The 71821-nt window shown below is 46.3% G+C and overlaps 1 protein-coding gene across 3 annotated transcripts; it reads right to left on the reverse strand.

Moving 5' to 3' along the window:
- Positions 1 to 27393: 27393 nt before the first annotated feature.
- LOC137437499 (heterogeneous nuclear ribonucleoprotein A1-like 3) lies at positions 27394 to 59939 on the reverse strand. Of its 3 annotated transcripts, none has more exons than XM_068131867.2 (6): positions 59827 to 59939; positions 56428 to 56937; positions 49136 to 49282; positions 48709 to 48919; positions 39891 to 39983; positions 27394 to 28328 (listed from the first exon to the last, which is right to left on the reverse strand). In XM_068131867.2, exons 2-6 carry the CDS (start codon positions 56440 to 56442, stop codon positions 27934 to 27936), a joined length of 861 nt encoding a protein of 286 aa, XP_067987968.1. In that variant the 5' UTR covers positions 56443 to 56937; positions 59827 to 59939; the 3' UTR covers positions 27394 to 27933. The 3 variants fall into 3 exon arrangements, with proteins under 3 accessions (XP_067987968.1, XP_067987966.1, XP_067987967.1); XM_068131865.2 differs by lacking the exon at positions 59827 to 59939 and adding an exon at positions 58980 to 59133 and having other exon boundaries at positions 56830 to 56937; XM_068131866.2 differs by lacking the exons at positions 39891 to 39983; positions 59827 to 59939 and adding an exon at positions 58980 to 59134 and having other exon boundaries at positions 56830 to 56937.
- Between the last annotated feature and the right edge of the window lie 11882 nt (positions 59940 to 71821).

Below are 71821 nucleotides of genomic sequence, written 5' to 3' on the forward strand. Positions count from 1 at the left end.
TCAACATTGTGATACCACCATCTCAACACTGTGATACCACCACCTCAACATTGTGATACCACCATCTCAACACTGTGATACCACCGCCTCAAAATTGTGATACCACCACCTCAACATTGTGATACCACCATCTTAACACTGTGATACTACCGCCTCAACATTGTGATACCACCGCCTCAACATTGTGATACCACCATCTCAACACCATGACCACAACACTGCTATACCACCATCTCAACCCTGTGATACCACCCCCTCAACATTGTGATACCACCGCCACAACATTATGATACCACCATCTCAACACCATGACCACAACACTGCTATACCACCATCTCAACACTGTGATACCACCCCCTCAACACTGCGATACCACCGCCTCAACATTGTGATACCACCATCTCAACACTGCGATACCACCGCCTCAACATTGTCATACCTCCACCTCAACATTGTGATACCACCGCCTCAACATTGTGATACCACCGCCTCAACATTGTGATACCACCATCTCAACACTGTGATACCACTGCCTCAGCATTGTGATACCACCCCCTCAACATTGTGATACCACCATCTCAACACCATGACCACAATACTGCGATACCACTGCCTCAACATTGTGATACCACCGCCTCAACATTGTGATACCACCATCTCAACACTGTGATACCACCGCCTCAACATTGTGATACCACCGCCTCAACATTGTGATACCACCATCTCAACACCATGACCACAACACTGCGATACCACTGCCTCAACATTGTGATACCACCGCCTCAACATTGTGATACCACCATCTCAACACTGTGATACCACCGCCTCAACATTGTGATACCACCACCTCAACATTGTGATACCACCATCTCAACACCATGACCTCAACACTGCGATACCACCACTTAACACCACAACCTCGACACTGTCATACCACCATCTCCACTACAACTGGTCAAACACCACCCATTTGTGCGAGTGCATACCAGGCAGTGTTACTTTATCTCCCCGTTAATCCATGAGGGGGGAGCGGGGGTGGGGTATTTTAAACACCATGAAAGAGAACAATCATTATGCATTCATTGACTTTCACAGCTGTGCTTATAAGGTTTGTTCGTTCGTTGCTTAGTTACCATTATATCTGTGTGCTATCAGTGATCTTGAATATTGTATACTCCACCTCATGATAGATCAACAGACTTAATGAATGGGACGTACAATCAATATAACTCTCTCAAATCGACCATTGATGCACACAAACAGACACAAACAAACACATCTTTCAGAAGGAAAGGTCGAAATACCAGGAATGAAGATAGGACGTAGGATCTTGCAAAGTAACAGCTTTTCACACCTCCTGTTCTGTCGGGCCCTGGATCCACTGAGCAACCTCATTAAAGAGCGAAGTCATGGATACATCCTAACAACCTATATAAGAACCATTAAAAGTGATAAATCTACTGTATGTGGATGATTTCAAGATCATCGCACTGAACGATCAAACATAAGCAGAACTGAAATTGGTGAAACAGTACTGTGACATTCAAATGGAATTTGTCCGAGATAAGTGTGCCAAGTGCTGTTAGGTCCATCAAATATGTCACAAACAAATACCTTGGAGTTGAAGAGGGCCATCAAATATGTCACAAACAAATACCTTGGAGTTGTTGTTCGGGTTAGGGTTAGAAAAAGAAAAAGCACAGGTGAGACCAGAAAAAGCACAGGTGAGACCCAAAGAGCTAACATTAATCACACAAAAAGTCAAACCGACACATAAAACACAAAATAAGGGGAGCGGTAGACAAATGGGGAGAGAGGGGGAAGGACACAAACACAACATTTGAGAGCAGGGACATCGAGAGAACTGTGGGAGGGAGAGGGCTTGGGGGGAGGTGAGAGAGGTATAAAACATATGGACACTGCAAGGACTTCCAGGAAAGAAGTTGGAATTTCAAAAAAGTGTATCTGGGGTGAAGTAGCGGGGGTAGAAAAGATCAAGGTTTTGGATGGGGGAAGATAAGAGATGGTGGTGAACAGCTGTTTTAAAGACCTGGAGGGAGGAGTGTGATTGAAGGGAGTGAGGGAGTTTGTTCCCGAGGTGGGAGAAAAGTGGAATGAAAGAGTGAAGGTGAGCAGAGAGCCTTGATTTTGGCAGTTTAACCATAAGAGGGTTGCTGGCAGATCTTGTGCGACCTGTAGGAATATTTGGGGGACAGAGCACAGAGAGAGCTGGGGGAGCAAGGCCGGAGAGGAGTCGGTAGAAGACAGAAAGACCACCAACCTGCCTGCGGTGAGTGAGTGAAAGGCCCTCGGAGTTTGCTTCACCGCAGGAGATTCCAATGATTCTGAAAGCTTTGGTTTCAACAGCGTGAAGCTGAGCTAGGTGTGAGGCAGGAGCACCGGCCCAGAGGGGGGAACCGTATTCCATTGAGCTGCGGATGAAAGCCTTGTATGTGGTGAGGAGCTCAGGTGTGCCAAGGAAGGACTTCGCACGACGGAGGATGCCCAGTCGGCGACTGGCTTTGGAGGCCAGCTTGGAAATGTGGTTTTCCCAAGAAAGATCATGGCAGATAGTGAGACCCAAAAGCTTGAGTGACAGAACTTCTTGGAGAGGATTGTTGAGAAAGTAGTTGGGAGGGTTTTCCAGTCGGTCTTTTCAGAGAGACATAGTAATAGTGTGAGATTTGTCAGGATTGAAAGACATGTTCCACTTGTTTGACCAGTCTGTGATTTTGTCCAGGTCTGCAGAGAGTGAGGAGGCTGCAGACTGCCGATCTGAGGGATGAGGAATGGAGCGGCAGAGAGTAGAGTCATCAGCAAAGAGATAGAGAGGATTTTCCAGAGAGTCGGAGAGATCATTGATGAATACCAGAAAAAGCACAGGGCCCAGAACACTGCCTTGGGGAACTCCAGCCTGAACAGGTAGGGGAGATGAGATAAATCCATTCAGGGCCACACGTTGACGACGACCAGAGAGGAAGTCCGCAAGCCATGTGTGGAGATTTCCATGGATACCATAGGAGGAGAGTTTGGTGAGCAGAGCAGGGTGCCAGACCGTATCGAAGGCACGTGATATGTCAAGGGAGACAGGTCTAATTTAATATGTCACATCATCAAATATGTCAAATGTCAAATATGTATATGTCAAATATGTCAAATAGGTACATCAACTTTGTCACAAACAAATAACTTGGAGTAGAAGAGGTTTATCAAATATGTCACAAATAAATACCTTGGAGTAGAAGAGGGCCATCAAAGATGTCACAAATAAATACCTTGGAGTAGAAGAGGGCCATCAAATATGTCACAAATAAATACCTAGGAGTAGAACGAGGCTGATCCTGAAAAACATACCTTTCTCCAAGGAACAAAATCAAAGCCATAAACCAACTCGCAATACCAGTATTCCAGTTCAGCTGTGGAATAATAAACTGGACACAATCAGAAATCAATAAGCTGGATATCAAACAAGTAAACTCCTCACCTTCCACAAAATGTTTTACAAAAATCAATGTATCCCAAGAATGTACCTCACGAGACTGAGGTAGCGGCCTGATGGAGCTCAAACAAGTGCGCAGAATGACAACTGCAGGATTGGCCGAATACGTACAAAGTGCAACAGACTACTGAATCCACTTTGTAAGCAAACACAAAGACAACAAATCAGAGAAGGTATCACCAACCCACCTAGCAAAATATTTCCAAAAAATGTCACACAAGAAACCGAAAAGAGTACAGCCCCGATAATTGAAAAAAAAAGAACAAAATAAAAATATAAAATAATATATTAACAGATTATACACCAACAATTGGGAAAACGATAAAAGAGCAAGAAGGTATTCAAAAAAGTATATATAAAAAATAAGTAAAAGGTATATAACAAAAAGAGTTGGACAGATTTGGGATAGACAAAGAAGTCTGTTTGGAATGGCTAATAAGAGGTCGGCTCAGCTGGAATGGAGAACAAATCATTATAAATGCCCAAGACCAAGGACACGACACCAATGGCTATAAAAAATATGGCAGGACTAACTCAATCTGACAGGTGTAGGTTTTGCAAGGTAGAAACAAAAAGTATGAGACACTTGCTATCAGGATGTAAAAAAAAAACAACTCATGTCAGAGCACCTGTACACCCAAAGGCACAACAAGGTATGTAGAGTAATCCACTGGCACATTACAGACGTCTAAATATCCCAGTTCCAGAAAATTCGTGGAAACATGAACCAAAAGCTGTCATTGAAAACGAGGAAGTAACGCTCACGTGTGACCTAATGATCCCATCAAGCATGAACATAGAAAACAAAGCATTGCTTGTGTCTACATAGCAGGATATATCGAAAGGTTATGGACGGATTTGGACGAAACTTAGTGGACGGGTTGGGTATCTGACAAGGACGATTCGATTCTATTTTGGTGAAGATCTGAATATGGATTCAGATATGAGAATTATTTAATTTATTAAGTGATTCTTCACCATTGGGATATAGGGCCAAACACGATACTTAGCAGGATATCTCAAAGTTATGGATGGATGATTTCGATTAAATGTGATTCTGTATTGTGATTTTCTGGTCTACTCTGGGATACAAAACGTAAACTGTTCACCTGGCGGTGGTATGCTCTCTACTGAGTGCCGTTCTAGTTTCACTGTGTATCCCCAATTCATGTGCGATTTGTTAATGAATAGATCGTTTCATCATTTCATTGGGAATCCCCACTTAATGTGTAGGTTGTTTCATCATTTCATTGGGAATCCAGCTAATGTGTAGTTTATTTCATCATTTCGTTTGGAATCCCCACTTAATGTGTTGTTTCTTTTATAATGTAATTAGGAATCCTTGCTTAATGGGCGATTTGTTTAATCATTTTTGTTGGGAATCCCTGCCTAATGTGGAGTTTATTTCATCATTTCATTGGGAATCCCTGCCTAATGTGTAGTTTATTTCATCATTTCATTGTGAATCCAGCTAATGTGTAGTTTATTTCATCATTTCATTAGGAATCCCCACTTAATGTGTTGTTTCTTTTATAATGTAATTAGGAATCCTCACTAAATGGGCGATTTGTTTAATCATTTTTGTTGGGAATCCCTGCCTAATGTAGAGTTTATTTCATCATTTCATTGGGAATCCCTGCCTAAGTGTAGTTTATTTCATCATTTCATTGTGAATCCTGTGAATGTGGAGTTTATTTCCTAATTTAATTCGGAATCCCTGACTAATGTGTAGTTTATTTCATCATTTCATTTGGAATCCCAACTTAATGTGTCGTTTGTTTCATAATTTCATTAGGAATCCCCACTTAATGTGTAGTTTGTTTTATCATTTCATTAGGAATCCCCGCTTAATGTGTAGTTTGTTTTATCATTTCATTAGGAAACCCCGCTTAATGTGTCGTTTGTTTTATCATTTCATCAGGAATCCCCACTTAATGTGTAGTTTGTTTTATCATTTCATTAGGAATCCCCACTTAATGGGTGATTTGTTTCATCATTTTTGTTGGGAATCCCCACTTAATGGGTGATTTGTTTCATCATTTTTGTTGGGAATCCCCACTTAATGTGTAGTTTGTTTTATCATTTCATTAGGAATCCCCACTTAATGGGTGATTTGTTTCATCATTTTTGTTGGGAATCCCCACTTAATGGGTGATTTGTTTCATCATTTTTGTTGGGAATCCCCACTTAATGTGTAGTTTGTATATCATCCATGAGGAATCCCCATTCAATGTGCAGTTTGTATGATCATTTAAGTGAATGGCGTGTGCGAGAATTTCCATGGGTCCCATTTGGCGATGCGCAAATCTTACCCAAAGCCGATGTCCACGTTTTATCATGTCATCGTTGTTTTACGTTGTTCCCGTACACGGAATTATAAACTGTGCAATCAACGAACTATTTACTGCTTTGTGAATTCTTGTTTGAATTATATTCACCCTAATAACCGATGCTACCTTGGTTCCGAATTGAATATAGAACGTCATTTGGGTTTATTTATTCATAATGTGATGCATTATTATTTTTTTTATTGTGTTGTAACTCCCACTTGTATTGTCTCAATTAGTAATCACTGAATGCCCCAGGTTGTGTTTCTTGTTGAAAATTTGTTTGAATAAAAGACAGGTTTGTCAGACGGAATTGCAGTTTGTCAGACCTACAATCTATCTCTCTCAGATATTGTCACGTTGGAGGCTCCGCTAACCTCGGTATGTCTCTGCGCTGGGACCTTTCGTACCGGCCACCGGTAAATGGCCAAATGGTCGCACATTCAGTTATCTTTACTTACAGTTACCGTTCCCCAAGGATCATTCAAAGGAGCCAAAATTAACAACCCACGCACGAGGAGCAGATCACTCAAACATGTTTTGTTACTTTTTAAAAAAGGGTTTATTTTTTATTGAATGTGGGGGTGGGGGTGCATGAGACTAGTAGTTTGGAACAAAGCAAGCGAATCAAAATAGGTAGATGGGAACACTCAAACTTATAAACAATGATGAGAAATAAAGAGCGAAACCTATCACAATATAGGCACCAGAGAACACACTTACACAAACAAGATAAGAATGTAGGCGATGACTTCCCTTTGTCTATCATGTGCAAGGTAGACGCAGGACTCTATGAAGTCCGCTTTGGAAACCAGGAGCGAGACGAAGCGAGCCAGTGACAAAGTCAGTCCAAAGACAAAGTAAACCAGCAACGAGCAGCACAAGTGAGCGACGAGTAGCACCCAAGAAGAAGAAAGCCAAACAGAGCACGATGAAGTGAACCAGCCACGAGGAGCGGCAACGATTCATCAGCCCCTCAACCAACCCTGGTGACCCTCGCTGTCCTTTCCAGACAAAGCTTCCTGGTGTACCCTGCGTCCTCTCTCCAGGCTCTTCTACTTTACCCCTTTTGTCTTCTTTGCACTCTGTGCACATGGACTTCTCCTGTCTGTCCGCTATCTCTGAGGTCCTTCTTCTTTGTCCTCACTGCACACCAAGAGCTCAGATGTGCTCTTTGTTTTTTCTATCTCCCAAGGCCTTATACCCTTCTCCCAAAACAGGGTGATACAAGCTTTGGTCAATCCCAAACTTCTTCAGAGAAAAATTATAATAATGTTCTGCCTCACAAACCCCTCCATGATCAGCTTCTCATCCTATTTCTTCTCATGGCAGAGTCCTGCTCTGGGACATCCTGCCCATGGGGCGGCTCCAATAAAAAATAGTTTTCTGGGATCCGCAGCCGATTTCATTGACATAACTCACACACATTGGCTAGACCGATTGTGACAGCTTCACCGAGCAACTTCAATGTGCCTTGAAACTTCCAATTCCTCGCCTGGCCTCACCTTGCAGGACAGATCATTTACAACCTTACTCTGTCGACCCTGTCGATAAATTACATACGCTGCCACCTCAGTGTTACGTGTAACAGACGATTTGCTCTGACAGGTCCCTGTTACATGACAATTTAACCTACTCCAAACACACAGATCATGTTATACTTAGCACAGTCGAGCTATGGACTCCCTCCCTCCCCTTTTCCACATAACAATATCTAATATATTGACCTGTGGATGGCTCTATTAAGATGGAGCACCCACGGATGACCAATTGAGCTTACTTTGAGGCATTATTCAATGGCGGATTTCACTATGCAAGTGCGGGGGGGGGGGGGGGGGGGGGAGGTAGAAGAAGCGGAGCTTTTACCTGGCGCAATCCGAGCAGTCTTCAAACCTGCAGGAAATAAATTAAACCGAAGACGGAATTTATGTTAAAAAATAAACACGGCTTTATTGCCGGACCCCGATAACAAGAACGCGCCGGTAAATACTACAACCCCCTAATGAGCGCTCCTACACACAGACTTAGAACACGGACAAATGGCGATGTAATAAAAGAACCGCATCGTGTCGGTGCGTGCTGTGGCTTATCTCTGTCTGCAGTGTGTCAGGGATCATCAGGCTCTGAGCGCAGTCGTCCGACGTGGCTCCGGTTAGCGGGAACAAGGCCCAGACGCGCCCTCGTTCACTAGGCCTCGATAAGGCCTCTCGCGCCACGCGAGCGGGCTTGCAACCCGCCTCCTCAGCCGTGCAATGTCCTCCCGGATTCGGCACGGAACTGCGATGCACCCAATGTTCAGATCAGAAAGGAGAGAGGGTCGAGGGTGAAGGAAGGCATGAGGGCAAGAGGTCGGAGCAGAGGAATTGTGAGGGCAAGAGCGAAAGAGGTCCAGGCACCACTGTCGGTGACAAAATTGCAACGAGCACGGACGAGGGAGAGCAAATGTCGGTCTCTTTCACTTTTTATCAACCCCTCTTGACGTCATCTCTCTCTCTCTCTCTCTCTCGCTCTGTCTCTGTCTATCTCTCTCTCTATCTCTCTCTATCTCTCTATTCCTGCCAGCCAACATCACAGGCTCAATTCCCCACCAATGGCCGCATCACTTCTCTTCTCTCTCATGCCATTCGTCGGTGGCCAATCAGTTTGTTGCTTCTTGCCTGCCCCTCCTTCCACCAATCCCAGGGAGGCTTCTTGCCCCGCCCCTGGCCAATCACGAGTCCTTCTGGGCATGTCTATTATTGCCTGGCTTGCACGATGTGTGTTGCGATGCCAGCTGGTGATGTGGCTGGCTGTGGCTCCATCTGCAGTGCCCCGAACTGGCATCCGGTGAGTTTTATTACCCTCGCCAGAGGAGAGGGTATTGCATTTGTGTCCGTTTGTTACTTGCCGGAAAAGATTCCGGCAAGTATGTTGATCGGTTGGTTTGTCTGTTTGTCTGTCTGTGTGCAGCATGACGTCTACATCGTTGCACATAGAATCGCCAAACTTTACGCACATATTTGTCTTGCCCTGGAATAGACTGTGCCCAATTTTTAACTCTCTTGGCCAAATCCTCCATTATGACGTCATAATTTGATAATTCGACAAGTACAAAACTTCATCCAATCAAGATGGAATTTCTTGAGCGACATGACAGCATACACTGGTGGAGAAAAAAATAATAACGACGTCATCGGTCACGTGGTTCGGCCGCCATCTTGGAAAAACCGAAAAACTTTGCACCTCGATATCTCCGAAAGTGCTGTATAGAAAAAAATTGAGACATGGCTCATTGTAAAGAACTCTCCATGGGGAATAAAATATGTCAATGATGATGTCATATGTGCCTCCATTATGACGTCATAATTCGACAAGTACAAAACTTCATCCAATCAAGATGCAATTTATTGAGCGCCATGGCGGCATAAACTGGTGGAGACAAAAAATTATGACATCATCGGTCACGTGGTTCGACCGCCATCTTGGAAAAACCGAAAAGATTTGCACCTCTATATCTCCGAAGGCGCTGAATAGAAAAAATTGAGAAATGCTCATTCTAAAGAACTCTCCATGGGGAATAAAATATGTTAATGATGATGTCATTGGTGCCTCCGTTATGACGTCATAATTCGACAAGTACAAAACCTCATCCGATCAAGATGAAATTTCTTGAGCATCATCAAGGAATAAATTAGTTTAGAAAAAAAATAATGATGTCGTCATCGGTCACGTGGTTCGGCCGTCATATTTGTTTTAACACAAAAGCCTTAAAAACCACTGAAAATACATCCTGGCGAGGGTTTGAAATCTGTGATTGCTCTTTTTCTTGTTGTTATTGTGGTGGAGGGGAATTTAAGTAGTGTGTGTGGTGTCACTAATGGGCCTAACTAATGTCTATGGTGCGTTGCCATACGGGACAAAGGAATGATCACAGAGGGAATGACGTATAAGGGAATTAACATAATCCCTGAACTAAAAAACCCCCTCATAGCGGGGACACATATCCGACATCCGGACTACACAGGTCCCTGACTTACTGTACATCGAAGTGGTTCTTGCTACCCACGATCATCGGAGCACCTACCTATGCAGTTCTACCGAAATCTATATACTGTATATATATATATATATATCACTACCCCACCGACATAACAATATCTATACCACAAAAGTTTTCATGCGTGTGTCCGTGCATACCTGTGAGTTGCACCCATTGGTTGGACAGTTCGCCTGACTCCACCCAAAATGTCTAAACCACAGCCGGTTTACAAACCAAACTATTTATCTTAGCACTTATATATTTATCTTATCACTTACTAGCAGAAGTACCCGGCATTGCCGGGCGGGGGAGGGGAGGGGAGGGGAACGGGGGGGAGTGGAGGGGAACGGGGGGGGGAGGGGAGAAGAGTGGGAGGGGGAGGGGGAGAGGGGAGAAGAGGGGGGGATGGGGAGGGTGAGGGATGGGAGGGGGTGGGAGGGGGGAGGGGTGGGAGGGGAAAGAGGGGGGAGGGGAGGAGGGAGGGGAGGAGGGAGGGGGGAGGTGAGGGGGAAAGGGGGGGAGGGGGAGGGAGGGGGGAGGGAGGAGGGGAGGGGGGAAGGGGGAGGGGAGGGGGGAAGGGGGAGGGGGGAGCGGGGAGGGGGTAAGGGGGAGGGGAGAAGGGGAGGGGTAGGGTGGAGGGGGTAGGGTGGAGGGGGAAGGGAAGGGGGGACGGAGGGGGGAGGGGGAAGGGGGAGGGAAGGGGATGGCCAGTCAACAATGACGTTGCAGTTCTCATGGTCGGAGAGCAGCACAACAATCGGACATAGTCCTGCATATTCGCAACAGCACGAAGCGGCTTTTGGAGACTCACCGATCCTGTGACATCGTCCAGTACCGGCGTTGCCGGGCGGGGGAAGGGAGACCCGTACATTCCCAACCCGTACATTCGCCCTCTTGACTCAAGCTCACTCGGACAAAAGCCTCGCACAAATTACACCGTGAAGGCCCAATGGTCATGTCTATGCCACAAATCACGGGCGCACTGAATTGAAAATATATAGAACGCTCATACTCCGTGAAAAGTGAAGCAGCCGTGTCGACATCTTGGTCAGCACGACTCGACCAACTCGCTTCGCGGATCTCGTTTTGTGCGGCAATAAACTGCTCCAATCGGTTACGGAAGGGTTGTGGAAAGACGTTTCACAGCTGTTTCAAAGACATTTAATTCATATCGCACAAAATCGATACAAAACACGATCGCATAAAAGGTGAAAAAACGTGTGACGTGTGACGGGATGGAACATCACGTGATTGCTCTGAGCGAATGTCTGGCGGCGGGAATGGAACATCACGTGATCGCTCTGAGCGAATCAGCGAGCTGCTCTGGAACCGGCTGAGATTAGTGGGTACTTCGCTGAAATGCGCTGAGGTAAATATGAATAAAAAATATGGATCGTCAAATATTTTGAGTTTGGCCATGTTCGTCCCAGGCTCAATGGCCATGTCTATGTCAAATATCAAGCACGTAAGCCTCTCCGTTTAGGAGTCTATCGGTAACATTACACACACACACACACACACAAACTGTGTTTCATATATATATATATAGATATATTTATGTTATCACTTATATATTTATCTTATCACTTATATATTTATGTTATCACTTATATATTTATATTATCACTTATATATTTATCTTATCACTTATATACTTATCTTATCACTTATATATTTATCTTATCACTTATATATTTATATTATCACTTATATATTTATATTATCACTTATATATTTATCTTATCACTTATGTATTTATCTTATCACTTATATATTTATCTTATCACTTATATATTTATCTTATCACTTATATATTTATCTTATCACTTATATATTTATATTATCACTTATGTATTTATCTTATCACTTATATATTTATCTTATCACTTATATATTTATCTTATCACTTATATATTTGTCTTATCAATTATACTTATATATTTATCTTATCACTTATATATTTATATTATCACTTATATATTTATCTTATCGCTTATATATTTATCTTATCACTTATATATTTATATTACCACTTATATATTTATCTTATCACTTATATATTTATCTTATCACTTATATATTTATCTTATCACTTATATATTTGTCTTATCAATTATACTTATATATTTATCTTATCACTTATATATTTATCTTATCACTTATATATTTATCTTATCACTTATATATTTATCTTATCACTTATATATTTATCTTATCACTTATATATTTGTCTTATCAATTATACTTATATATTTATCTTATCACTTATATATTTATATTATCACTTATATATTTATCTTATCACTTATATATTTATCTTATCACTTATATATTTATATTACCACTTATATATTTATCTTATCACTTATATATTTATCTTATCACTTATATATTTATCTTATCACTTATATATTTGTCTTATCAATTATACTTATATATTTATCTTATCACTTATATATTTATCTTATCACTTATACTCATATATTTCTCTTGTCTTAGATATTTATTCCGCGGGTCAAAAATAACCCGCGAATCACTTATATTTATCTTAACCCTTATACCCATAAGGGACACTATCAATTCCATTGTCCAAAATAAACCTCTTGTCATCAAAAGCTCCGAATGCTTTCTTATTCACCTCCTCTGTATATAATTGATGTTTATAACTTCTTATCATATTCATTTTTCTATACTCTTCTTTCTTTAAAGTTAAACAATTATAATAATTTTCAAAGTTTATTGTTTCTTTAATAACATTTTTCTTTATTCCTTTTAACTTTTTATCACTCTTTTCAATATTATTATCAATATATTTATAAGCATAAGCCTTAGACCTCAATCCTATAAATTCACTCATTACCTTACCCACCAATTCATCCTTAAACTTTCCAATAACCTTTTTATTTTTTGAAGAAAACAACTTATCACCTGGCTTGTAATTACTTGTATCGTATATATCAATATTATCGATCATATCTGAATAAACATCTTCCGTATCAATTTTCAAAATAAAACTATCTGTATCCATATAAAGAAGATTGATATCATTTTGATATTTCTTCCTTAAGTTATTGTAAAAGTAATCATACATCAATGACTTTGATAAATCAAGAATTGATGTTCCAATATAAATAGGCTTATCCATTTCAATACTTTCTTTAACCAAATGGATAGCACAAAAGTTCTCTGAAAACACCTGTGCTCTTTGAAAACTGGGTCTATTAATTAATTTTGTTGCTTGTTTCCAAGATGTAGCAAGTCTTATGTTTTGTCTATTCCTAACATTTTCCATCGTCTTTCCAAATACAGCATTATTCATCAATTTATAAAAGTCCTTCTCAAAATCTGTCTTTGCCTCTGTTCTTCTCTTTGTATTCAAATCAATTTATGTTTTCAACCAATGACTTTGGTTAAACTTTAAAACTCTATGAATCTTCTTCACTCTTAACCCTGCTGATAAACATTGTCTCAAGTTCCTTTGGTGTAAGACATAATTTCCTTTATTATATAATGTAGTAAGTAATTTTTCTGTTGATTTGCCTTATTGTATTAAATGATTGTTGATAATCACTTAACCATTCTTTTCTTGGGCTTTCTTTATCAGGAGCATAAGGTAGATCTTTATTACTCCCGCCAGGGAGTGATGCATTCACTCGTGTCCGTGTGTATGTGTTCGTGTGTTTGTGTTCGTGTGTTTGTGAACAAGATATCTGGAAAAGTTCTGAACGGATTTGGATGAAAGTTGGTGGGACGATTGCCCTTGGGATAAGGAAGAATTGATTAGTTTTTTGTGAAGCTCAGGATATTATTTCCGATCCAGGAATTTTGTGAAGAATTTTTTTACCATTGGAGGATAGGGCTCATTTTTTATAACATTATCTTCTATTTATTCTATATTGAACATTGTGATATGAAAATAGTTTTCATATTTGTTGTAAATGTAGTTTAAACTCGTGGTTATGCGTTAGAGCGGTGTATTTTTTTTAGCAGCGTCGTCTTCAATGTTCATTTTTGTTTTTCTAATAAAGACATATTCTGTCATTTTAAAACGACCAAAGTGTGTATTAGGTTTCCCCGTTTCATAAAATGTATCGTTTGATACGTATAATGCTTTAAAACTGTTGTTTTTTTGTTTGTTTTGTTTTTTACCTCAGAAGAGATATCAACATTTAGCTCAGCGAATGTCATTCACGGTGTCAGTATTTGATAATAATAATAATAATAATAATGCATTTATTTTATATAGCGCTTTTCAGGAAGCCCAAAGAAGCTTTGACAGAGTGCAAAACATAATGCATAGCAAAACATAAAAACAATTGCAAAAAAAGAAGAATCAATAGGGAAATATTCAAAGCACAAAGGAGGGAGAAGGAGAGGAGATAGTCAGGGGTTAGATGCTGTGGGTTAAATGTTGAATGCAGTGTTGAACAGGTGGGTCTTGAGTGATGTTTTGAATGTGGTGAGTGAGGAGGAGTCTCTGATGGTGTGAGGTAGTGAGTTCCAGAGGGTGGGAGCAGCGATGGAGAAGGCCCTGTCCCCCCAGGATCTAAATTTGGTCCGGATGGGGGGGGGGGGGGGGGTCAGGAGGTTGGTACCAGCAGAGCGGAGGTTGCGGGTGGGAGTGTGTCTGGAGAGGAGGTCAGCCAGGTAGGATGGGGCCAGGTTATGGAGGGCTTTGTAGGTCAAGAGGAGGATTTTGTACTGGATTCTCTGGGAGATGGGGAGCCAGTGAAGCTTGTAAAGGACGGGGGTGATGTGGTCACGGGTCCGGGAATGGGTGAGTAGACGGGCAGCGGAGTTCTGAATGTATTGGAGTTTATTGGTGATTGTTGAGGGTGAATCATAGAGGAGTTTAGAAGCCCTCGGTTGATGAACTTATAAAGACTTAGTTCCAGATTTGTCAATGGCTGAGGTATTTTAACAAACGAATAAAACGGATTTGGCAAAATTCCAACTTTTAAAAAAAAGATCGCATATTCACCCAGGGTTGTGAGAGGCTGAAGAAGAAGAACTTCACATGAGCTTCCCAGACCAAATAAGTAATTCTGGTTCTGGCTCTGCGATTTTCAGGTTTATTACTCCCGCCAGGGAGCAACGCATTCGATCATGTCCGTCCGTGTGTGTGTGTGTTCGTATGTTAGTGTGTTTGTGAACAAGATATCTGGAAAAGTTCTGAACGGATTTGGATGAAAGTTGGTGGGATGATTGCCCTTGGGATAAGGAAGAATTGATTAGTTTGTGGTGAAGCTCAGGATATTATTCCGGATCCAGGAATTTTTTTTGAAAATTTTTTTGGAAAAGATTTTTTTCTGTTTTACTGCATTAAAGCTTTTATTCTTATTCTTAAATGATGTTTTTCTCCTCTAATTCCGAGATATATCAAAATAAATTATCTGACAGTTAGGGCCCACTTTCTTTTTCATTTATTGTTTTGGGGAGAGGGGATGTTAAACAAAACGTATTATTCCAACTAAACCCACGGCGGGAGTATGCGCTCTACGGAGTGGCGTTCTAGTGTTTCGTATGTTCTTCAGGATATTTCAAATCAACCTCAAAATAATATCCAATTTTAGCTTTATCCAATTCTTTTTGTGTAGAGATAACGATATCCTGTAAAACCTTTTCATAATCTTTCTATTTAACGCACCTAAGTTCTCCATAAGGTAGGGCTTGAGACATAGGCCATCCATACAAATTATTAGCATCATAATACATCAAATAAGAACGATCTTTTGTGGCATCATAATTAGAAAGATATTTGTTGTAAGCTTTAGCATATCTACTCGAACATACTTGAGATATTCATCCTCGTTTAGCCTTTTCTATCATCAAAAGCATATCTACTCTACATCACTGATCAAATCCAAATACTGTTTTGTCATTTTTAACATAGCACTCCAAGTGAAACTAGAACGCCACTCCGTAGAGCGCATACTCCCGCCGTGGGTTTAGTTGGAATAATACGTTTTGTTTAACATCCCCTATCCCCAAAACAATAAATGAAAAAGAAAGTGGGCCCTAACTGTCAGATAATTTATTTTGATATATCTCGGAATTAGAGGAGAAAAACATCATTTAAGAATAAAAGCTTTAATGCAGTAAAACAGAAAAAAATTTCCCAAAAAAATTCCTGGAAACGGAATAATATCCTGAGCTTCACCAAAAACGAATCATTTCTTCCTCATCCCAAGGGCAATCATCCCACCAACTTTCATCCAAATCCGTTCAGAACTTTTCCAGATATCTTGTTCACAAACACACGAACATACGAACACACACACACACACACGGACGGACACGATCAAATGCATTACTCCCGCCAGGGAGTAATAAACCTGAAAATCGCAGAGCCAAAACCAGATTTATTTATTTGGTCTGGGAAGCCCATGTGAGGTTTCTTCTTCTTCAGCCTCTCACAACCCTGGGTGAATATGCGATCTTTTAAAAAAAAAGTTGGAATTTTGCCAAATCTGTTTTATTCGTTTGTTAATATACCTCAGCCATTGACAAATCTGGAATTATAATTTTATTTGAGGTTCAAATTAACCTGGGAGATTGTGTCAAACGATGCCTGCAAGTCTGTACATATGATAAATAATTAATCGTCCAAAGTCGAGGACTCTTCTTCTTCGCACAATAACAACTTCTAGCTTCCAGACCGTACATCCAATCATCTTCAAATTTTGCACACTTGTTACTCTTCATGACTTCTACAAGAGTATGAAGTTTCACGTCGATCAATAATGTGGTTCAAGAGATATAAATGTTTTTATTATTTGCATTTAATTAACGGTCTGCCAAACCACGTGACCTATCGCAAATTCCAAAAGGACATCTTAGTACACTGATATGCTGAACAGATCTGTGAAGTTTCCCCTCGATTGGATCACAAATGAGGGAGGAGCTAGGTTTTAAAGGCTTGTGCTTAAAAACGTCATAACTCTGAAACCATGTGATGCATGACGTCATGATCGCTTACTTTTTTGTTCGTCATGGGTGTGCGATTCTGCCTGCAAAGATTGGCCTCGATCTGTTCAGGCGTTTTGGAGAAAATTGGATTTTAGTGTTTTTCACTCAAAACAATATGGCGGCCGAACCACGTGACCTGTGACGTCATAATTTCCATCAAAATATTCTACAGACCGAGTCCTTCCTATGGTGAAAATTTGCTCTCAATCGGTCCAATTATTGCAGAGAAAATGGTTTTTAAAGGAAAACAGAAAAAAAAATTCCCAAAAAATATTCCTGGATTCAGAATAATATCCTGAGCTTCACCAAAAACTAATCAATTCTTCCTATCCCAAGGGCAATCATCCCACCAACTGTCATCCAAATCCGTTCAGAACTTTTCCAGATATCTTGTTCACAAACACACGAACACACACACACACGGACACGAGCGAATGCATTACTCCCTGGCGGGAGTAACTATGAGCAGTGTAATAGTGAGCGGGGTCTAATCCATAGGAATTTTTATTATGACAGACGCTTCTAAAAGTCTCACATACATCAGCCAATAGTAAGACATAAGTTTTAAGATACAAATCATGATACTCTCCAAGGTTCTTTATATTAAACTTTTTCCAAACATTTTGTGCTTGAGTATAATATTTATCAGTTATATGAGTATTATTTAATTCATTGTAGAAAAATTCTTTTGAGGGAAGTTGTGTTTCTTTAAATCTCTCAAATGAATCCATATAATCATATGGATATATTGAAGGAGCCGGGGCTCCCACGTCGATCGGAAGAATGGACGCGACAAAAAGCTAGAATTCATCTGAGTTGCTTTAATGAAATCAAACACTCAGGCACTCTGAAAAACCGTTTATCAGTCAGCAATATATATCTATTCCGCCAGGGGGTTTGCCCAGGCCCGGCGCCAGGGGGCGTGGCCCAGCGTCCTGGCTGCGGCCTGGCAAGTTGAGCGCGGGCCTGGGCGTCCTGGACGAGCCCGGCATGGTGATCGCTCCGCGTCCTTGATAGGTGCAAGGCGATTGTGAAAACTCAGCGGCAGCCGCTACACACGTCCCCCCAGAATCGACTTGCACCGGCAGGGTCAATTTGAGGGGGGTCCTGATGATCCGGCCGAAGCGACCCCTGGCGGGTCGTGGGAGGGGGTCCGGTGAGGTGGTGGGCGGTCGAGTGGGGGGCACCGTGGACGGGGGACGGCCTCGCCGCGGCGGAAGGGCCACCCGTGGTGGGTGGTCGACGTCCACGTGCGCCGGCTTGAGGCGGTCCACAGCAATCCGGTCCGACCTGCCGCCGATGTCGATGACGAACGACTTGTCGTCCCGTCGCAGCACCCGGAAGGGCCCGTCGTACGGCGGCTGGAGTGGCCACCGATGTGCGTCGTGACGCACAAAAACATACTCCGCTGTGCGGAGTGCTGGGGGGACGTAGGACTGGGGGTCACCGTGGTGGGATGTTGGCACGGGGGCAAACCGTCGGGCGGCCTCCTGGAGGTCCGAGCGCTGGTGAGCTGCGGACCAGGGACTGGTAGCGTCGGGCACAAATTCGCCCGGGACGCGTAGCACCTGGCCATAGACAAGCTCGGCGGTGGATGCCTGGAGGTCCTCCTTGGGGGCCGTGCGAAGGCCCAAAAGGACCCACGGCAGCCGGTCGGCCCACCCGACGTCTTGAAGGCCGGCCATGAGCGCGGCCTTCATGGAGCGGTGGAATCGCTCGCACAACCCGTTTGCTTGGGGGTGGTAGGCCGTAGTACGGTGGAGCTTGATCCCCAGGTTGCGGGCGACCGCGCCCCACAGCTCGGAGGTGAACTGTGGACCGCGGTCTGACGAGATGTTCGCCGGTGCGCCGAAGCGGGCGACCCAGGTGGCGATGAAAGCCTGCGCCACGTCGGCGGTGGTGGTGGAGACGAGGGGAACGGCCTCCGGCCACCTGGTGGTCCTGTCCACCATGGTGAGCAGGTGTGTGAACCCCCGTGACGGGGGGAGGGGGCCCACCAGATCCACGTTGACGTGGTCGAAACGTCGTTCGGGCACGGTGAAAGGTGCCAGCGGGGCCTGGGTGTGTCGGTGGACCTTGGCCCGTTGGCAGGCCGTGCAGGCGCTGGTCCAATCGCGGACGTCCCGACGAAGGCCGTGCCAGACGAAACGCGCCGACACCAGCTTCTGGGAAGCTTTCCGGCCCGGGTGGGAAAGGCCGTGGAGGGAGGCGAAGATGCGGCGTTGCCAGGCGACGGGCACGATGGGGCGAGGCTGGCCTTGGGAGACGTCGCAGAGCAGGACAGTGTCCGCGCAGGGGATGTCGGCCAGGCGGAGGCCCGTGTCCGCCGCCCGGAGGGCTTGCACCGTGGTGTCGGTGGTTTGGTCCGCCGCCATAAGCGCAAAATCCACGCCCAGGTGGACCGCGTTCGCGCTGGCCCGGGAAAGACAGTCGGCCACGGCGTTGTTTTTGCCGGCGACGTGCCGGATGTCCGTGGTAAACTCCGACACGGCGGAGAGGTGGCGCTGTTGGCGGGCCGACCATGGCTCCGTGACCTTGGCCATGGCGTAAACCAACGGCTTGTGGTCGACGAATGCCGTGAAAGGTCGGCCCTCCAGGAGGTGGCGGAAATGGCGGACGGCCAGGTGTAGACCGAGGAGCTCCCGGTCAAACGTGCTGTATTTGAGCTCGTTCGGCCGGAGCTGCCGGCTGAAAAAAGCGAGTGGCTGCCAAACCCCGTTCACCCATTGCTCATGTACGGCGCCCACCGCGTAGTCGGAGGCATCCGTGGTGAGGGCGATGGGAGCGTTGAGCACCGGGTGAGCGAGCAGTGTTGCGTCGGCGAGGGCCCGCTTTGAGCCTTGGAAGGCCGCATCCATTGCTGCGGACCAGGCGATGTCGTGCTTGGCCGGCATGCCCCGGAGGGCTTCGTAGAGGGCCGCATGAGCTGAGCAGCGCGGGGCACGAAGCGGTGATAAAAATTCACCATTCCCAGGAATTCCTGCAGGGCCTTTATGGTGCGGGGACGCGGGAACATGGTGATGGCCTCGACCTTGGTTGGCAGCGGCACGGCCCCGTTCTTGGTGATGTGATGGCCCAAAAAATCAACGGCCGTCGTGCCGAAGTGGCATTTGGCCGGGTTGACGATGAGGCCGTGCTCGCTGAGGCGCTCGAACAGTGTCCGGAGGTGGAGGAGGTGCTCGGCCCGGGACGTGCTGGCGACGAGGATGTCATCCAGGTAAACGAAAAGGAACGGCAGGTCACGCAGCACGCCGTCCATCAAGCGCTGGAACGCCTGAGCCGCGTTCTTGAGACCAAACGGCATCCGCAAGAATTCGAATAAGCCGAACGGCGTGATGACTGCCGTTTTAGGGACGTCGGCCGCCCTGACAGGTACCTGGTGATATCCCCGTATGAGGTCAATTTTCGAAAAAATGACCCGTCCCGCCAGACGGGCGGAGAAGTCTTGGATATGCGGGATCAGGTACCTGTCGGGGGTGGTAGCGTCATTGAGACGGCGGTAGTCGCCACACGGGCGCCATCCACCCCCCGGCTTTGGCACGATGTGCAGTGGCGAGGCCCACGCGCTATCGGAGCGCCGCACGATGCCGAGGTGCTCCAACGCGTCGAATTCGGCCTTCGCTACGGCGAGCTTGGCTGGGTCGAGGCGGCGGGCCCTGGCGTAGACCGGCGGGCCCGTGGTTGGTATGTGGTGCTCGATCCCATGCCGTACTGCGACGGCCGAAAACGTCGGCCGCGTGAGGGCCGGGAACTCCGTGAGCAGGCGAGCAAACTCGTTCGCCGCCGGGACGGCGCATGCCAGCTCGGTCGGCGCGGAGCTGCTCAATGTGCATACCAGGGAGCTGAAGGTTTCAGCGTTGATTAAACGACGCCGTTGGACGTCCACCAGCAGTCCGTGTGCGCAGAGGAAGTCGGCGCCTAGCAGAGCCACGGGCACGTTGGCGGTTACAAACGTCCAAGCAAAGCGTTGGCCGCCGAAGCAGAGGGTGACGTTGCGCGGGCCGAAGGTGCGGATAGTCGATCCGTTGGCCGCAACTAAGGAGGGGCCGCAAACCGCGGATTGCCTGTCCTGGTCAGAGGCGGGTATGACGCTCAGTTGGGCGCCGGTGTCGCACAGGAAGCGCCGTCCGGACGCTTTATCCGTGATGAACAGTAAGTTGCCCGTGTGGCCGGCGCTCATGGCTGGTAATGAACGCCGGCCCGGCCGTTTCCCGGCCTGCCGAAGGTGCACGGGGGTCGGCATGTCCGGGCCTTCTGTCCGAACCTGGCATGATAGTAACACCACGCTTGGTCAGGTGGAGGCCTCGGTCGTCGTGCCGGAGGTGGTCGGCTCGGTAGAGCGGCCGCCAATGGCGTCGGCAGTTCGGCCGTCGACCGTGCCGGGTGCTCGGGCGCCCTGGGTGTTGCGTCGGACGGCGGTGGGTCCCATGTCGCCGCTACGATGCGCTGTCCTGCGGCGGAGATCTTGTCGGCTTCTCTGGCAAGGGCCCGGGGATCTGTGATCGTCGTGCTTGCCAGGGCGAGGCGTACCGGGTTAGGCAGCTGACGGAAGAACAGCTCCCGGAACAGGAATGCCGGAGAGTGCTCGCCGAGCAGTGAAAGCATGTAGTCCATGCGCTCGGAAGGGCGCGTGTCGCCGAGCTCAGGCAGATCGAGCAGGCGCCGTGCGCGTTCCGCCGATGGGAGGGCGAAAGCATCGAGGAGCAGATTCTTAATCGCGCCGTATTTGTCAGTGGCTGGCGGGCTTTCAAGGAGGCTCAGGGCGCGGGCCGCGGTAACCGACCCGAGCGCAGCTACCACATGGTGGAAGCGGGTGTCGTCGGCCGTGATGCCTCGCAGGGCGAACAGGGACTCCGCCTGTGCTAACCAAACCGCCGCGTGAGCCTCCCAGAAGGTAGGCAGTTTAAGGGCGACTGCCGTGTCCATGTCGATAGGTCACCAATGAAGGAGCCGGGGCTCCCACGTCGATCGGAAGAATGGACGCGACAAAAAGCTAGAATTCATCTGAGTTGCTTTAATGAAATCAAACACTCAGGCACTCTGAAAAACCGTTTATCAGTCAGCAATATATATCTATTCCGCCAGGGGGTTTGCCCAGGCCCGGCGCCAGGGGGCGTGGCCCAGCGTCCTGGCTGTGGCCTGGCAAGTTGAGCGCGGGCCTGGGCGTCCTGGACGAGCCCGGCATGGTGATCGCTCCGCGTCCTTGATAGGTGCAAGGCGATTGTGAAAACTCAGCGGCAGCCGCTACAATATCCCCTTTTGTGATAGAGTTCAATCTCTTCTTGATTTGTGAAATATTCTGAAAGACTCGGAAAGTTTTAAATATTTGATACTAAGTTCTTTTGAGGAGGTGGCCTGCTGATGAACTGAAGGGAAAGGTGTATGCTGCATGTGTGAGAAGTGTTATGATTTATGGGAGCGAGACATGGGTCATGAACGTAGAGCAGCATCGAAGGCTGGAAAGGGTGGAAATGCGAATGGTTCGGTGGATGTGCGGAGTATCGTTGAGAGAGAGGAAGACAAATGGTGAATTGCGAAAGATGATGGGAATAGAGCCTGTGATTGATGCTGTGAAGAGGAACAGGTTGAGATGGTTTGGTCATGTGTTGAGGAAGGATGAAAGTGACTGGTTGAGAAGAGTGATGGAAATTAATGTAGAAGGAAGTAGAGGACGGGGAAGACCGAGAAAGACTTGGCTAAAGATGGTGGAAGAAGAAATGCGGGCAAGGGGGTTAACAAGGAGAGATGCAGAAAATAAGGCAAGATGGAGAAGATTGTCATGGGGACCGCAAGGCTAACCCCCGCTCTAGCAGGGAAAATGGCCTTAAAATGCATGTTGTTGTTGTTGTGTTGCTATGGCGGCCATCTTTCAAAATAGCCACCACATGGCACTAAAATACCACATAACTCAGCAACCATGAGGCCCAGGATCTTAATTCTGGTGTCTATATATAGGTTTTGGGGGTCATATAAATCAAAGAAGGCAATATCGAGTATGTGTGTTCACTTACGGTACCATCTTTTAAACGTAAGTACCATTTTACAGTTTATGAAGACACATTCATGGTCTTTTAGCATGACGTGAGAAGTACAACACCTTTGTTCATGAACGAGTCGTAGAATGTACCAAACCACTGTTTGATGTTATCATGAAGAACAATCTCCCTCTATTCAGTACTCCACCAACACGCCAGAAGACCAAATCACAGGAACATTTGGTGGCACTGAAAAGTGACTGCAACCGGGTCTCCAGGCCGCAAGTTCGTGGTCAAGTTCGTGATGGCCGTTGCTTCTCAAGTTCGTGATGGAAATTTTGAAGAGTTTTTCCATCACGAGAATCAACCATGCCCCACGTCATTGTCGGACAGGGGAAAGCTGAGACAGGGTACCAAATCTAACATTGTTCAGTGCCTTGAGGATACAGTCACGGAAAAGGAGGACAACACTCTCGATGCCGAAGTTGTTGTGCTAGATGGACCTGCCATTGTAAATACTAGGGCATGCCCGTACTATATATATATCTAAAATTATATCCCCCCCCTCTATTTACATGAAATGGTTTGGTCCAAAGCGAACGGCTTGCGAGTACGGTGACAACCCCCCCCCCTCTATTTACATGAAATGGTTTGGTCCAAAGCGAACGGCTTGCGAGTACGGTGACAATCCCCCCCCTCTATTTACATGAAATGGTTTGGTCCAAAGCGAACGGCTTGCGAGTACGGTGACAATCCCCCCCCCCCCCTCTATTTACATGAAATGGTTTGGTCCAAAGCGAACGGCTTGCGAGTACGGTGACAATCCCCCCCCTCTATTTACATGAAATGGTTTGGTCCAAAGCGAACGGCTTGCGGAGTTTGGTAAAGAAATCGCCATAGCTCGGTAACTACTTGTCCGATTAATATGAAACCTTGAAAAGGCACATCCTCAGGTCCCCAGCAATATACCTGGCAAGTTTCAAGTATATCGGACCCGTGGTTGTCGAGAAACAGCGGTCACAGACAAACATACAAACATACAAACATACACACAGAGATTACTGGAATTATAGATAGATGTTGAAGCCTGGAGCAGCAAAAACATTTCAGGAATATGCACACGATGTCTTTCTGCCATATGTAAATTCTAAGCTACAAAGAGCTCAGAGGGTTGATGTTGTCTGGGATGATTACAGGCCAGATTCATTAAAGGCACAGACCAGAGAGAAGAGAGGGAAAGGAATCAGTCGAAGGGTTGAGCCAAAGACTGCAGTACCGAAAAATTGGCAAGAGTTCTTGCGGCTCTCTGACAATAAGAAGGAACTGTTCTCATTCCTCAGCAGAGAAGTTGTCACCATTCAAACAGAGAAGCAAGTAATCAGTACGCTGAATGAGGATGTTTGTCGCCAGCCAAAAAACACGGGAGGTTTAGCCCCTTGTACACATGAGGAAGCAGACAGCCGTATGATGCTTCAGGTTGCTGATGCAGCTAAACAACACAACACTGTTCTCATCCGTACTGTGGACAGTGATGTTGTTGTTCTGGCAGTGTTTGTATTTCAAAAGTGACAAGTAACACTGGATGCTCTATGGGTGGCGTTCGGCACAGGCAAGCATATGCGCATGGTACCAGCTCATGATATCTCAGTTGCAATTGGTCCTGAGAAGTCCATTGCACTTCCAATGTTTCACGCCATTACTGGGTGCGATACGACCTCTTGCTTTGCTGGCAGAGGAAAGAAGACTGCTTGGGATGCATGGAGCATGTGCCCTGAGGTTACAATGGAGTTAATGAAGCTGATGGAACAACCACAAATGTCAGATGTTGATGCTGCTGTGGATGTTCTGGAGAGATTCGTCGTACTTCTTTATGACCGAACAAGTTCTAAACACCATGGTGATGAGCTCAGGATCGACCTATTCACACGGAAAGGCAGAGACGTGAGCAACATTCCACCGACCAAGGGTGCTCTACTTCAGCACACTAGACGAGCAGTATACCAGGCCGGTCACATCTGGAGTCAGGTGCTTCAAGCAAAGGCTACGCCTCCACAACCGGACGGATGGGGATGGACTCGTAGTAGTGATGGAAACTGGAATGTTCTTTGGAGAAGTCTTGCTGAAGCCAGCAGAGTTTGCAGAGAACTTATTCGATGCGGTTGTACCAAAGGCTGTCGAACAAACTGCAAATGCACAAAAGCAGCTCTGCCATGTACAGCTTTGTGCAAATGTGGGGGTTCTTGCCATGATTAGTCAATGTGATATCTGGCATTTCACATTTGATGGTAAGCCGAACTGACTCATGGCACATTGGTAGCTACAACAATAAGTAACTCGGCTTCGTATTCGTTTTGATTGTTTTTTTTATAGCATTATACGTTTAATTTAAGGTACAGGTATCTTATATTTCATCAATACAAAATAAAGCAATACAAAGACCGCCAAATGTTGTGTCTTTGTAAACTGGAAAAGGGCACTAATGGTCTTAAAGTGGTACAAGACATGATCACAACAAACAACAACATGCATTTTAAAGGCCATTTTCCCTGCTAGAGCGGGGGTTAGCCTTGCGGTCCCCATGACGATCTTCTCCATTTTGCCCTATTTTCTGCATCTCTCCTTGTTAACCCCCTTGCCCGCATTTCTTCTTCCACCATCTTTAGCCAAGTCTTTTTCGGTCTTCCCCGTCCTCTGCTTCCTTCTACATTCATTTCCATCACTCTTCTCAACCAGTCACTTTCATCCTTCCTCAACACATGACCAAACCATCTCAACCTGTTCCTCTTCACAGCATCAATCACAGGCTCTATTCCCATCATCTTTCGCAATTCATCATTTTCGCAAACAAGACATGATCACACATACTCATTATTGCCTTCTTTGAATTCTGACCCCAAAAACCTATATATCGGCACCAGAATTAAGATTGTAGGCCTCTTGCTTGTTGTTTTGTGGTATTTTAGCATTACATGGCGGCCATTTTGAAAAATGGCTGACAGCCGTCACAGGCCAAAACTGGGATGGCACTACATCTATTTTTTCTTGTAATGGCCTCCTGATGATATGTACCAAGTTTGATGCTTTTATGAAAAAGTGCACGATTCTTCCCCCGATCCGCTCTAATTATACATACCTGTACCAAGTTTGAATTTAAATCCCTTCAGCTGTTCACAAGTTCTCACATTTTTACCTGACATGACCTCTGGACCCCCAAAATCTACTCACTTAATCTTTACATCATTAAACATACCTGTACCAAGTTTGAATTAGATCACATGGGCTGAAGATTCCTAGTCTTCCCGAGATGCTTTCATCAAGACCTTTTTCTCTTTCGTGAATGTTCCTCTTGTATTACTTCATTTTCGTGTCGCTCAATATCATCATCAAGGATGAAAAGACCATAAAATGGGGTTTTCAGCAAAATGATCTTTCACTCAGTAATTCGTGCCAGGCACCATCTCCCTGGAGAGGTTTGTGAGGCCCATCGATCATTGATTCCTAGAAGATTTAGATCTGGATTTGAGAACACAGCTGCTAAAAACCCATGTTGCAATATTTTGAAAGAAAAGCGCACGAACAAAACTGGGATCAAAGTTTTTTTAAAAATCGATCACCAAAGGTAGACGAGGTTACGTTTTCACCCCAATTTGTTACTTGCAAAATCCAAGATTTTTCAAGTATATTGGTCGGTTGTGTTTGTTATTCTGTATGTCACCGGCCTGCAGGTCACAATTCGAAACCGATCGTCATGAAACTTCACCAAGTTGTTTGGAGTGGCATTCTGTACATATGCAGAGGTCGTCGCAATTGAGAAGCCGATTGATTTTGAGGTCAAAGGTCATCTGGAGTTCAAATTTATAAAACCGCCATTTTTCATCCAATTGACTTGAAAATTTAACAGCATTTGCAGTGCCTCCCTGAATTGGGAAACTATTTGAGGTCAAAAGGTCAAAAGTCAACTCAAGGTCAAACTTCTAAAATCTTCAATTTTCATCCATAAATCATCACTTTTCATCCTATTGATCCGAGCTTTGATCAAGATCATCAATTTTGATCTTGATGAAATGGACAATTTGTTGGATCAATTGCAACCTTTTTGGGGGGAGGTGGATTTTGCAAGTATCGTTCATTTGTGAGCAGCATATCTCAAAAAAGTTTGGACGGATTCAGACATAACTTGTGGACAGGTTTGGAATGCAAGGACGAATTTATTCGACTTCGGTGAAGATCCGGATCGAAATACTAGAATCTTTTTAAAGTGATTATTCACCATTAAGAGATTATGCCTGAAACGATATATAACATGATATCTCAAAAAGTTGTGGACGAGTTATGACTAAACTTGGTGGATGAGTTTGATGCTTGAGAAGAAACGCCAATTCGATTTTGGTTCAGGTCCTGATGCAGATCCGGCCTATCAGCGGATACAAAATGTAAACTGTTCAGCCTTGCGGAGGTATGCGCTCTACCAAATGCAATTCCAGTTTAAAGTTTGTGTTCATCCATGAGTGAACACCTAAGACTAGATACACATGTATCAGTAACCGAGTTTAAAAAAATAAATAGAAAAAAGCAAAAAAAGCAAAAAAGAGAAGAACACTGTCATGACAGAGCAGTCTATATTTTATTAATTGGGGGAAGAACACACAGTGAACAAAAGAGTAAAGGAGTTTGGGAACAAACGGCAAGTTGTGTTTATGAAGAGAAAACAATTAATATGTCTAAGCTAAATATCATTTCATCAAAGTAAATGCATTTGCCAATGTAAAAAAAGAAATTACAGTGGAGAATCTTTAGTCCCCTGCCCAACTGATGAAGGCAAGCATGGCATAGCAAATATCCGAAGAATGTACCACAAGTGGAATTGGTTCCACATTTCTACATCGACAAACTGGCTTTCGAGAATAATTCATTCGATCAGGCTAAACACGACAAAAAGTTCACACGTTGGTATTATCTCCAATGTTGGTTTTTTTCCAGCACTTAAACTAGAAAAGAGAACTGCATATGTACAGAATGCCACTAACAATTTCCAGATAGAGACACAAAAGCTCAGAATCAGGGAAACGGACAATAAGTCAATCTCTCTCCCAACATGCTGCTTTTCCTCTGCCCTTCAACGAATGTGAACTCTAATAAACTAGCTTACGAGTTGCAGGCGCTCGACCACGGCTCGTTCCGATCAGACGCGTAACCGGCCGAGTTACGAAAGCTCCAGCTCTTCTCGGGCCGATAGTTGGACTCGTGTGGATTGTAGCGCCCCATCTCATCGTAGGCTTGATCAAATCCACGCCCGGCCGGCGACCGGCCATAGCCAGAGCCTGAGCCTGGGACGGAACCGGCACCAGGACCAGTGGTGGAAACAGAACTAGAACCGGAACCAGAACCATATCCGTCCCAGTTGTCGTGACGGCGTATCACACTGCCAAGCTTCTCCTGGTGCCTCGGTTCTGGGCCACGATCTACCCAGTGTTCTTTGGGACGTTCCTTGAACCATTCGGTGTCAAAGCGCAATTCGTCGTCATTCTTCCGTGAACGCGCTGAAAGGAAAAAAAACCCCACAACATTGGATGAAAAATGAAGATGGTCCTTAATAGCCATGTATGATCGATACAAAACCCACATATTGAAGGTTTTTTAAAGATAACTTTATTTCCCTGGCAACCTAGCAATGCAATCAACAGAAATGATCAGGCCAGTTTGTCTCCCAAACTCTCACACCTGTAAAAATAATAAAAAAATAGACTGTGAAAAGGCAAAAACATGATTTTCCCATCTAAAACGCAACAAGGTAATTTTGCTTTTATAAGGGGGTCAAGGCTCATGAAAGAGATAAATACCAACTAGAAAGAGCAATCAGAGATTGCACACCCTCGCCAGGACGTGTTTTCAGTGGTTTTTAAGGCTTTTGTATCAAAACAAATATGGCGGCCGAACCACGTGACCGATGTCATCGTTATTTTTTTTTTTCTCCAATTTATCCCGAGATGGTGCTCAATAAATTTCTTGTACTTGTCGAATTATGACGTCATAATGGAGGCACCTATGACATCATCATTAACATATGTTATTCCACACGGAGAGTTCTTTACAATGAGCTATGTCTCAATTTTTTCTATGCAGCGCTTTCGGAGATAGACTTCCAAAGTTTTTCCAAGATAGAGCCCATACCACGTGACCTATGATGTCATAATTATCATTAAAAAATTGCACACGTGGAGTTGCACCGATGGTGAAAATTTCCTGTCAATCAGACCAACGGTTGCAGAGAAAATCATATTTATTCTGTGCAGACAGACAGGGAAGAAGCTGGGGTGGTGTGGTTATGCGGAGGCCAAATGAAAAACTCATAGAGTGACACTTGGCAAAAGAGAACAAAGTAGAAGGGGCGGGACCTCTGGTGCTAAAAGGGGCGGGACCTCTGGTGCTAAAAGGGGCGGGACCTCTGGTGCTAAAAGGGGCGGGACCTCTGGTGCTAAAAGGGGCGGGACCTCTGGTGCTAAAAGGGGCGGGACCTCTGGTGCTAAAAGGGGCGGGACCTCTGGTGCTAAAAGGGGCGGGACCTCTGGTGCTAAAAGGGGCGGGACCTCTGGTGCTAAAAGGGGCGGGACCTCTGGTGCTAAAAGGGGCGGGACCTCTGGTTCTAAAAGGGGCGGGACCTCTGGTGCTAAAAGGGGCGGGACCTCTGGTGCTAAAAGGGGCGGGACCTCTGGTGCTAAAAGGGGCGGGACCTCTGGTGCTAAAAGGGGCGGGACCTCTGGTGCTAAAAGGGGCGGGACCTCTGGTGCTAAAAGGGGCGGGACCTCTGGTGCTAAAAGGGGCGGGACCTCTGGTGCTAAAAGGGGCGGGACCTCTGGTGCTAAAAGGGGCGGGACCTCTGGTGCTAAAAGGGGCGGGACCTCTGGTGCTAAAAGGGGCGGGACCTCTGGTGCTAAAAGGGGCGGGACCTCTGGTGCTAAAAAGGGGCGGGACCTCTGGTGCTAAAAAGGGGCGGGACCTCTGGTGCTAAAAAGGGGCGGGACCTCTGGTGCTAAAAGGGGCGGGACCTCTGGTGCTAAAAGGGGCGGGACCTCTGGTGCTAAAAGAGGCGGGACCTCTGGTGCTAAAAGAGGCGGGACCTCTGGAGCTAAAAGAGGCGGGACCTCTGGAGCTAAAAGAGGCGGGACCTCTGGTGCTAAAAGAGGCGGGACCTCTGGTGCTAAAAGAGGCGGGACCTCTGGTGCTAAAAGAGGCGGGACCTCTGGTGCTAAAAGAGGCGGGACCTCTGGTGCTAAAAGAGGCGGGACCTCTGGTGCTAAAAGAGGCGGGACCTCTGGTGCTAAAAGAGGCGGGACCTCTGGTGCTAAAAGAGGCGGGACCTCTGGTGCTAAAAGAGGCGGGACCTCTGGTGCTAAAAGAGGCGGGACCTCTGGTGCTAAAAGAGGCGGGACCTCTGGTGCTAAAAGAGGCGGGACCTCTGGTGCTAAAAGAGGCGGGACCTCTGGTGCTAAAAGAGGCGGGACCTCTGGTGCTAAAAGAGGCGGGACCTCTGGTGCTAAAAGAGGCGGGACCTCTGGTGCTAAAAGAGGCGGGACCTCTGGTGCTAAAAGAGGCGGGACCTCTGGTGCTAAAAGAGGCGGGACCTCTGGTGCTAAAAGAGGCGGGACCTCTGGTGCTAAAAGAGGCGGGACCTCTGGTGCTAAAAGAGGCGGGACCTCTGGTGCTAAAAGAGGCGGGACCTCTGGTGCTAAAAGAGGCGGGACCTCTGGTGCTAAAAGAGGCGGGACCTCTGGTGCTAAAAGAGGCGGGACCTCTGGTGCTAAAAGAGGCGGGACCTCTGGTGCTAAAAGAGGCGGGACCTCTGGTGCTAAAAGAGGCGGGACCTCTGGTGCTAAAAGAGGCGGGACCTCTGGTGCTAAAAGAGGCGGGACCTCTGGTGCTAAAAGAGGCGGGACCTCTGGTGCTAAAAGAGGCGGGACCTCTGGTGCTAAAAGAGGCGGGACCTCTGGTGCTAAAAGAGGCGGGACCTCTGGTGCTAAAAGAGGCGGGACCTCTGGTGCTAAAAGAGGCGGGACCTCTGGTGCTAAAAGAGGCGGGACCTCTGGTGCTAAAAGAGGCGGGACCTCTGGTGCTAAAAGAGGCGGGACCTCTGGTGCTAAAAGAGGCGGGACCTCTGGTGCTAAAATAGGCGGGACCTCTGGTGCTAAAAGAGGCGGGACCTCTGGTGCTAAAAGAGGCGGGACCTCTGGTGCTAAAAGAGGCGGGACCTCTGGTGCTAAAAGAGGCGGGACCTCTGGTGCTAAAAGAGGCGGGACCTCTGGTGCTAAAAGAGGCGGGACCTCTGGTGCTAAAAGAGGCGGGACCTCTGGTGCTAAAAGAGGCGGGACCTCTGGTGCTAAAAGAGGCGGGACCTCTGGTGCTAAAAGAGGCGGGACCTCTGGTGCTAAAATAGGCGGGACCTCTGGTGCTAAAATAGGCGGGACCTCTGGTGCTAAAATAGGCGGGACCTCTGGTGCTAAAATAGGCGGGACCTCTGGTGCTAAAATAGGCGGGACCTCTGGTGCTAAAATAGGCGGGACCTCTGGTGCTAAAATAGGCGGGACCTCTGGTGCTAAAATAGGTGGGACCTCTGGTGCTAAAAGAGGCGGGACCTCTGGTGTTAAAAGAGGCGGGACCTCTGGTGCTAAAAGAGGTGGGACCTCTGGTGTTAAAAGAAGTGGGACCTCTGGTGTTACAAGGTGAGACCTTGGGAGAAAGAGAATTCAGTGACGAAGGACGACAGGGGTTAGGTACCTTGAGTGGTGATCTCACGACAAGGGTAATAAGGCAAGAATGGGAAATCAAAATGGGCGAGCGGGTAAGACATGATGAAAACAGCAGGGGAGGAATCCGTGCAATTTGTACATCAGTAGGTTGGAATAACCGTTGGACAGAAGTCCGCATTCCCGTTGAGGGAACGTTCCAGAGAACATGGTTAGAAAAATTTGAGGAAAGCTTTAAAAACAAAGGATGCTAAGAAAAAGCACAAAGGTGATGATTGGGAGGCCTCCAGTCAATGGATGGAGGAGTGTGTCAGACGGGAGAGGGAATCTAAATGCGCAAGTCTAAAGAAACAGATAACTGTGCTCCAGAAACAAATGGTAGTGACACAAGAGAAGGACAATGACTAAAAGCCCGAGGAGAGGAACGTAGCCAACTCTGATCCTCAGGCGCAACATGGACCGGACCCTTATGCAGATTATATGCCCAGCTCATGGGCTGGAAAAAGACAGACCAAGGCAGAGATCCGAGCCCCCAAACGATGGCCCCTATGGTCATGACTTTTTGATAGAATGAAAGAATGACTGAAAATTGAAACTTGTTGTTCTTGAATTGAAAGTATAAAGAGGTTGTGTACATGTTGTTCGATAGTGTTTTCCTTGCATTTTGTGGTCATTGGTTTGTAGTTGTGCGTGAAGGTGTCTTCGTAAACTGCATTAATTTGCATATTGGATCCAGTGTTGTTCTGTGTGAGGTGTTTGGCCTGCATAAGCAGCGCAATGGCTGATTAACAGGTGTTGTATTGCTGTATTGTATTGTTGTATTGTTGTACTGGTGCAACAGGTGTTGTAACAGGTGTTGTATTAACAGGTGGATGGAGATGACGCAGCAGAGTAGCAGCAGAATATGATTGATGTGGGGAAACAACAACATAATGTTGATCATGTAGAGTTCGGCAGTTCCTATTGATGAATTTGTCCACATCATGCTTGAATGAGAGAATGAGTCACTGAGTCAGGATAAGGTTGAAAAGAAGTGTCACCATTCAACTGCTGTAAAGAAAGATCATTGTGAGTTAAATTGAGGCATTTTGAAACATTTTGGACTTTTATGATTTATAATCAAGGTGGAAATGAAAATTCGAGCTGTGTTGAAACAAGACAAATTGCATTTTGCAAACTTGCAAACAACTGCATTTTGCATTTTGGTGAACAAACGATCAGGGGTGTCAAATTTGCGTCAGATGTCAGGAGCCTGGGTGAATATGTGTTGGGATCTCCGCACATCGGGATCTGGCCACCTCAATGTGTGGAGGATTCGGGAAGCCATATGGCGGGGGGGGGGGGGGGGGGGGGGGGAGGTTGAATATAAAATAAGGAGTGGAAGCTCCGAAATACGTCGTTTAGTTTTTGTGGTTCAGAATTAGGTTGTTAGTTTCGACATAATAGCAACAAGCGTTACGCCTTGGACACCCGTCGGGGAAGTGATGCGAGTTGACAAAGTGGAAGACGCAGAAAACATGCTATGATATGATATTTCGCTCACAAGGTTCAGACATACATGGAGGCGGCCATCTTGGATTTTGACGTGGCAACCCAATTTTCAATAGGGTTCTTCCTTGTGCCTAGACACACCCACACACCAGATTAGAACTTGGTACTTTGCTTATTTTTCAAGATATTCCGCTCACAAGGTTCAGACATACTTGGCGGCGGCCATATTGGATTTTGACGTGGCGACCCAATTTTCAATAGCGTTCTTCCTTATGCCTAGATACACCCACACACCAGATTAGAAGTTGGTACTTTGCTTATTTTTCAAGATATTCCGCTCACAAGGTTCAGACATACATGGCATCAGACATACATGTCGGCGGCCATCTTGGATTTTGACGTGGGTTGCACCCACACACCAAATTCGAATGCGGTCCTTCGCTTACGCACGCACGCACGCCCGCCCGCACGGACGGACGGACAAACCATAGTCCCACTTTCGCTCCGCGGTGCGACGGGGGACAATAAAGGTACGTAATTAACATCTATCAAGCGTTCATGCAAGGTTTGGGAGATGCGCCGGCACATGTATGAAATGCGTACTAAGTATAAGTCCTTAGTTTGAAAAGACTATGACGTCGCCATGCTCAGTATTCGGGTGCACTGTGTGAAGGAGATGAAAGTGATGACGTCATTGCGTTGGATCGCTTCGCGGCGTGAGGGATGGGTCACGTCTTGTTCAGTTGGACATCTGAAGTTCCTTTGTCAGCAGAATTTTAGAGGCACCCAAGCGCGCTGGTTAAGGCGAAGCGGAGGGACCATGCGATTGGTTGTGATGTAACATGAACGCGCACGCGTCTTGGATTGGGAATATAAAGTCCAGGGGAAGCTGTACACGGAGATCTGTCCCATGACCTACCTGTGGTTGTGTCATGTATGCTAAATATACTCTCTTACCTGTGTTGGCATTCAATGTGAGAATAGTTAGAATTCCCGTGGTTTGGGCTAGCTCTGCCAGGCGGGATATAAAGCATTTAAGGGTCACAGCGGTGTTGTAGAGTAGGTAGGAGGTTTTGTAAACTCTTAATTGGAATATATATCCAAGTGGAATCATGTCCATGGTGTGCGAAGTGTTTCTGAGTTTGATAAGCAACACGAGTGGAGAATCCGTGGCGCGAAGCTTGGAATAAGCAGAAGTTTCTGTGTCGAGTGTAGGAGAAGGGAGACAGACACAGGCGGCTGTGCACTTGCGGGCATGCTTTGCCACAAGACATACATGCAAGCAACATGTGTAGTTGATGTGGTGTACCTATTGTTGGAAAGTTCTGTCTGGCACCATTTGTTGATTGGATATGCAGTGGCGGTGCTGTGTTGGGGGAGCTCGTGGGGTGCAGAGGGAGGGGCGCCCATGGCTCAGGCAGTTTGAGGCTTGGTGGAATCTGGGGTGTCATAAGCTGGCTAACGAAGGAGAGGGGTTGCCGACCTTGGAGGTGTTGAGTCGAGACTCGATTACATACAGATCTGTGACATGGATGTTTTCATTGTCTGAGAGCTTGATTGTTGAAAAGGTCGTGCATAAAGCCTGGGTTTGAATCCCGGGTCCCAACTATCAGCGAGTGTATTATTGGAGATGTGTATTTGAATGTTCCAATTGCTCAAATGGATGTCAATGTCTGAGAGATATTTAGGGACAGCATGGCTGGAGAAGATAGTATAATATAGTTTTGTCTTCTTCAAACAAGGGTGTATTGTAACTGCTGTTCGTAATATTTGCTTAACATTCATTTTGTACCAAAATACGTTTGTCCTTCTTAAGAATTCTCAAGTTTGTTGTTTTTGACACCTCATTAAGGAATGAATCAACAACCTTTTTCGGAGACTAAATACCATTAAATTCTTATTAAATTCTTAACATATGCAGGAACGTACGTATCAAAGTGCTTTGTGGGATATCACTTAAAAGCACGGCATCATACGATTCAGACTACATGGGACATGTTTCTTAGGAAGGATAAGTGGACAAGGGAGTAGAGAACCCAGGGCACCACACCTAGGAATAAGAAAACAAAGAGGGTTAGATGACCCGAAATATTTTAGTAATGGAGCAGATTCCAATTTTAAGAAAGGGGGAGATTTCATCCCAATGGTACCTGCATCTGTTACTATTGCCAACGGACAAAAAAAAATAAAGATACCCTGTTTAAGTTCCAAGACGAGAGATCGCACCTTATCGTTCCCCATCGCAATGGTACGATGGTCCCGGAAAATAGCAGGAAGATGGTTTAACGTTCTGACCAAAGTCAAAGCAGGGAACTGGTTTCGTGGAGAAGGACACCCCACTCAACATCAACAGTGAGCCGGCTACGAATGGGGAGAAGGGGACTATCAGATGATAACGTCAGTCAGCGACCCAGGAAAAATACCTCAATAATTCCGATGTTTCATTAAAGGCTGGGACTGCACAGGTGCTTGCATAGGGACAAATGAAGGGATATCGACCACCCTCACCAGAAGACCAAAAAGAAGTGATGAGGGAAAAAACTGGAGAATCAAACACCTATTGGGGAGTTGCTAGAGGTGGATGCCACCCAAAATCGCACAAAGTGTTGGTCTTGTATGCCCATGCCGGAAAGCACCTCCACGGGTATTAGGATGAAAGTAATTCCATTGTCACTTAATGATTTGTGCTCAAATCCTTTGGGAAACACCTGTATCCAAACTACGTTGGAAATAACAGGGGTGGACAATAACGCCGAATGTGCTCGTAAATTTGGGTATATTCCCACGATACAGGACCGGGCAACACAACCAACACCAGTTTGGGTGGAAAAACAAAGAGGCATTATCTGCCTACAAGGAATAGGAAGGACAGAAGTGGGCATTTCTGAATGCGATTTTGTAATACCTGGGAGAAAGCCAAAACCTTCAAAAGGACCAATGACAGTTCGGGTGGGTCTACAGGATAATACTACCAACCCTAACAGCTATTACCTTTTCCACTGTTCCCAAGAGGTCAGATTTAGAGGGCATGGAATGTCTTTCAAATCATTTGGTTTCTCCACATGGAAATATGTTTATCTGCGGGGATAAAGCTTACCCATACCTGCCCGATGACTGGAAGGGGACATGCTACTTGGGTTTGGTGATACCAGAAGTCCTTTTGTCAGATAGCCGAGAAACCTCTCCGGGAAGGGTTCGGAGAGCAATGTGGGATGAGGACGGTCAGACCTCTCTCTTTGGACAGGGATGGGAAAAAGCACTGGGATTCTTCTTCCCGGGAGCGGGCACCGTGAATATGAATGAATGAATGATCGTTTTAAGGCCATTTTCCCCGCAAGAGCGGGGGTTAGCCTTGCAGGCCCCATGACAATCATGGTTCCCTGTTTGAGGCAATGTTTTTATGGCCGGATGCCCTTCCTGATGCCAACCCTTGGTCACGCTCTTACGATGCGCAGGGATACGGTGTACCTATTCTAAACCGGGGTACACACCGTGATCATTCAGCCCAGCAAGCTGGTACTCAATTTGCCGACCTCGGAAGGATGAGAGGCTGAGTCAACCCCCCTGGCGTTAATTCAGCGATCGACCGGGATTCGAACCCAGGATCCTAGGATCCCAAGACGGCACCCGAACTGCTAAGCCAACACCAGCCAACACCGGGAGCGGGCACCGTGGTGAATAGTTATAGGATAGACAAAGTCGCCTTAGCCCAAGAAAAAGTTGCTAATGATACCGTACAGACCCACAGGGAATTGTTAAATACTATGGTAGAGATAAGGACTATGGTGATGCAAAACCGAGTGGCACTTGACATCTTGTTGGGAGAAAGAGGAGGGGTATGTGGAGTAATCGAAGGGAAGTGTTGTATGTGGATACTGGATGCATCAGAGGGGGTTAGAAGCTGCTATTAACCGACTGAAAGACACAAGCACGAGACTACAGGTTGAGAGGACCTCCCGGGAAGATTTCGGAAAAAAACAAATTGGTTTTCAGGATGGTTTGGCAGTTTTGGGTACACCATATTGTCCTGGATTTTGTGGGGTCTCAGCATAATTGTGGGATTAATTATAGTTGTGTTTATAACAAAGCATCTCCTTCGGATGTGCATGGAGAAATTATTTTCTAGCTCCTCAGCACAAATGGCCCAGCTGGAGATGAACTGCCCGATCTACCCGTTGCCCTGGATTCCAAGGAGACGAATGATCCCACCACTAGCGCGTTACTCTTTCATCTTTTGACTATCACGCTTTTTACGCCAAACATGAACAAATGTTGCAAGAGATTAACGATCTCCTATTTACTCCAGAGGAACGACACATCCAATCCCTCATGAACATGAACCTCGATTAACTGGAAGATCTGCGGGGAACTTGGCTGTTTCCTGGCAGGGGAGCCAGCTCTGCGGGGGAGGTGACTGGCCCTCCAGTAGAGCATAACTCCGTTGGGCCGGCCGTTTTCCTAGCGGATTGAAAAGTTAATAAAGTTCCTCATGGATGTTCTTATCTCTGCTGCACTGATGTCTGAATGGGCTTTGACTCTGTGTATATAAGCAGAGTGCATTGTAAAAACGAATGAGAAGGGATCTGGCATTTTTATCTGGAGCCTTCCCTTTCCCGCATATGTGTGAATTCCATATTAAATGGCTTGCATCTTCAGTAGGAACGTACGTATCAGGTGTCTTTAGTGTCTACATCGGACATCCGACTTCGACGTTTCTGGACTCGTTTCGTTTCTCGACAACGACAAAAGAGCCCAGTTTTATGTGCAAAGGGCCCAGTTTTATGTGCAAAGGGCCCAGTTTTATGTGCAAAGGGCCCAGTCTTATGTGCAAAGGGCCCAGTCTTATGTGCAAAGGGCCCAGTCTTATTTGCAAAGGGCCCAGTCTTATTTGCAAAGAGCCCAGTCCTATTTGCAAAGAGCCCAGTCCTATTTGCAAAGAGCCCAGTCCTATTTGCAAAGAGCCCAGTCCTATTTGCAAAGAGCCCAGTCCTATTTGCAAAGAGCCCAGTCCTATTTGCAAAGAGCCCAGTCCTATTTGCAAAGAGCCCAGTCCTATTTGCAAAGAGCCCAGTCCTATTTGCAAAGAGCCCAGTCCTATTTGCAAAGAGCCCAGTCCTATTTGCAAAGAGCCCAGTCCTATTTGCAAAGAGCCCAGTCCTATTTGCAAAGAGCCCAGTCCTATTTGCAAAGAGCCCAGTCCTATTTGCAAAGAGCCCAGTCCTATTTGCAAAGAGCCCAGTCCTATTTGCAAAGAGCCCAGTCCTATTTGCAAAGAGCCCAGTCCTATTTGCAAAGAGCCCAGTCCTATTTGCAAAGAGCCCAGTCCTATTTGCAAAGAGCCCAGTCCTATTTGCAAAGAGCCCAGTCCTATTTGCAAAGAGCCCAGTCCTATTTGCAAAGAGCCCAGTCCTATTTGCAAAGAGCCCAGTCCTATTTGCAAAGAGCCCAGTCCTATTTGCAAAGAGCCCAGTCCTATTTGCAAAGAGCCCAGTCCTATTTGCAAAGAGCCCAGTCCTATTTGCAAAGAGCCCAGTCCTATTTGCAAAGAGCCCAGTCCTATTTGCAAAGAGCCCAGTCCTATTTGCAAAGAGCCCAGTCCTATTTGCAAAGAGCCCAGTCCTATTTGCAAAGAGCCCAGTCCTATTTGCAAAGAGCCCAGTCCTATTTGCAAAGAGCCCAGTCCTATTTGCAAAGAGCCCAGTCCTATTTGCAAAGAGCCCAGTCCTATTTGCAAAGAGCCCAGTCCTATTTGCAAAGAGCCCAGTCCTATTTGCAAAGAGCCCAGTCCTATTTGCAAAGAGCCCAGTCCTATTTGCAAAGAGCCCAGTCCTATTTGCAAAGAGCCCAGTCCTATTTGCAAAGAGCCCAGTCCTATTTGCAAAGAGCCCAGTCCTATTTGCAAAGAGCCCAGTCCTATTTGCAAAGAGCCCAGTCCTATTTGCAAAGAGCCCAGTCCTATTTGCAAAGAGCCCAGTCCTATTTGCAAAGAGCCCAGTCCTATTTGCAAAGAGCCCAGTCCTATTTGCAAAGAGCCCAGTCCTATTTGCAAAGAGCCCAGTCCTATTTGCAAAGAGCCCAGTCCTATTTGCAAAGAGCCCAGTCCTATTTGCAAAGAGCCCAGTCCTATTTGCAAAGAGCCCAGTCCTATTTGCAAAGAGCCCAGTCCTATTTGCAAAGAGCCCAGTCCTATTTGCAAAGAGCCCAGTCCTATTTGCAAAGAGCCCAGTCCTATTTGCAAAGAGCCCAGTCCTATTTGCAAAGAGCCCAGTCCTATTTGCAAAGAGCCCAGTCCTATTTGCAAAGAGCCCAGTCCTATTTGCAAAGAGCCCAGTCCTATTTGCAAAGAGCCCAGTCCTATTTGCAAAGAGCCCAGTCCTATTTGCAAAGAGCCCAGTCCTATTTGCAAAGAGCCCAGTCCTATTTGCAAAGAGCCCAGTCCTATTTGCAAAGAGCCCAGTCCTATTTGCAAAGAGCCCAGTCCTATTTGCAAAGAGCCCAGTCCTATTTGCAAAGAGCCCAGTCCTATTTGCAAAGAGCCCAGTCCTATTTGCAAAGAGCCCAGTCCTATTTGCAAAGAGCCCAGTCCTATTTGCAAAGAGCCCAGTCCTATTTGCAAAGAGCCCAGTCCTATTTGCAAAGAGCCCAGTCCTATTTGCAAAGAGCCCAGTCCTATTTGCAAAGAGCCCAGTCCTATTTGCAAAGAGCCCAGTCCTATTTGTAAAGAGCCCAGTCCTATTTGCAAAGAGCCCAGTCCTATTTGCAAAGAGCCCAGTCCTATTTGCAAAGAGCCCAGTCCTATTTGTAAAGAGCCCAGTCCTCGGCACTCCACTGTCGGTGATCACAAAAAATGTATACATGGCTGATACTCACGTTTGGGTGGAGTACCCGTATTGTAGTACGATGATTTTGGAAGGGCCTTCTGAACCTCCACTTTGTTTGATTGTATAATGTGGTATTTCTGCACTGCACACCACAAAAAAAAAAGTAAAAAAAATGGGGTGATGGGAAAAGGACCCCAGGATGTTACACCCAACACATAGGGGATTCCCTAGTTGGATATCTCCTTAGTAATTGTGTTTCGTCAAGTTACCTTTCCCTCATATCAGGGATGTGGAAAATGCGTTGCGCGTGTCAGCAGGTTCCATCCCCGTTGCGATTCCCCACTTTCTTCAGATTCCCCCATCCATCCCCTATCCATCCATTCATTCATTTGAATCCTTTTTCTCATCCTTCTTTCCCTTGCACCTTACCACAGCACCTACTATGCACACATTACATTACAATAACACTAAAATGAAAGCCATAGTTAGCATGGACATTATCCAGATGGAAAGTCATATTACACGGTAATTCCCGCACTAGGTGCGTAACCTACGATGTGAAGGCGGCTCTCGTGAAAGGATGTAGCACTGTTGCTGGACTGACCCTCGAAGCGCCGATGGTGGGGAGGAGTGTGGGGGGCGGGGGGAGGGGGAACAACGACGACACAGCATGGGTCAAAGCGTGTTGCAGCAACCTTTGCTCCCCGAAACCTCGCCAAGCGAAGTGCTGATAAAAGCCAGAATAAGCCGGAGTTCGACACCTGAGTTGCTTACCCAAGGAGCTGAACGGGACGAGCCCCAAAACTGCCTTCCTGACTGTTCGAGTTACTGCATTTCCAAGCTCTGTTCATGTGTCTCCGATTTCTGTAAATACTGTACTTGAATTGTGCCTGTAAATACCGTACTTCAATTGTGCCTTTGGTTGGCGTCAGGAAGGGCATCCGGTCATAAAAACATTGCCTCAAACAGGGAACCATGATTGTCATGGGGCCCGCAAGGCCAACCCCCGCTCTAGCGGGGAAAAATGGCCTTAAAACGATCATTCATTCATTCAATGGTGCCTGTAAATACCGTACTTGAATCGTGTCTGTAAATACCGTACTTCAATTGTGCCTGTAAATACCGTACTTGAATCGTGTCTGTAAATACCGTACTTGAATCGTGCCTGTAAATACCGTACTTGAATCGTGTCTGTAAATACCGAACTTGAATCGTGTCTGTAAATACCGTACTTGAATCGTGCCTGTAAATACCGTACTTGAATCGTGCCTGCAAATACCATACTGCAATTGTGCCTGTAAATACCGTACTTGAATCGTGCCTGCAAATACCGTACTTGAATCGTGTCTGTAAATACCGTACTTGAATCGTGCCTGTAAATACCGTACTTGAATCGTGTCTGTAAATACCGTACTTGAATCGTGCCTGTAAATACCGTACTTGAATCGTGCCTGCAAATACCGTACTGCAATTGTGCCTGTAAATACCAGACTTGTATCGTGTCTGCAAATACCGTACTTCAATTGTGCCTGTAAATACCGTTCATCAATTGTGCCTGTAAATACCATACTTGAATCGTGTCTGTAAATACCGTACTTCAATTGTGCCTGTAAATACCGTACTTGTATCGTGTCTGCAAATACCGTACTTCAATTGTGCCTGCAAATACCGTACTTCAATTGTGCCTGCAAATACCGTACTTGAATCGTGCTTGTAAATACCGTACTTCAATTGTGCCTGTAAATACCGTACTTGAATCGTGCCTGTAAATACCGTACTTCAATTGTGCCTGTAAATACCGTACTTGAATTGTGTCTGTAAATACCGTACTTGAATTGTGCCTGTAAATACTGGACTTCAATTGTGCCTGTAAATACCGTACTTGAATTGTGCCTGTAAATACCGTACTTGAATCGTGCCTGTAAATACCGTACTTCAATTGTGCCTGTAAATACCGTACTTGAATTGTGCCTGTAAATACCGTACTTGAATTGTGTCTGTAAATACCATACTTGAATTGTGCCTGTAAATACCGTACCTCAATTGTGCCTGTAAATACCGTTCATCAATGGTGCCTGTAAATACCGTACTTGAATCGTGTCTGTAAATACCGTACTTCAATTGTGCCTGTAAATACCGTTCATCAATGGTGCCTGTAAATACCGTACTTGAATCGTGCCTGCAAATACCATACTTGAATTTTGCCTGTAAATAGGGGCCTTCCTTCTAAGCATTTGGTGAACTGTTTCAAACCTCCTCGATTGGCTCTTTCTCCATTGGATTGACATAGGGGGAGGAAGATTTGAGATCTAGAAGTCACATTTTACATTACGTGGGATAATAATAATAATAATAATAATAATAATTCATTTATTTTGTATAGCGCTTTTCAAGTAGCCCAAAGGCGCTTTGACAGAGTGGAAAACATAATGCATAACAATACATGAAAACCACAATTGCAAAAAGACAAGAATCAATAGGGAAATATTTAAAGCAAAAGGAGGGAGAAGGAGAAGAGATAGTCAGGGGTTAAATGCTGTGGGTTGAATGTTGAATGCAGTGTTGAACAGGTGGGTCTTTAGTGATGTTTTGAATGTGGTGAGTGAGGAGGAGTCTCTGATGGTGTGAGGTAGTGAGTTCCAGAGGGTGGGAGCAGCGATGGAGAAGGCCCTGTCCCCCCAGGATCTGAATTTGGTCCGGATGGAGGGGGTCAGGAGGTTGGTACCAGCAGAGCGGAGGTTGCGGGTGGGAGTGTGTCTGGAGAGGAGGTCAGCCAGGTAGGATGGGGCCAGGTTATGGAGGGCTTTGTATGTCAAGAGGAGGATTTTGTACTGGATTCTCTGGGGGATGGGGAGCCAGTGAAGCTTGTAAAGGACGGGGGTGATGTGGTCACGGGTCCGGGAATGGGTGAGTAGACGGGCAGCGGAGTTCTGAATGTATTGGAGTTTATTGGTGATTTTTGAGGGTGAACCATAGAGGAGGCTATTGCAGTAGTTCAGACGGGAGGTGATGAAGGCGTGGATGAGGGTTTCTGCAGCCGTGGAGGAGAGGGATGAGCGGAGACGGGCAATGTTTTTCAGGTGAAAGAAGGCTGACTTTGTGATCTGTTTAGTGTATTTGTCGAAGGAGAGGGTTTGGTCAAAGATGACACCAAGATTCCGGATGTGAGGGGAGGTGGATACTGGGATACCGTCGATGTTGAGGGCAAAGTTATGGGTGGATTTTGTGAGCGTTTTTGGGCCAATGATGATTATTTCAGATTTATCACAGTTAAGCTTGAGGAAGTTGATTTGAAGCCAGGATTTTATTTCAGTGATGCAGTTTGTCAGGATAGAGTGGGTGTCGGTGGAGACGGACTTGGTGGAGATGAAAAGCTGGATGTCATCGGCGAAGCAGTGGAATTGGAGACCATGACGGCGGATCAAGTGACCGAGGGGGGGACAGGTAAAGGATGAAGAGGAGGGGGCCAAGAACTGAACCTTGGGGGACATCTTGGGGGAGGGGAGCAGTGGGGGATTTGCAGTTATTGATGGAGATGAACTGGCATCTGTCAGAGAGGTATGATTTAATCCAAGAGAGGGCAGTGCCGGTAACGTTAAAGGTGGATTCAAGTCGGGTGAGGAGGATGGTGTGATCGATGGTGTCAAAGGCAGTGCTGAGGTCGAGGAGGACGAGAATGTTGAGGTTGCCAGCGTCAGAGGAGAGGAGAAGGTCGTTGGTGATTTTGAGGAGAGCAGTTTCAGTACTGTGGTTGGAGCGGATTCCGGATTGGAATGTTTCATACAGGTTATTGGCAGAGAGGTGATGTTTGAGTTGAGTGGCTACAGCGCGTTCCAAAACTTTTGACAGAAAGGGTAGGTTGGAGATGGGTCTGAAGTTGTTTAGGGTGTCAGGGTTTAGACCAGGTTTTTTTAGAATGGGGGTAACAGCAGCAATTTTGAGGGAAGGTGGAACGATGCCTGTAGACAGGGAGGAGTTTATTGTTGCAATGATAAGTGGAGAGAGAGCAGGAAGGGAGGCCTTGACAAAGCTGGAGGGGATGGGGTCAAGAGTGCAGGTGGCAGTTTTCATTCCTATGAGGAGTTCAGAGAGGTCAGTAGGGGAGATTGGGGAGAACTGAGACAGGGGATGGCAGGACAAGGGGGGGCAGGTGGTTGGAGGGGGAGCGGGTGCGGCGGTGGTCAAGCTGTTGTAGATGTTGTCAACTTTGCGTTGGAAGAAAGAGAGGAAGGAGATGCAGTTGTCTACTGTGAATGACTGGGTGGTGGTGTTCAGGGGGCGGAGGAGTTTGTTTATTGTCGAGAAGAGTGCTTTTGGGTTTCCGGAGCCAGAGTGGATAATTTGAGAGTAGTAGGCGGAGTGGGTGCGGGAGAGGGCATCTTTGTAGTGTTGTAGGTGGTCCTTGTAGGATTGGGAGTGAACTGTGAGACCTGTTTTATTGCGGAGTCTTTCAAGTTGGCGAGCACGAGTTTTCATCAGGCGGAGTTCGGGGGTAAACCAGGGAGCAGAATGGGTGAAAGAAACTGTTTTGGTTTTTACAGGCGCAAGCTGGTCAAGGCAGGAGGAGAGAGTGTGGTTGTAGTAGTCAGTGAGGTTGGAAGGGGTGTGGAGGTCAACGAAGGGAGAAGTGGGCATTTTTTCAGAGAGTGTGGATGAGAATGAGGTAGGTGAAAGAGCGTTTAGCTGACGGAAGGTGATAGTGCGATAATGTCTTGGTGTTGGGGTGGGGATGTTGATGGTCATAGTGATAGCTAAGTGGTCAGAGAGGGTGAGGTCAGAGCTAGAGAGATGGTGCAAATTTAATCCAGTGGAGCAGACAAGGTCCAAAATGTGACCACGGATATGGGTAGGAAAGTCGACATGTTGAGTGAGGTTAAAGCAGGTGAGTAAATCAGTGAAGTCAGTGGTTATTGTGGAGTCAGTGGAGTCCATGTCGATATTGAAATCACCAAGGAGGAGGATTGAGGGGGAGAGGGAACATAGCTGGGTCAGAAAGTAGGAGAAGTCAGACAGGAATGATGGGTGTGGTTTGGGAGGGCGGTAGACGACAGCCATGACTGACTGCGTGCGACCAGAGAGTTTAAAAGCCAGGTGTTCAAATGATGAGGATGAGGCGATGGGGATGAGGCTGGTCCTGATGTCTTGACGGTGGATAACGGCAATTCCACCACCTCGGCCCTCCGAGCGTGGTTTATGGACGTAGGAATATCCATTGGGTGTGGTGAGGTTGAGTGTCTAGTAGTCCAGAGGTTGTTGCCAGGTTTCGGTGAGACAGAGAAAGTCCAGTTTGTTATCCAGGATGTATTCGTTCAGGATGAGGCATTTGTTGTTGAGGGACCGGGGGTGTTGAACAGGGTGAGCTTGATGTTGTTTTGAACAGCAGGGATGAATTCAGGTGATTTAGCCAGGGTTCGTAGGCAGGAGGTGCGATCGTGTGCGTTGCTGTGACCAGGTGCACTGGGACGATGAGTGGGAGTGCGCTGAGCCGACCAGAGGACGGGGATGGAGTGACCTGATTGCAAATATACAAACTTACGACCGGAGCCACGGTGAATGTACCTGGGTCGTCGGAGGAGTCCATTTGATTTGATGGCAGAGATGCATGATGGGGTGGAGCGGGTATTGAGCAGAAGGAGCCTTGCGGCGGAGTACCGCAGAGCCATGCCAGGCAGGAGCGGAGAGACGAGACGAGGCCAAGGTTGAGGAGGTGAAACAATGGTCCCAACCCACAGGAGCGGGCCCGAGGAAACTAAGGAGCCAGGTAGGTGAAGCCAGGAGCAGAGCCGGGACCAAGCAGAGGGCAGGCAGGAGCAAAGAGACGATCACGAGGCCAAGGTTGATCACAGCAAAGCGGCAAATGCAGCGGCAATCGACCGCTACAAATCAAGATCACGGCGGGAAACCGCCACCAAACCGCTGCGATGGTCACAACCCACGAGAGCGTGCCCGAGGAAACAGCGAGCAGGTGAAGGAGCCGGGCAGGCGAAGCAGGGAGCAGAGCCGGGGCTATGCAGAGGGCAGACTCAATGGCCAAAAAAATCCGCACGACCACCAAAAAAGAAAGCAACTGACAGCCACGGAATGACACATTAACTGTATATCGTATGTGCATGGACATGTATTCACATACTAGCCGAAACCCATGGAATATCCACGGAAGGGAGGATGTGGTATATGGATAGAGTGTACCATTATGGATGGCATAGGGGATTTGCTTGTCCGAGTAAGAGTTAGGAAGAAAGATGAGAATTAAGAGTGCGTATATGAACAACGTATTTATTACCACCTGATGAGGTTAGCGTACACCGCGATCGACGACACCGGCACAAATGCATGCTCTGGATTGTCCACTCAGCGGACGGCTTGCTTCGCCTTCACCCAGCAGACGCCAATACGATGGCGTCGTATCGGCAGTTAATCGGATGCTTTTGGGCCCCATAGTCGACTAATTCAGATTTTTCGAGTATGGCTGTACGTGATAAACAAAGAGCGCGGTTGGAAGAAATTATGGTAAACCCACCTGATGAGGTTAGCGTACACCGCGATCGACGACACCGGCACAAATGCATGCTCAGGATTGTCCACTCAGTGGACGGCTTGCTGTCGCCTTCGACTGTCCAATCAGCGGACGGCTTGCTTCGCCTTCACCCAGCAGACGCCAATAAGATGGCGTCGTATCGGCAGTTAATCGGATGCTTTTGGGCCCCAACGTCGGCTAATTCAGATTTTTCGAGTATGGCTGTACGTGATAAACAAAGAGCGCGGTTCGTAGATCGTAAATCCATTAATGCCGTGGGCATCGGGTCACTGGGTGCGGCGTAAAAGGGATAACAAAGTCGAGTCCTTATGCTATTATTATATAGATGTGAAGTTAATAAATTGTGTGGATTACATCATTTATGGATCGGACGAGTTGCCAGTAACCATTTTGTAAAAAAACAACTTGCAGCATTTAACTCAAGATGTCGAAACGTCATACACGTCTATGCCCGAGGGTTTCCCACGGGTGCCCCACTAGTGTCAGATTACTCCGCAAAGTCCACATAAAGTGGCTGTCCACTCAGAAGAAGCCAGAAAACCTCTGTCCAACATTTTTTTTTTTTTATGAACTCTCAAACTAGTCTCCTTCCACTGAAACCTGGTGGCACCTCGTTAGTTCTGTTTCTGGTGTATGCTCCCCTTTTATCCCTTCCATCTCTGTTAAATGGCACCACGGACCGACTGCTGGTGCGAAGGCCGAATGCCTCAATTCTGTGTTCGTTTCCAAATCCCATGTCCTAATCCCAAGCTCTTTGTACCCAACCTGCCTAGTCACACCTAACTACCCTGAGACTCTGACAAGGTGGATCAAAGTTTCTGGCCTCCCTATAGTCCGGTTGTGCAAATGGACCAGACGGTACAAGCACACGTCCTAAAAACCTGCGCTGCTGCTTTTGCACTTCCTCACTCTGCCCTTTTCACCCTTTCATTTTCCCTCAGTCATCTTCCATCTTTTTGGAAATGAGTCAACATCACAGCATTGCATAGAAAGCAACGGATCCCCTAAACTACGGACCAATTAGCTTACTTCCAATCATCAGCAAGGTTATGGAATCCATCATTGCAGTTGATATGAAATAATTCCTCTTCTCTGCCAACCTCATCTCAGATCATAAATTCAGGTTCAGATTCAGACCAGGTCACTGCCTTGTGCATGCCCATTCTACTCTCCCAACAATAGACAGAGGCCCTCAATGTCACAGATGAGATCAGGGTAGTCTCTCTGGAACTATATCGTGCTTTCGATACCGTCTGCAACCCCACCTTGCTCATCCAAACTCGGCCTGTGGCATCCAAGACCACCTACACATATGGGTTTTTGACTGTCTTTACTCTCATAACCAAGCCTGGTGTTGGCTTAGTGGTTAAGGTGCCGGCTTGGGATCCTAGGATCCTGGGTTTGAATCCTGGTCGATCGCTGAATTAACGCCAGGGGGTTGACTCAGCCTGTCATCCTTCCGAGGTCGGCAAATTGGAGTACCAGTTCACTGGTAATTCCCTGTGTGTCGCAAGAGTCGACTAACAGGGTTGGTGGCAGGAAGGGCATCCGGCCGTAAAACATTGCTTCAAAAAGGGGACCACGGTGCCCGAAAAAGGCCAACCCCTGCTCTGCAGGGAAAAATGGCCACGAAAGGTGGTTCTTACTCTCATAACCAACGTGTGGCTTTCAAGGGAATCCTTTCATCAGCTCTTCCTGTTAAGGCTGGAGTGCCCCAAACTGAACTGTAAACCACTTACAAGGCCTTCAAATACAGCTTGATGGAGTACTGCTGTCCCCCTGCCTCACACCTTGCTCATCTTAACGCCATGGAAACAAAGGCCTTCAAGAACATTGGAATCTCCCACAATGAAGCCAAATCTCTGGGTCTATCGTTTCACATTTCAGACAGGTCGGTGGTCTCTCTGTCTTCTACTGCCTCCTTGCTGGTCTTGCACCTTTGCCCTTTCCGTGCTGCAGGCCCGGCGAGCCACGCGGCGTGACGAGCCAGGCCTGGCGAGTCGAATGATGCAGGTTCAACGAGATCATTTTTACATCTGAGCACTAAACTCGCATGACTCGGTGATAGATCTCCCTTCCTCCCCTTCCTTCTGCCCCCCCCCTCAACTCAGACCCCACATATGGGTGATCATGATGCAAAGCCCATCACCAGACCAACCCTCCCCCACCCCACCCACCCACGAGTACATGTAAAGTTTGATCAAGATCGAATAAAAAAAAATAGGAGTGAACAAACAAGCAGATTTTTATAGTGTGGATCCAAAAAATTTGATTACTGAATTTAAGGTGCTCATTATTAATGAAATTGATTTTGCAAAATTCCACTTACCTACAACCTTGTCAACAACTTTAATATCTTCAAATTCCACGAATGCGAATCCCCGATGTCTCCCCGTCATATGGTCCCGAGGGATACTGACGGAGTCGATGATCCCATACCGACTGAAGTAATTCCGCAACTCATTCTCCAAGGTGTTCTGGTGCAAGCCACCCACAAAGAGCCGGGCCATTTTATTGGAAGGGTAAGTTCTCATCGTTTCCTATAACAAACATCAGGGACAAGTATGGAAACGAATCAACTGACAAGTTCAGTTAATTACCAAAGCTTAATTCAATCGTGACATTCTCGCATCAAGATTATATCTTTCACACTTTTGCCCGATAAAGTAGGAGCGAAACCACGGCATCAATTCAAAAATATGTCACAGTTGTGCATTTAAAAAATAAAAACAAGACACTGAGAAAGAAAAACGGACATCTCGTGGCACTGCGCGCTGCACATCCACGCAACGCCCGTCGATAATGTGTGGCTGTGCTTTCATGATGTCATCAACGTCGATAACAGAGCCCATGGTGACGAAACCAAAACCCCTCGAGCGTCGAGTCTCCGAATCCTTCTTCACCTGCGGAATAAAACACGATTGTTATACTTTGCTTACCCAGACTAGCAAAATGATCTTCGAGCTCGAGAGCGGATGAAAGTATGTAAATATAATTAATTAATTCATTAAAGCATCGTCTGCACTAGCGGACCATCACATTTGGAAATCTTTTGGAGATGACACTCCGCAAAGCAAAGTTTGGAATGAGAGTGCTGGGCGAGTGATTACAGAGAAGAGGAAGTTTTACTCTATAACGAGAACGTTTGTGATGCTTATTGATAATAATTGACGATAATTTTGTATAGTGTGTGTATGTGTTTGTGTGTTTGTGTGTTTGTGTGTTTGTGTGTGTGTGTGTCATTGTGATTGAGTGACTAATTTTGTATGCTCATTCATGACAGAGGAGATTATTTATTTATTGAAATAAAACAATGAAAACAATAAAATATCATCTTCTTGACAACTGTCTCTCCCCCTCTTGTTTTTTTAGACTCATACCCGATGGCATGGGCCATATTCCAGCCAAAACATGGTGTCAACTGTACTGTAATATTGGACACTAGTGGGGTCACCCGTGGGAATCCCACGGGCATGGACATGTGTGACATTTCGCCATATTGAGTTAGATGCTGCACCTGCACATTCAGTTTCACAAAATGGTTACTGGCAATTTATCAGATGCACAAATGATGTCATCTACACAATGTATTTACTTCTGATAACATGTGAATGCATGTGCGTGCACAGCCACACACACATATACACACACGTACACATATATACACGCACGTACACACACACACATATATATATACACACACCTCGTTTTTTTCATATCACACACACACACACACACACACACACACACACACACACACACACACACACACACACACACACACACACACACACACACACACACACACACACACACACACACACACACACACACACACACACACACACACCTCTCCAACCCCTCGCTCCTCTCCAACCCTTCGCTCCTCACCAACCCCTCGCTCCTCACCAGCCCCTCGCTCCTCACCAGCCCCTCGCTCCTCTCCAATGCCTCGCTCCTCACCAGCCCCTCGCTCCTCTCCAATCCCTCGCCCCTCTCCAACCCCTCGCCCCTCTCCAACCCCTCGCCCCTCTCCAACCCCTCGCCCCTCTCCAACCCCTCGCCCCTCTCCAACCCCTCGCCCCTCTCCAACCCCTCGCCCCTCTCCAACCCCTCGCCCCTCTCCAACCCCTCGCCCCTCTCCAACCCCTCGCCCCTCTCCAGCCCCTCGCCCCTCGCTCCTCTCCAACCCCTCGCTCCTCTCCAACCCCTCGCTCCTCTCCAACCCCTCGCTCCTCTCCAACCCCTCGCTCCTCTCCAACCCTCGCTCCTCTCCAACCCCTCGCTCCTCTCCAACTCCTCGCCCCTCTCCAACCCCTCGTTCCTCTCCAACCCCTCGTTCCTCTCCAACCCCTCGCCCCTCTCCAACCCCTCGTTCCTCTCCAACCCCTCGTTCCTCTCCAACCCCTCGCTCCTCTCCAACCCCTCGTGCCTCTCCAACCCCTAGCTCCTCTCCAACCCCTAGCTCTTCTCCAACTCCTCGCTCCTCTCCAACCCCTAGCTCCTCTCCAACCCCTAGCTCTTCTCCAACTCCTCGCTCCTCTCCAACCCCCGCTCCTCTCCAACCCCTCGCTCCCCTCCAACCACTCGCTCCTGTCCAACCCCTCCCTGGAATGAATGCCAGTTTAAACAGGATTACCTTTACTTCCGTATAATAATGATGAATGAAATAATAACGAAGAAATATCTGTCGGCAATTTCCCGTCTGTGGCGATACGTGAACGAAGCTATGCCCCTCTCTCCACATTATTGTGATGACGTATAAATTAAATATTTAATCGTGACGATTGTCATCAAATGGAAAAGTCCGCCACGAATTTTTTATATATCTCGCCATTTTCCTGTCTGTTATTTTAGGCGGTGTAGGACCGACCGCGCCGCGATTTAAAAAAAATATATCTCGGCAATTTCCCGTGTGTGCGTGAATGTTCTTAATTATTTCTGACACCGAGTCTAAAACCATCGATAAAAATTAAATCAGATGGTGAATTCGAGATAAAATTGTGAGGGTGACTCAATGAATGGGCTTTATTTTACAGGCCTTTGAGAATTCATTTCGTTCTATAAACGGAAACTTTCATGGGATTCTCCTTCCGGTTTTTTTCAACCGAGTCTAAAACTATGTTAGCGACTGTTAAAAATGAAATGATATATCGAATTAGAGTTGAAATAAACCTGTGTGAGAGAGAAAGACAGCATGGGCCGAACAAAACAGGCCTCATAGCTATTCGAGTTAATAAAATGGTGGATATTTGTTTACATGAAGCCTCTCCAAGAATGGGTGGAGCTACTCTGCAAACAGAGTAAGCCACACCCCCGGACAGACAGATAGACAGAATCACCTTCGCCTATTATAATATAGATAATAATAATCTCATTTGGACATAATTAGAACAGCACTCGGAGTGCATACCATCACCAGGCTGAATAGTTCACATTTTGTATCCTACTGATAGGCTGGATCTGGATCCAGACCTGAACCAAAATGTAATCGGCTTGTTCTCGTCACCTACCCAACTCAACCACCTTGTTTCATCTCAATCCATCCACAACTTTTTGAAATATCATGCTGTAAATAGTTTTTAGCTACATCTCTTAATGGTGAAGAATCGCTTGAAGAAATTAAAAAAAATTGATGGATCCGGATCCGGATCTCCACCAAAGTCTAATCAATTAGTCTTTGTCACACACCGGTGTGTACCCCGGTTTAGAATAGGTACACCGTATCCCTGCGCATCGTAAGAGGCGACCAAAGGTTGGCGTCAAGAAGGGCATCCGGCCATAAAAAACATAGCCTTGCGGGCCCCATGACAATCATGGTTCCCTGTTTGAGGCAAACCCCCGCTCGAGCGGGGAAAAATGGCCTTAAAACGATCATTCATTCATATTCATACACACCGAACCTGCCCACCAAGTTTCCTCCGAATCCATCCCTAACTTATCGAGATATCCTGCTCACAGACAAAAACAAACAGTGGTGAAAATGTAACCTCCGTCCAACTTGCTAGAGGTTATTAGGAAATTGAAAAGGTTTAGTTTTTACGATACATATTGTTACAGTTGTGGGAATGCAACCCAGGGAGGACATCCATGTACACATAGGGTTCCCCCGAATTAGTTATTTCATTCGTGTGTGTGGCAGGTAGACCTTTGCCCTTTGTCTATGGCATTGAGGGAGGGGTGGTAGGGGGGGGGGCATGGAGGGGGGATGGAGGATTCCCAGTGTGATGAATCCCCATTTGCTGATTTTAATCTCCTCAATCCAACAACAATCCGCTTCACTAAACCTCAATTCACCAACCCCTCATTCACCCCATCAGTCTTTCCATCGACCCTGCAATAGATTTATTATTGTCCTTCAGGTCGTCTGTACATTTGATCCACTCACTCAGTTATTCCCTCAACCATTTGTTCATCAATCTGCCATCCCGTACTCCTCAGTCTCCAAGTCACCACCAACCTCTGTCAAACCCTGTACATGCCAACGAATCCCCTACCGTTAGAGACAATCCTCCGGACCGGTCGAACTACCTTCCCGCATTCTTCCTTCCCTGCACCTTCCACATTCATCACACGGTAGAACGATTCTCACACACGAACAGTACAGTGGAACATGTGTGTGCGCGAAGGAGTGGCAAGATCACCAGTGATCGCTGGGCCATTTGAGTGTTGGCATGCACGGGGAGGGAACGATTTGAGTGTTCGTGCGTGCGAGGGGAGGGGTGGGGGCACACATCACCGTCTGAACATCACGACGTGGGGATTTTCCAGAGCTCCATGGCTGCACCCGCCCCGTCGGACACGCACTAATGGGAAAAGGCCACGCGGGGTCAAAGGATCCTTACATAAACCTTGCTCCCTCAAAGCCACGTCCAATGGATCGCCTGCAGGTCCAGGACAATCCATGCTGGTTCCAGAACGAAGAGAGGGAATGGTGACGAAGAGAGGGAATAGTGACGGAGAATGGGAATGGTGACAACAAGGTTCCTGGTGTACCGTGCGGCTGCATATACACTCACACTATCTTATTCCGGTTTTCTCCAATAACTTTCCGGTTTTCTCCAAGCTAATGGTCTACTTTTGATGCACAAAGGGAATCAGCATTCCTCAGAGAATCGTTATCAATGATTACCATCCGTCGCCACGTGGGTGAAGCATTGTTCGCACCTCACACCCTTCCTCAATGCCTACGCTACAGCTACGCTGCACTCTCGACATGTCATCGACACTCTGCCAATCCACCCCATTCTTAACCCCCCTCCCCATGCTTCTTTCTTCTCGTCTCATTCTTCCCAAAATGAAAGACGGTGCCATGTCTGTTGTGCAAGTCTGTACAAGGCAAAAACATTCTAGGGGAAAGTCCGCTCTTCCGTGCCTTTACCTGCCTGCTTGCTTGTAAATACGTGCTTTGATGATTGCCTGGTAGTGAAATAAAGACTGCTATTGGTTGCTTGCTGAACATCTTTCAAATCTGCCTCAGTTGTCCTTTCTTTCATTGGTCCGGCATAGCGTGTATGTAATAGATACACGGGAGGTTTTTGCCCCACCGATTGGCTCTGCAATTAGCCAATGCTGCACTCATGGTTCTACTCGGCCGTAATATGTAATCGGGTGCGCATTGCCTCGTACCTAAATCCATCTTTAGGTCACCAATAGCTAACACGACATTGAAGGCGTGAGAACCCTGTTAGACCTAATTATCCCAACCGGTATCCGATTTTGCATCACAACCCACCGGGCTATGGAGTTATCCATGATACAAAAGAAGAAAAGGCCAGGAAGACCCAGAAAAGCCTCGCCAAGGCAAGACAAGCACATGAGGTTGCTCAGCTTATGCGACAGAAGGAAATAAAGTCGGCAGCTTACAAATGAAATGAGAGCAGGCCTGAACATTAACATCTTGTCCAGCACTGTGTGCAGAAAGCTGATTGTAGCAGGCCTCCTTGGTAGAGTTGCAGCAAAGAAACAACTGCTGATACCAAAGAACGGAGGTGAAAGACTGAGGCTTTCAAGGCAATACCAAGACTAGGTGACTGAACAATGGAATCAGGTACTCTGGCTCAACAAATCGTAATTTTAAGTTTTTGGATCCAAGACATTGGATCCAAGGGAAGACTCTGCGACTGTCTGGGGTTGTATCTTAGGTTTTGGTGTCAGGAACCCTGTTAAAAATCAATGGAATTCTAACAAAAGTAGAGTACAAGCATATACTGCAGCACCATATAGTTCCTAATGGAAATTGTTTCATCAGAAAAGGATTCATTTTCTAACAAGATAATAATCCAAAACACACTTCCAATAGAGTAAAACAGTACAGGGACAACAAGGTAACATTTTGTGTGCTTCAAGTCTTAAAATGGCCACCCCAGAGTCTGGACATGACTCCCATCGAGACCATATGGGATTACCTCGAAGCAAAGAAGAGGAGTAACCTAACTAACCTGACAACTGTGGAATGTACTACAGGATATCTGGCACAATGTTCCTGTAAGAGTGCTTCAATGTTATACAGAAAGAATGGGTAAAGAGTGAGTGCACTCAATAAGGCAAAGGTTGAAAACAACATATTGACTGACACTATAAAACAATCCTGGTCCTGATATTTACTTAAGCAGTTTGTTTCACATACATTTACAAGCACTGTTAGTATACAACTAGAAGCACCTATCCGTCGCTTTGCTGACGGACCAATTATTCGGCATGTCTCTTGATGTTAGAGGGGGGAGAGGAGAGGGAGAGAGCAATACTGCATATACATCTTTGGGGGGAAAGACGAGGGGTGGTGGAGCTTTGATAGGCCCCTCCATCTCAGGGGAGAGAAGAGAAGGAGGACAAATTTACCTGTGCAAAGAAAGAGTTCTTTAACCTCAGCATTGCGCAGATAAAGAAGGAAATTGTAATACCCTCTGCTACCACCTCCAGGTGGTGCTACAAAGTACACATTTAACATTTACATAGAGAATTCCACCCCTCCCACCCCGCCCCCCCCCCCCCCCCCCCCCCTCCCCACAGCACCCCCAAGTGAGGCAGCAGCCACATAGACTATGCTCCTAAATTTATATTTTTTGAATTTTACTTGTGTGTCTTGTTTCGTTTCTTTGTACTGTGGGTTCTGATTAACCCCATGTGTTTCCGATCAGATAAGGCTTCGGGCCTTTCCCGCGCGTGCCAAAGACAATCCCGCAAAGTACGAAATACACCTCGGAGTAAAGCTCGTTTCGGTCACCCATCACCCAGGGGTCTTAACCCCGGGGACGCGACAATATATATTAAACACACATGATTGATATCACTGCTAATTTCATGAACTTGCACTAAAGTATGAATTATTGGAATAACCCAGACTTTTGTACAGTACTGCATATGCATTCCAGTCAAATTTTCTTCCTTTCGGGAACTGAGTGGTGCGCTGACGAGGAGGGGAGTGTCGTTGAAGCTGAAGGGAAAGGGGTATGCTGCATATGTGAGAAGTGTTATGATTTATGGGAGCGAGACATGGGTAATGAACGTAGAGCAGCAACGAAGGCTGGAAAGGGTGGAAATGCGAATGGTTCGGTGAATGTGCGGAGTATCGTTGAGAGAGAGGAAGACAAATGATGAATTGCGAAAGATGATGGGAATAGAGCCTGTGATTCATGCTGTGAAGAGAAACATGTTGAGATGGTTTGGTCATGTGTTGAGGAAGGATGAAAGTGACTGGTTGAGAAGAGTGATGGAAATGAATGTAGAAGGAAGTAGAGGACGGGGAAGACCGAGAAAGACTTGGATAAAGATGGTCGAAGAAGAAATGCGGACAAGGGGGTTAACAAGGGGAGATGCAGAAATTAGGGCAAAATGGAGAAGATCGTCATGGGGACCGCAAGGCTAACCCCCGCTCTAGCAGGGAAAATGGCCTTAAAATGCCTGTTGTTGTTGTTGTTGTTGTTGATTCACTTATCAAATCCATAATGTCCCATTTGTGCAAACACAACACTCGCCATCATTCACAAGGTTTTTTTTTCATGTAATGTGAATTATATAAATTGTGCAGTAAATGGGTCGTTCTAACCGAATAAATAATCATATCGGTGCAGCATTGTAGGGTCAGCACATGTTGGAGGCTGGGATGATGGGAGGATCTGTACGTGGAGGGCGGCTGGGCTTCTGACAAATTTACAGCGCCCCAATTCCAATTTCAGACGAACAGTCTGGGTGATTGTGACCCCTGTGAACGTGACAATATATCAGGAGCTCCTCCAAGAGCCTAGACTACACACAAAAAGAACAAAAGAAAAATATTAATCTGAGTGTACCTTGTATTGATGTCATATTTGAATACATATGTAAGCAAATTTAACTCATTCTAAGATCTATTTTATTTTGCAGAACATCTGAGTCAAGCAAAAACAACATTTTGCAAAAATAAAGATGAAATGAGTTTTATGGTACATCCCACTCACACAGTACCCACTTGGTATGCCGTCACAAGGCCAAACTTTCTAAAATGATCGCGAAGAATCGCAGAAGTTGTCGCACGGGTGATACCTCTGACAAATATCTTGTGCGTCCGATTGTCATCCTTTGTTGGAAACAAACACGAGGGGCGAAAGGGGATGTGGGGGAAATATTATACACAGCAGAAAGATGGGAGTAAAACCACCAAAAGTTTACACAGATAAATGTTAGATAACGCTAGAGCATTTGTCCATCGTTCCCACACCAGAGCTGACAATATTGACATTCTGAGAAGGACCAAAGGAAATATCGAACAATTACGAGACGACTCAGATGATGTAACATTGATCTGTCACCAATCTGCCGCTTTAATGTGCAACGTGAGCATGAAGCCGACCCAGCCAGGACGGCAAGGAGGCCTTTCAAAACAGCAGCAAAGCATTTATACATTAAGCATCCAGCCAAGCTTGTTCCATCACATGTGTCACATGTCTTTCTTCATGAGACAGGGAAGGGAGGAGGGGCGTTTGCGAAACCGGTCGGAGAGGGGACGTTCCCGAAACCGGGAGGAGAGGGGACGTTCCCGAAACCGGGAGGAGAGGGGGGGGACCTTCCCGAGACCGGGAGGAGAGGAGGTGTTCCCGGAACCGGGAGGAGGGGGCTTCCCGAGACTGGGAGGAGAGGAGGTGTTCCCGAAACCGGGAGGAGAATGGAGCTTCCCGAGACCGGGAGGAGAGGGGACGTTCCCGAAACCGGGAGGAAAGGGGGCATTCATGAACTGGGAGGAGGTGTTCCCAAACACCCAGGAGTGTGGGGGGGGGGGGGGGGGAGAGGGGGAGCGATTTGCCCAATGTGATGTGGGGGGGGGGGCGATTTGCCCAATGTGATGTGGGGGAGAGGGCGTTTTCCTGATGTGAGGGAAGGAGGATGTACGCCAGAGTTGGAGCGGAGTGGGGTGTTTGCTTAAGGATAAAGGGGAGGGTGGTGTTCGCGAGACAAGCAGGAGAGAGGAGCTGCATTCGTGAGATGGGAGGGGGAAAATGGGGTGTTTGCTTGATGCGGGGGAGGGGGGGGGGGTGTTTGCCCGATGCGGGGGGAAAGGGGGTGTTTGCCTGATGTGAGGGGAAAGGGGGTGTTTGCTTGATGTGGGGGTGGGGGGGGGGGAGGGGAGTTTGTATGATGCAGGGGGGAAAGGGGTGTTTGCATGATGTGGGGTGTGGGGTGTGGGGTGTGGGGGGGGGGATAAGGGGAGTTTGTATGATGCAGGGGGGAAGGGGTGTTTGCATGATGTGGGGTGTGGGGTGTGGGGGGGGGGGGGGGGTAAGGGGAGTTTGTATGATGCAGGGGGGAAAGGGGTGTTTGCCTGATGCGGGGGGAAAGGGGGTGTTTGCCTGATGTGGGGGAGGGGGGGGAGGGGTGTTTGCCTGATGCGGGGGGGGGGGGGGTGTTTGCCTGATGCGGGGGGGGGGGGGGGTGTTTGCCTGATGCGGGGGGGGGGGGGTGTTTGCCTGAAGTGGTGACAAGGGATTGTGAGATTGAGAGGTGAGGATGGTTGTTTGCGAGATGGGGAGAAAGGTGGTTGGAATATTCTGGCTCCATCACATCCTCGTCCATTTGTGGAAGCTTGGTGGGAGGGGAGAGCAAGAAGTGCACAATCTACTGCTGTCGCTGTCCTGACAGAAGTACGTTCTGTCTTCCTTTAGCTCCTGAAGATGCAAGAATAAGGTATTTCCATAAGTTTCATAGAAAAACCAATTTAAGCCAAATCGTGTATCACATATTTATTTGTGGGTAAAATCCGTTGTTCAAAGCGTTGATCCTTGCGCATGATGTACGTGCACTTGACAGCTCATGTGCACACGGGGAGACAGAATCGTCACCAGTCCGAACGTTCCGTCCCGCACGACCTTTCCCCGAGTGCACCAAATGCTCTCCGAGACTCCTTGAGGGTGAAGGTCTCGCTCAAAGTGTACCAACACCGCGGCCTTGCTCACCAAGATAGATACAGATAGTGAGGCCTATTCTAGGAAAATATGGATCGCGGAACTACCGTTACCGAGCGAACAACAACGTCCGACAACAATCTCGCATTCCACACATCATGCTTTTTACAAACGTCGGAACCACATTCAATTTCTACCACGAAAAAAAATCGCTCCTCTTTACCTCCGTCTTTTCGTCCATGGCGACGCCGGGAAGAGGACTATCACGTGAGCAAACACTGCCCGCTGATTGGCTGAACGTCCGCTTCCTCTCCTTCGTTTTCCTCACATCAGCCATTCATGGTTTAAAAAGTTCTCGCCGAGGGCTTGAAGCGCATTGCCGAGTGTTATTGCCGAATGTTATTGTTATTGCCGAGTATATTCGTCATTACTCCCTACCGACTGTCCCGTACGTGTCCTTTTAATAGGGTTTTCAGTGAAAAATTTTAACATAGGGGTATCATTGCAAAAATGGTGGCAAATGATAGCTCTTGAAATATGGATTAAAATGGTCTTTGAATGGGCTTCATTGGACAAAGCGTTCCAAAGTTATGGATTTTAAAATCTTTTCTCTTTCCCATACAAATGGTGACGTAGCTCAATGGCCATTGCCTGTGGCAATAAGGCTGCAAAATGGCCATTGCCTATGGCAATAAGGCTGCAAAATGGCCGAAAATTAAGGGAATCTTGGAGTAAATTAGACAAGTTTTCTTTTACTCATCCTATTGAGCTAAAATTTGCACACAATGTTCCTAGTTGCTAGTGTAATCATTTGTTACGTTTTTTGTTGTTATTTTTGTTATTTTGTATATTATAATATATTATATATTATATATATTAATTATATATTATAATCATTTGTTATTTTGGAAATATTACCAAAACGCGTTGATTAAATCTCATTTCCGGACATTATTTTTCGTTCAAATAAGATTCCCGTTGGACCCAATATACTTTAAATACCCTAGAATTAGATTATGGACACGCAAATTTTATATCTACAAAAATACGCAATGAAAATGGTGACTTACCGCAGATCGCCTGTAACTTCAAAAGTATTCGTCGTAGAAACTTTGCGTGACCCGCAATGCATTCTGGGGGGGCTGCATATCACATCACGCAACCCCCCACACTGTCAATCACATGTCTAATGGGCGGGGCAAGCTGCCGAAGTTGTCCGGTCTATATTTTCGGCTAGAATCGGGCGCCGTTTTGACCGGTTACGCACCAAATTCGGAAATCGGGCGGAGCTACACGAGTTCATTCATAAACTCAGAGGTCACGATAGGAAAAGTGTTTCTAGAAATAAATTGCACGGTTAGCAAGGCAATTGCATTGCACGTTTTACTGGTTATTGTGATGTATAAAACGCCTGAAAAAAATAATATTCGCATGTACAAACAGCAGTTTGAAAACGAGTTTGTTGTTGCTCTCACGATTCGTCCTGTGCGTGGATGTCGCCCACACGGTGGAGACACGCATGAACACCCTACTTTTAATACGCACGGACAACACTTCACGCTATTCCCGTTCTCATTCTGAGGTCTCGCGACACTTCATGTCCTAAAGATATTTTTTACATCGCGATGTCCGTGTTATCATCGGGTTTTTTAAACCCACATATAGTTATATATGAAGCGCTCTATATTCCATAAATCAAGTTGATCCCACAGCTTCCCTCGCGAAGAGTAGGCGAGCGATATCGCCGGCACTCTGAACAAATTACAAATTCCTGCCCGAACGCTGTTCGGAATGGCCCAGCTGCGCCCTGAACCGATGACGCCTTGCGCTGCAGGACAAGAAGAAGAAGTTTGTTAATATCCGCAATTAATTGGTGTCCAAGATTGACATGGAAGCTTGGACGCACGTAATACGTCACACGTAATACGTACTACGTCACACGTAACACGTACTACGTCACACGTAACACGTACTACGTCACACGTAATCCGTGTGTCCACAATCTGTATTATAAAAGGAGCCGTTTCTGTCTGTTTGTTGTGTTATAACTTGAGAACGGATTAACGGATTTCAATAATTCTAACTACGGTTTGTTTCGGGTAACTCCCGGGAATGTTTGTGAGTCAAAAAAAACAACAAAAAAACCAACTTTTTTTTATAGGTACAAGGACACGCGTGTGAAAACTGCAAATATCAACACGTGACTGGTTATCCCTGCACGGAGAGCAGGATCTCCCAGGAATCCTTTTTCTTTTCTTCCCCCATAGATTAACAGCCATCGCAGCAAAGATTGGTATTTCCGTCAGCGAAGCGACGGGTCTTGTATTCTAGTCTACATAAAAAGAACATAGAAAACACGAGTCGGTGCCTTGTCGATTCGCTTGTTTAAACAATGAAAACTAGAACGGGCACTCGGTAGAGCGCATACCTTCGCCGCAGCTACTGTTCTGTACTTGGCATGGGAGTGTAGGGAACAGAACAGTGAACAGTTTGGTGCTGATTTCATGCAAATCGGATAAGAATTGACCGAGTTATGACAAACAAGATCGGGCATTGAATTCTGAACATTTTGGCATTAGTTGCATGCCAATTGGATAAAAATTGACCGCGCTATGGTAAAAATACGATTTTGACCTTTTCGTGACCTTGACCTTGACCTTTGACCCGATTGCTCCCAAAATCTAATCAAATGTGTCCCGTATAATAACCAATCATCCCACCAAATTTCATGCAATTCGGTTGAATACTTTTTGAGTTATGCGAATAACATACACACACACACACACACACACAGACATACAAATAAATACACAGCGATCAAAACATAACCTTCCGCTTTTGCGAAGGTAATAAACGATGACGTCACATTCACATCAAAAACTATATGGTATTCAGAGATGACGTCACATTGACATTAAAAACTATATGGTATTCAGAGAATACTTACCCTGGGCAGTCGACTTGATGTGAGCCAACTCTTCTGTTTTTGAAGGGTTTTTTTTTTTTTTTGTATACTGAATCGAGGCTCGTGAAAGCTGACATTTATTTCACAAACAAATCAACCAAACAAAATATATAAAAAGAGGGACCGGAAGACAAGAGAAGGGGAAGCACACAAACACTTGAGGGCACACAACATTTAAGAGCAGGGAGATGTGTGGGAGGGAGAGGGCTTGGGGGGAGGGGGGTGGCAGAAGTATCAAACACCAGGACACAAGGACTTCCAGGACAGAAGTTGGTATTTCAAAAAAGTGGAATTGGGGTGAAATTAGCGGGGATAGAAAAGATCAATGTTTTGGAAGGGGGAAGATAAGAGATGGTGGTGAACAGCTGTTTTAAAGACCTCGAGGGTGGAGTGGGATTGAAGAGAGTGAGGGAGTTTGTTCCAGAGGTGGGAGAAAAGAGGAATGAAGAGGTGAAGGTGAGTAGAGAGTCTTGATTTTGGCAGTTTAACCATAAGAGGGTTGCAGGCAGATCTTGTGCGACCTGTAGGAATATTTGCTGGACAGAGTCCAGAGAGAGCTGGGGGGGCAAGGCCAGAGAGGAGTCGGTAGAAGACGGAAAGACCACCAACCTGCCTGCGGTGAGTGAGTGGAAGGCCCTTGGAGTTAGCTTCATCGCAGGAGATTCCAATGATTCTGAATGCTTTGGTTTCAACAGCGTGAAGACGAGCTCGGTGTGAGGCAGGTGCACCAGCCCAGAGGGGAGAGCAGTATTCCATTGAGCTGCGGATGAAAGCCTTGTATGTGGTGAGGAGCTCAGGTGTGCCAAGGAAGGACTTCGCACGATGGAGGATGCCCAGTCGGCGACTGGCTTTGGAGGCCAGCTTGGAAATGTGGTTTTCCAAGGAAAGATCATGGCAGATAGTGAGACCCAAAAGCTTGAGTGACAGAACTTCTTGGAGAGGTTTATTCAGAAAGTGGATGGGAGGGTTGTCCAGTCGGTCTTTTCGGAGAGACATCGTAAGAGTGTGAGATTTGTCAGGATTGAAAGACATGTTCCACTTGTATGCCCAGTCTGTGATTTTGTCCAGGTCTGCAGAGAGTGAGGAGGCTGCAGACTGCCGATCTGAGGGATGAAGAATGGAGCGACAGAGAGTAGAGTCATCAGCAAAGAGATAGAGAGGATTTTCAAGAGAGTAAGAGAGATCATTGATGAAGACCAGAAAAAGCACAGGGCCCAGAACACTGCCTTGGGGAACTCCAGCCTGAACAGGAAGAGGAGATGAGAGAAACCCATTCAGGGCCACACGTTGACTACGACTAGAGAGGAAGTCCGCCAGCCATGCGTGGAGATTTCCATGGATACCAAAAGAGGAGAATTTGGTGAGCAGAGCGGGGTGCCAGACCGTATCGAAGGCACGTGATATGTCAAGGGAGACAGCTCTAATTTCCTGTTTAGCATTGAAGACCTCCATCCATTGTTGAGAAAGCAGAAGCAGCATGTCCAGAGTAGAGTGTCCAGGTCTGAAACCAAATTGATGATCAGAGATCAAGCCATTGGAGAAGAGGAAAGATTTCATATCTGAAGCAATGATGGATTCCATGACTTTGCTGATAATTGGGAGAAGGCTGATTGGTCTGTCGTTGCTGGGATCTGTTTTTGCACCTTTTTTGTGCAAAGCGGTGATGTTGGCAGATTTCCAAGCAGATGGCAGATGACCTTGAGCAAAAGAGAGGGTGAAGAGAACAGAGAGAGGGAGTGAAGAGCGGAAGAACAGGATTTTAGGACCCGTGGGCTGATGCCGTCAGGCCCAGTTGCAGAATCAGAGTCGAGGGTTGACAGAAACTTTTCCACCTTGTCAGGAGGAAAGGACACAGAGTCCAGGAGCAGCTGGGTACGACTGGGTACGATGGGTACAGAGAGGGATGGGTTTGGGACACAATATTTAGAGGCAAACACAGAGTTGAGGCATTCAGCTTTTTCACGTGCGGAATCAGCCATGTGGCTGTTTGAGGTGAGGGAGGGGATGGAGGGGGAACAAACACCAGAAACAGATTTGACCAGACGCCACCAGGATTTGGAAGAGGGAGACAGATAAGAGAGTTCTGTCCTGAGAATGGAGAGATATTGTTTCCTGGCTCTCCTGAGGGTGGACACACACTTGTTTCGGGCTTTGTGAAAGGAAATTAGATTTCCTTCCGTTGGATTTGCTTTCCAGGAGACGAAAGCAAGTTGTTTCTGGGCAATAGCCTCACCACAAGATTCCGTGTAACATGGACGGGAGGAAGGGTATGACAACTGAAGACGAGATGGGATAAATCTGTGCATGAGAGAGAGCAATTTACTTTGGAAGAATTCCCAGGATGAGTTGATGTCAGAGGCGGTAGAGATGGGAGACCAGTCCAGATGATTGATGGCTGCTTGAAGACCGTGCCAGTTGGCCTGAGTGAAATGCCAGACTCGTCGACGCTGAGGAGGCTCTCCGAGAAGGGTCAGAGAGATGTCCACTTTAACAAGCACATGATCAGATGAGCCGATTGGAGCAGAAGAAGAGCAGCAGACATTTTCAGGGAAGTTTGTCATAACCAAGTCCAGAAGAGAAGATGCTCCGTTGACTGAGATCTGGGTCGGGAAATTGACAGATTGTGTCAGTCCCAGTGAGTCACAGAAATCCTTTGCTGAAGAGCCATGGCTGGTGAGAGAGGAAACCACACCCAGCCAACTGGCATGGTGACAATTGAAATCACCACATATGAGGAAGAGAGAGTTGGGATGGGTAGATAGAAGTTGGTCCATATTATCAGACAGCGAGATGTAGATGGAGTCATCACTGTTTGGTGGACGGTACAACACACATATGAACAAAAGGTGGGAGCGAAGGGGAAGCCGTAGCCAAAGGTATTCCTGGGGGTGAGGTGGAGAGAGGGCAGTGCAGGGCGAGTGAGGAAGAGAGTTTTTTTATAAAGATAGCAACTCCCCCTCCAGGACGAGGCTCAGGTCTATCATACCGGAGGAGGGAGTAACCTGGGAGAGATACCAAGGAATCAGAGACATCACGAAGGAGGAAAGTTTCTGTTAAGCAGATCACGTCTGGTTTATCAGAAGCAACCTGTATGGAGAGATCAGTCAAGTTTGAGCGAAGGCCCCGGATGTTTGAGGTCCATACTGTTAAAGAAGAGGAAGGGGGAGCATCAGATACAGAACGGGGGGGGGGGGGGGGGGGGAGCGGTAGGGTAAGATGTGGAAGAGGAGGAAGAGGTAGGGAGAGCTGTTGAAGGTGTGTCAGAGATTTCAGAATAGCTTGGAGAAAGGGAAGAATGGGGCGGACAAAAGGTTTGATGGTGATTGGGTGAGGCACAGTGAGGTGTTATTTGAGGAGGGGGAAGAGTGAGGCAGAAGGTTGAGGGAGATGAAGGTGAAAGTTGGAAGGGGGAAGAAGCGGGGAGGACGCTTTGAGGAGGAGGGGTGAGAGGGGAGTCTCGGAGGGGAGGAGTTTTTCCTTTGATCCAATATGGCTGCCAGACCACGTGAGTGATGACATCATAAATTTATATTCTCTAATATAATTGTTGCATAGATCACGCTCAATAAATTACAAACTGATCAGATGAAGCGTTGTCCCTGTCGAATTATGACGTCATCATTAAAACATTACTTCCGCCACCAAAGGTGGATCGAGGTTATGTTTTCACCCTTATCTGTCTGTTTGTTTGTGAATAAAATATCGAAAAAAGTTGTGGACGGATTCGGACGAAATTTGGCAGAGATGTCGCATATGTGACGAGGACGAAATGATTAGATTTTGGTGAAGATCCGGATCCGGCTACTAGAATTTTTAAAGTGATTCTTCACCATTGTGAGATGAGGCCAAAAACGATACATAGCAGGATATCTCAAAAAGTTATGGACGGATGATTATGATTAAATGTGACTCTGTGTTGTGATTTCCTGGTCTACTCTAGGATACAAAACGTAAACTGTTCACCTGGCAGAGGTATGCTCTCTACTGAGTGCCGTTCTAGTTTCCCATGCGGAGCCACATTTCAATTTTTCCCATGGAGCGGTTTTGGAGGTATAGATGCACAACGTTCTTCGGTTTTTCCAAGATGGCGTCTGTTCAAGCTCGGATCAATGATTTGTAAATAAATACCATTTAGCAGTTATTACTGCGGAGTCTCTCTTCAGGGTCTCCCCAATTTTTGTGAACACCCGGTATTTCATCATCGATGCTCTCTCCACCATCCATATGGGAATCATACATGTGCGGCTTAATTGGCTTCACAGTAAATAAATTAAAATATTGTACACCGCTCCTTTTCTATTCCATCTCCAGGTGCTGCATTACGTCATTGCTGGGCACCCAAGGGGGCCCGGCGATGACGCGTGCTGAAAGGGAGTACTCAGTTTTCACGCCAGTTTCTTTCTTGTTACTTGCAAAATCGAAGATTTTTCAAGTATATTGGTCGGTTGTGTTTGTGACTCTGTTTGTTAGTTTGTCACCGGCCTACAGGTCACAATTTTCAACCGATCTTCACCAAACTTCACCAAGTGGTAGAGTTGGTCAAATGCCAGAAGCCTATTGTTTTTGGGGTCAATAGGTCAAAAGGTCAACATAGGCCAAAGGTCACCAACTTTGCTAAATTTCTAAAATCCTCAATTTTCATCCGATTGAATTGAAATTTGAAGACCACTTGCATATCTGGTCATTGAATTCAACCACCAAGTATTCTTGAGGTCAACATAGGCCAAATGGTCAACATAGGCCAAATTTCTAAAATCCTCAAATTTCATCCAATTGACTTGAAATTTGAAAAGGACTTGCATATCTCGTCACTGAATTCAACCACAAATTATATTTTAGGTGAACATAGGCCAAAAGGTCAACATAGGCCAAATTTCTAAAATCCTCAAATTTCATCCAATTGACTTGAAATTTGAAAAGGACTTGCGTATCTCGTCACTGAATTCAACCACAAATTATATTTTAGGTGAACATAGGCCAAAAGGTCAACATAGGCCAAATTTCTAAAATCCTCAATTTTCATCCAATTGACTTGAAATTTGAAGAGGACTTGCATATCTGGTCACTGACTTCAACCACCAAGTATTCTTGAAGTCAACTTAGGCCAAAAGGTCAACATAGGCCAAATTTCTAAAATCCTCAATTTTCATCCAATTGACTTGAAATTTGAAGACCACTTGCATATCTGGTCACTGAATTCAACCACCAAGTATTTTTGAGGTCAACATAGGCCAAATGGTCAACATAGGCCAAATTTCTAAAATCCTCAATTTTCATCCAATTGACTTGAAATTTGAAGAGGACTTGCATATCTGGTCACTGACTTCAACCACCAAGTGTTCTTGAAGTCAACATAGGCCAAAAGGTCAACATGGGCCAAATTTCTAAAATCGTCACTTTTCATCCTGTTGACCCGAGCTTTGATCAAGATTGTAAATTTAAATCTTTTTTTTTTTTTTTGTATACAAGATCGAGGCTCGTGAAAGAGCGAAATCTTCATGAAATGGCCAATTTGCTGTATCAATGGTAAACTTTTGGGGGAGGGCGTATTTTGCAAGTATCGTGCTACGCATGACGTTTTCTTGTTTGTTTGTTTGTCCGGGTGATATCTCAGCCATCCTTTGAGCTAGGAAGCTGAAATTTCGGCACAATAGTGAGCAAGTGCTTTGGCAAAAACAGTATTTTTTGTTTTTTGATTAAGCGATTAATTGAGGAGTTATTTAATTATTAGCGATTAATTAAGTACTTATACATTTCCTTTCTCTTCTGTGCATTATCTCAGGCACCTTTTGAGCTAGGAAGCTGATATTTGGACATGCCAATGACCAAGTGATTTGGCCGTAAAGGGTATTTTTGATTTATTTATTAATCAATTATTTAATTATTCGATTAATGACCTTTTTTTTTTTAAAGTTACAGATTCGGATGAAACAGTGGTGGTTTAGGTATTGTAGCAGCCAATTGATTAATAATTTAATTATTTTACCATTATTATTTATTTATTTTCATTATTAATCACTTATTTATTTCCTTTCTCATCGAGGCAATATCTCAGGCACCTTTTGAGCTAAGAAGTTGATATATATATTCTATACAGAATCGGGAGCTAACACATTAACATGAAAACATGCACAGACACCTAAAACATACAATGAAGGGAGCGCGGGAGACAAGAGGGAGGGGGGGGGGGGGGTTGGAGAGAGGGAAGCACACAAGCACAACAACAGTAGAGTACAGGGAGGTCAAACGGCCATGACCTTTTGTACACGGCCATGACCTTTTGTACACGGCCATGACCAAGTGATTTTGCTGTAAATGGTATTTTTGATTTATTGATTAATCAATTGACAATTTTCGGATGTATTCGGATGAAACGGTATATATTCGGATGAAACGGCGGTGGTTTAGGTATTCTATTAGCCGGTTGATTAATAATTTGATTATTTTACGATTAATATTTATTTATTTTCATTATTAATCACTTATTAATTATGAATCAGGATGTCCATATGTTACACAGGCTGTTTGTTACACGCATCTAATTGGCCAGCAACAAACGAGTGTACATACCAAAACGAGCATAGCTTGCTTCGTAAGATAGTTCCGAATCTGTCCATTGCATCTAATTGCTCTAATTGATATTTGATGATCCTTTTCACAGTCCCATTGTTGTTTTACACTGAATGGAAAACGTATAGTGGGGCATGGAAATTGTGAATATGACAGCTCCGAAGACGTTTTTCCCTTCGCATTGGACAATTAACCTCCCTCCAAACTTGTACTGGCAACCAAATCTCATATTAAAACCACCTTTAGAGGCCATTTTTCCCCGCAGAGCAGGGGTTGCCATTTTTCGGGCACCGTGGTCCCCTTTTTGAAGCAATGTTGTGTTTTTTCGAAGCTGTCCACGCCATCGAAGTTAAGTAATTGTTCCCTTTTGTATTTTCGTCAAAACTGTATTTATTTTATGGTGTGTGTACCTACAGTGGGTCCCTAGGAAAATTCTCAGTGTTAATCTTTCATACCTGTACAGAAAATCATGTTAATTCGTGTCGTGTCTTTTGAAGCCTTGTACCATGTCCGACCTTGAGGCTATGTTTTTCTCTCAGCGGTCCGTCGATAGTGCTCCAATAACTTTCGTTCTCTGTTTTTCCCAGTCTTTTCACCCCATACTTCCTTGTTTAAAATCTCAACTCAAAATAACATTTCCTTCTCTGTTCTTATTCGATTATTCATTGTTCTTACTCGTTCGTTCGTTCTTCGACCATGTGTTTCACCCCCATTTCCCCAGATAGTTTTCACTGTTAAACTTTAAAATGTTTAAACTTTCCCCTGAAGTACTGTATTCTGTCGTATATTATAACACCTTTTTCTTCTTCTTCTTTAAAAGGTTGCTTTCGACATGCTCACCAAATCTATTCATTCCAAAAAAAAATTCCATCTCTTACAGTGCCTCTTTCATACATTCCCTAAATTCACCTGCACTCCACCCCCCCCCCCCCCCCCCTCCAGCGTCCTCAAACGTATTTTTGACTTGAAGGTCACAAGAAACTCATTTTGCAATAAATGTTCGTTTCCCATTAATCGTACACTTTCTAAAATCCAATCTCACCCCTCCCCTCCAAATCTTCCCCATCACCCCTCCCCTCCAAAACTTCCCCATCACCCCTCCCCTCCAAATCTTCCCCATCACCCATCCCTTTCAAATCTTCCCCCTTGCCCCTCCCCTCCAAATCCTCCACATCACCCATCCCTTTCAAATCTCCCCCCTTGCCCCTTCCCTCCTAAACTCCCCCCACACCCCTCCCCTCCCAGACTCCCCCTCACCCCTCCCCTCCTAGACTCCCCCCCACCCCTCCCCTCCTAGACTCCCCCCCTCCTGTCCAAATCTCCCCCCCTCCTGTCCAAATCTCCCCCATCTCCCATCCCTTTCAAATCCCTCCCCTTGTCCCTTCCCTCCTAACCCCTCTCCTCCTAAACTCCCCCACCTCATTTCTTCTCCATTTCCCCCCTCTCACCCCTCCTCCTCAAAGCGTCCTCCCTTCTTCTTCCCCCTTCCAACTCTCACCTCAATCTCCCCCAACCTTCTGCCTCACTCTTACCCCTCCTCAAACAACACCTCACTGTGCCTCACCCAATCACCATCAAGCCTTTTGTCCGCCCCATCCTTCCCTTTCTCCAAGCTATTCTGAAATCTCTGACACACCTTCAACAGCTCTCCCTACCTCTTCCACATCTTACCCTACCCTCCCCCCCCCCCCCTGTTCTGTATCCGATGCTCCCCCTTCCTCTTCATTAACGGTATGGATCTCAAACATCCGGGGCCTTCGTTCAAACTTAACTGATCTCTTCATACAGGTTGCTTCTGACAAACCAGACGTGATCTGCTCCACAGAAACTTTCCTCCTTCATGATGTCTCTGATTCCTTAGTATCTCTCCCGGGTTACTCCCTCCTCTGGTATGATAGACCTGAGCCTCGTACTGGAGGTGGGGTTGCTATCTTTATCAAAAACTCTCTTTCTCACTCGCCCTGCACTGCCCTCTCTCCACCTCACCCCCAGGAATACCTCTGGCTACAGCTTCCCCTTCGCTCCCACCTCTTGTTCATATGTGTGTTGTACCGTCCACCAAACAGTGATGACTCCATCTACATCTCGCTGTCTGATAATATGGAACAACTCCTATCTACTCATCCCAACTCTCTTCCTCATATGTGGTGATTTCATTTGTCACCATGCCAGTTGGCTGGGTGTGGGTACCTCTCTCACCAGCCGTGGCTCCTCAGCAAAGGACTTCTGTGACTCACTGAGACTGACACAATCTGTCAATTTCCCGACCCGGATCTCAGTCAACGGAGCATTTTCTCTTCTGGACTTGGTTATGACTAACTCCTCAGTCACATTTGCTCTACGGCTAGGATACGGCGGCCGTACCCCCCCCCCTAAATTGACAGAAACGTGCGGCGGCCGCAGAGTTTCTGAGGTGGCCTCAGGGTGGCCCTAGGGCGTATGGCTATATTTTACAGGCTGTAGGGGTCGCCGTGGAATTATACCGCGGAGTTATAACTTTTTTCATTTCTAGGTTGGCCGTAGCAATTCGACAAGCCGTAGCCATGACGATATGAGATATGATATACATATGAAACAGAACTGGTATATATACCCACTCGTTACCGTCCGTCTGGCCGCACGTTCGCCTTAGGGCCCCCCTGCGGTCGCCTTGCGGGCACCTTGAGGCTACCTTGCATCTGCCTTGAAAATTCTATGGCCGCCGCAGGGACGCCATAAGGTCACCGTGCGACATCAAATCAAAGACCGTACGGCACCCCCACGTTTTCGGTCTCCACAATTTCTAAATACCCCGTGCGGCTACACGAAAAATAAAAACATATGTGACTGCTACATTGTGTGACCGTGGAAATACTGCGGCCGCCCTATAATTGCTAGTGGCCGTAGATTTTTTAGACCCAACGGCCGCCGAGCCAAATGTGACTGAAGCATAACTTCCCTGAAAATGTCTGCTGCTCTTCTTCTGCTCCAATCGCCTCATCTGATCTTGTGCTTGTTAAAGTGGACATCTCTTTGACCATTCTCAGGGAGCCTCCTCAGCGTCTACGAGTCTGGCATTTCACTCAGGCCAACTGGCACGGTCTTCAAGCAGCCATCAATCATCTGGACTGGTCTCCCATCTCTACCGCCTCTGACATCAACTCATCCTGGGAATTCTTCCAAAGTAAGTTGCTCTCTCTCATGCACAGATTTATCACATCTCGTCTTCAGTTGTCATACCCTTCCTCCCGTCCATGGTACACGGAATCTTGTGGTGAGGCTGTTGCCCAGAAACAACTTGCCTTCGTCTCCTGGAAAGCAAATCCAACGGAAGGAAATGTCATTTCCTTTCACAAAGCCCGAAACAAGTGTGTGTCCACCCTCAGGAGAGCTAGGAAACAATATCTCTCCGTTCTCAAGACCGAACTCTCTTATTTGTCTCCATTTGTCTCCCTCTTCCAAATCCTGGTGGCATCTGGTCAAATCTGTTTCTGGTGTTTGTTTCCCCTCCATCCCCTCCCTTACCTCAAACGGCTAGCCACACAGCTGAC

The sequence above is a fragment of the Myxine glutinosa genome, chromosome 12 (assembly GCF_964187855.1).
Source record: "Myxine glutinosa chromosome 12, kmMyxGlut1.1, whole genome shotgun sequence".
Taxonomy (NCBI): domain Eukaryota; kingdom Metazoa; phylum Chordata; class Myxini; order Myxiniformes; family Myxinidae; genus Myxine; species Myxine glutinosa.

Excerpts from the sequence above, each read along its gene's own strand:
- LOC137437499 (XM_068131865.2), bottom strand. The coding sequence starts at position 59,093 with ATGGCTGATGTGAGGAAAACGAAGGAGAGGAAGCGGACGTTCAGCCAA. Across the intron at positions 39,984-48,708 it reads AGTTGTTGACAAGGTTGTAG|TGCAGAAATACCACATTATA; the intron begins GTAAGTGGAATT and ends TGTGGTGTGCAG. Across the intron at positions 28,329-39,890 it reads TACGGGTACTCCACCCAAAC|CGCGTTCACGGAAGAATGAC; the intron begins GTGAGTATCAGC and ends TTTTCCTTTCAG.